We start from the raw sequence: 72,089 nt of genomic DNA, 5'->3' as shown, positions 1-72,089 counted from the left end.
TATTACTTTCTGTGCGGCCGTTTATCAAAAAATTGAGAGATGGCCAGTCGTCGGCTTCTGCCCCCATGCCACTAGTGCTGGGGTGTTCGGGATAAACCTGAGCGCTTTTTTCTCATAGTTGGGTCCTTCGAGGGAGGCGCTCAGCACAACGAACCAGGCAATCGGACTATAATGCTTGAACACTCTCACTTAGCCATAGAACTCTATAATTTTAAATTTCGGTGAAGCCCCTAGTCCGGAAGACCGAGTTCGGGGCACTATCCACGCCTTGGCCGGACAAAGCCAGCTCCTCGCTCGAAACGGCATAAGTCTTTAGGGACTCGAAAAACCTCTCGAACAGCGACCGGTCTCTCGCCTCATCATGACAGTTAGTTTTAGCTTTCTCCACTGAGGTGCTTAACCCAGCTGAACCGGGGCACAATCGCAGTGGTTCTCCTAGTGCTACCTTAGCCGATAGAGCGGAACGTAAGGCACCAAAACATAGGAGCCGGGCAAACCCAACTATTGACCCAAATCATGATTCGGAGCCGATGCATATAGTGCTATAAGTTCGGGGTGCCGCACTTGTGAAAGTGTACGGACTTCTCACGCCATTATGAGGGGTACTGAAGCCCCTGGCGTGTTTGCCGTACCATGGTGTACGGTTGCAATCATGTCATTTAATAAACATAAATGTGAAAAGAAGATAATGCAAAAAATAGACAAGAAGCTAAGCATTGTTTATAGAGAGGCTATTTATCAAAGCCGAACGATACAAATAGTGCGGCAAGCAAAAGATATTGGACTATTCAGTATGTCCTGACCAGGGGCAGGCCGCGGAATTGTACTTAAAACAGGTATACCGCTCGTAACAGAGACCACCTGGGAGTTCCATAATGCGGCATGGCTTGTCTGCCTCCCTGGATCTTGCATCGTTTGTGCGGCAGTCGAATTGCCGAACAGGTCGTCCAAAGTATGGAGTCCTGAAAGTAAGAAAAAATTAAAAAAAAAGATTCCGGCAGCCCCTAGTACGTTTTAAGCCGTATTTTGGGCGTGCCGTTATTGTGCCCCTTCCCCTGTGCCCATGGTATTTCAAGGGCGTAGTTATGTACGCGAGGTACTAGTTTCGCTATGTCACGAAAGCTGGGGTTGGGGCCGCATTGCTACGCTTGCTCAGAGTGTGTCAGGCGGTCCTGCTGTGGGGTACTCCGGGCGCGCTTGGCAGTGTCTGGCTTTTTAATGGCTGGACTGGAGAATTTCCTGAGAAGGCTACTTTGTACCTCCGCTGCGAGAGCCGCCGTATGCTCCTCCGTACGGAGGGAGCGTACGGTGTTTCCGTTGACCGTAATTACTCCTCGAGTGCCTGGCATCTTGAGCTTGAGATATGCGTAGTGCGGCACCGCATTGAACTTTGCGAATGCGGTTCGTCCGAGCAGGGCGTGATAGCCACTGCGAAACGGGACTATATCAAAGATTAACTCTTCGCTTCGGAAATTGTCCGGGGATCCGAAGACCACGTCAAGTGTTACTGAGCCTGTACAGTTGGCTTCTACACCTGGTATAACGCCTTTAAAGGTCGTTCTTGTGGGCTTAATCCTTGAGAGATCTATGCCCATTTTCCGCACTGTATCCTGATAAAGCAGGTTCAGGCTACTGCCGCCGTCCATGAGGACTCTTGTGAGATGAAATCCGTCGATGATTGGGTCGAGAACCAATGCGGCGAAGCTGCCATGACGGATGCTAGTGGGATGGTCCCTTCGATCAAAAGTGATCGGGCAGGAGGACCATGGGTTGAACTTTGGGGCGACTAGCTCCATCGCGTATACGTCCCGTAGCGCACGCTTCCGCTCCCGCTTGGGAATGTGGGTTGCGTATATCATGTTCACCGTCCGCACTTGTGGGGGAAAGCCCTTCTGTCCATTGTTGTTCGGCGGCTTGGGCTCCTCGTCGTCGCTGTGCAGCCCCTTGTCTCTGTTTTCGGCCCTTAACTTGCCTGCCTGCTTGAACACCCAACAATCCCTGTTAGTGTGATTGGCTGGCCTTTCGGGGGTGCCATGTATCTGGCACAAGCGATCGAGTATTCGGTCCAAACTGGACGGGCCCTGAGTATTGTTTTTGAATGGCTTTTTCCGCTGACCGGATTTATAGCCTTTGAATCCGGCATTGAATGTCGTGTCTTCATTGCTGTCGCTGTTAACGCGGCGTTTTTGCTTATTCCGACGTGTCCTGCCACTTTTGTCCTTGGTATCCGAATTACCAGGGTTCTTTGATAAGTTGTTACTGTTGGGTTTCGTAGTAATTTCAAAAAAATTCCTACGCACACGCAAGATCATGTGATGCATAGCAACGAGAGGGGAGAGTGTTGTCTACGTACCCACGCAGACCGACTGCGGAAGCGTTGACGCAACTTAGAGGAAGTAGTCGTACGTCTTCACGATCCAACTGATCAAGCACCGAAACTACGGCACCTCTGAGTTTGAGCACACGTACAGCTCGATGACGATCCCCGGACTCCGATCCAGCAAAGTGTCGGGGAAGAGTTCCGTCAGCACGACGGCGTGGTGACGATCTTGATGCACTACAGCAGCAGGGCTTCGCCTAAACTCCGCTACAGTATTATCGAGGAATATGGTGGCTGGGGGCACCGCACACGGCTAAGGAATAGATCACGTGGATCAACTTGTGTGTTCTAGGGTGCCTCTACCTCAGTATATAAAGGACTAGAGGGGGGCGGCTGGCCGGCCACAAGGGGTGCGCCAGGAGAGTCCTACTCCCTCTGGGAGTAGGATTCCCCCCCCCCCAATCCTAGTTGGAATAGGATTCGCGGAGGGGGAAAAGAGGAGGGGGCCGGCCACCTCTCCTAGTCCTAATAGGACTAGGGGAAGGGGAGGCGCGCAGCCCATCTAGGGCAGCCCCTTCTCTTTTCCACTAAGGCCCACTATGGCCCATATAGCTCCCGGGGGGTTCCGGTAACCCTCCCGGTACTCCGGTAAAATCCCGATTTCACCCGGAACACTTCCGATATCCAAACATAGGCTTCCAATATATCAATCTTTACGTCTCGACCATTTCGAGACTCCTCGTCATGTCCGTGATCACATCCGGGACTCCGAACAACCTTCGGTACATCAAAATGCATAAACTCATAATATAACTGTCATCGTAACCTTAAGCGTGCGGACCCTACGGGTTCGAGAACAATGTAGACATGACCGAGACACGTCTCCGGTCAATAACCAATAGCGGGACCTGGATGCCCATATTGGCTCCTACATATTCTACGAAGATCTTTATCGGTCAGACCGCATAACAACATACGTTGTTCCCTTTGTCATCGGTATGTTACTTGCCCGAGATTCGATCGTCGGTATTCCTATACCTAGTTCAATCTCGTTACCGGCAAGTCTCTTTACTCGTTCTGTAATACATCATCCCGCAACTAACTCATTTAGTTGCAATGCTTGCAAGGCTTAAGTGATGTGCATTACCGAGAGGGCCCAGAGATACCTCTCCGACAATCGGAGTGACAAATCCTAATCTCGAAATACGCCAACCCAACATCTACCTTTGGAGACACCTGTAATGCTCCTTTATAATCACCCGGTTACGTTGTGACGTTTGGTAGCACCCAAAGTGTTCCTCCGGCAAACGGGAGTTGCATAATCTCATAGTCATAGGAACATGTATATGTCATGAAGAAAGCAATAGCAACATACTAAACGATCGGGTGCTAAGCTAATGGAATGGGTCATGTCAATCAGATCATTCAACTAATGATGTGACCTCGTTAATCAAATAACAACACTTTGTTCATGGTTAGGAAACATAACCATCTTTGATTAACGAGCTAGTCAAGTAGAGGCATACTAGTGACACTAAGTTTGTCTATGTATTCACACATGTATTATGTTTCCGGTTAATACAATTCTAGCATGAATAATAAACATTTATCATGATATAAGGAAATAAATAATAACTTTATTATTGCCTCTAGGGCATATTTCCTTCAGTCTCCCACTTGCACTAGAGTCAATAATCTAGATTATACAGTAATGATTCTAACACCCATGGAGCCTTGGTGCTGATCATGTTTTGCTCGTGGAAGAGGCTTAGTCAACGGATCTGCAACATTCAGATCCGTATGTATCTTGCAAATCTCTATGTCTCCCACCTGGACTAGATCCCGGATGGAATTGAAGCGTCTCTTGATGTGCTTGGTTCTTTTGTGAAATCTGGATTCCTTTGCCAAGGCAATTGCACCAGTATTGTCACAAAAGATTTTCATTGGACCCGATGCACTAGGTATGACACCTAGATCGGATATGAACTCCTTCATCCAGACTCCTTCATTTGCCGCTTCCGAAGCAGCTATGTACTCCGCTTCACATGTAGATCCCGCTATGACGCTTTGTTTAGAACTGCACCAACTGACAGCTCCACCGTTTAATGTAAACACGTATCCGGTTTGCGATTTAGAATTGTCCGGATCAGTGTCAAAGCTTGCATCAACGTAACCATTTACAACGAGCTCTTTGTCACCTCCATATACGAGAAGCATATCCTTAGTCCTTTTCAGGTATTTTAGGATGTTCTTGACCGCTGTCCAGTGATCCACTCCTGGATTACTTTGGTACCTCCCTGCTAGACTTATAGCAAGGCACACATCAGGTCTGGTACACAGCATTGCATACATGATAGATCCTATTGCTGATGCATAGGGAACATCTTTCATATTCTCTCTATCTTCTGCAGTGGTCGGGCATTGAGTCTTACTCAATTTCACACCTTGTAACACAGGCAAGAATCCTTTCTTTGCTTGATCCATTTTGAACTTCTTCAAAATTTTGTCAAGGTATGTTGTTTGTGAAAGTCCAATTAAGCGTCTTGATCTATCTCTATAGATCTTAATGCCTAATATGTAAGCAGCTTCACCGAGGTCTTTCATTGAAAAACTCTTATTCAAGTATCCCTTTATGCTATCCAGAAATTCTATATCATTTCCAATTAATAATATGTCATCCACATATAATATCAGAAATGCTACAGAGCTCCCACTCACTTTCTTGTAAATACAGGCTTCTCCAAAAGTCTGTATAAAACCAAATGCTTTGATCACACTATCAAAACGTTTATTCCAACTCCGAGAGGCTTGCACCAGTCCATAAATGGATCGCTGGAGCTTGCACACTTTGTTAGCTCCCTTTGGATCGACAAAACCTTCTGGTTGCATCATATACAACTCTTCTTCCAGAAATCCATTCAGGAATGCAGTTTTGACATCCATCTGCCAAATTTCATAATCATAAAATGCGGCAATCGCTAACATGATTCGGACAGACTTAAGCATCGCTACGGGTGAGAAGGTCTCATCGTAGTCAATCCCTTGAACTTGTCGAAAACCTTTTGCGACAAGTCGAGCTTTGTAGACAGTAACATTACCATCAGCGTCAGTCTTCTTCTTGAAGATCCATTTATTCTCAATTGCTTGCTGATTATTGGGCAAGTCAACCAAAGTCCATACTTTGTTCTCATACATGGATCCCATCTCAGATTTCATGGCTTCAAGCCACTTTGCAGAATCTGGGCTCACCATCGCTTCTTCATAGTTCGTAGGTTCATCATGATCTAGTAGCATGACTTCCAGAACAGGATTACCGTACCATTCTGGCGCGGATCTTACTCTGGTTGATCTACGAGGTTCAGTAGTGTCTTGATCTGAAGTTTCATGATCATTATCATTAGCTTCCTCACTAACTTGTGTAGGTGTCACTGAAACAGTTTTCTGTGATGTACTACTTTCCAGTAAGGGAGCAGGTACAGTTACCTCATCAAGTTCTACTTTCCTCCCACTCACTTCTTTCGAGAGAAACTCCTTCTCTAGAAAGTTTCCGAATTTAGCAACAAAAGTCTTGCCTTCGGATCTGTGATAGAAGGTGTATCCAATAGTTTCCTTTGGATATCCTATGAAGACACATTTCTCCGATTTGGGTTCGAGCTTATCAGGTTGAAGCTTTTTCACATAAGCATCGCAGCCCCAAACTTTCAGAAACGACAACTTTGGTTTCTTGCCAAACCACAGTTCATAAGGCGTCGTCTCAACGGATTTTGATGGTGCCCTATTTAACGTGAATGCGGCCGTCTCTAGAGCGTATCCCCAAAATGATAACGGTAAATCAGTAAGAGACATCATAGATCGCACCATATCTAGTAAAGTACGATTATGACGTTCGGACACACCATTACGCTGTGGTGTTCCGGGTGGCGTGAGTTGCGAAACTATTCCACAATTTTTCAGATGTACACCAAACTCGTAACTCAAATATTCTCCTCCACGATCAGATCGTAGAAACTTTATTTTCTTGTTACGATGATTTTCAACTTCACTCTGAAATTCCTTGAACTTTTCAAATGTTTCAGACTTATGTTTCATTAAGTAGATATACCCATATCTGCTTAAATCATCTGTGAAGGTGAGAAAATAACGATATCCGCCACGAGCCTCAATATTCATCGGACCACATACATCTGTATGTATGATTTCCAACAAATCTGTTGCTCTCTCCATAGTACCGGAGAACGGTGTTTTGGTCATCTTGCCCATGAGGCACGGTTCGCAAGTACCAAGTGATTCATAATCAAGTGGTTCCAAAATTCCATCAGTGTGGAGTTTCTTCATGCGCTTTACACCGATATGACCTAAACGGCAGTGCCACAAATAAGTTGCACTATCATTATCAACTCTGCATCTTTTGGCTTCAACATTATGAATATGTGTATTACTACTATCGAGATTCAGTAAGAATAGACCACTCTTCAAGGGTGCTTGACCATAAAAGATATTACTCATATAAATAGAACAACCATTATTCTCTCATTTAAATGAATAACCGTCTCGCATTAAACAAGATCCAGATATAATGTTCATGCTCAACGCTGGCACCAAATAACAATTATTTAGGTCTAATATTAATCCCGAAGGTAGATGTAGAGGAAGCGTGCCAACCGCGATCACATCGACTTTGGAACCGTTTCCCATGCGCATTGTCACCTCGTCCTTAGCCAATCTTCGCTTAATCCGTAGCCCCTGTTTCGAGTTGCAAATATTAGCAACAGAACCAGTATCAAATACCCAGGTGCTACTGCGAGCATTAGTAAGGTACACATCAATAACATGTATATCACATATACCTTTGTTCACCTTGCCATCCTTCTTATCCGCCAAATACTTGGGGCAGTTCCGCTTCCAGTGACCAGTCTGCTTGCAGTAGAAGCACTCAGTTTCAGGCTTAGGTCCAGGTTTGGGTTTCTTCTCTTGAGTAGCAACTTGCTTGCTGTTCTTTTTGAAGTTCCCCTTTTTCTTTCCTTTGCCCTTTTTCTTGAAACTAGTGGTCTTGTTGACCATCAACACTTGATGCTCCTTCTTGATTTCTACCTCCGCAGCTTTCAGCATCGCGAAGAGCTCGGGAATAGTCTTGTTCATCCCTTGCATATTATAGTTCATCACGAAGCTCTTGTAGCTTGGTGGCAGTGATTGGAGAATTCTGTCAATGACGCAATCATCTGGAAGATTAACTCCCAATTGAATCAAGTGATTATTGTACCCAGACATTTTGAGTATATGCTCACTGACAGAACTGTTCTCCTCCATCTTGCAGCTATAGAACTTATTGGAGACTTCATATCTCTCAATCCGGGCATTTGCTTGAAATATCAACTTCAACTCCTGGAACATCTCATATGCTCCATGACATTCAAAACGTCATTGAAGTCCCGATTCTAAGCCGTAAAGCATGGCACACTAAACTATCGAGTAGTCATCAGCTTTGCTCTGCCAGACGTTCATAACATCCGGCGTTGCTCCTGCAGCAGGCCTGGCACCCAGCGGTGCTTCCAGGACGTAATTCTTCTGTGCAGCAATGAGGATAATCCTCAAGTTACGGACCCAGTCCGTATAATTGCTACCATCATCTTTCAACTTTGCTTTCTCAAGGAACGCATTAAAATTCAACGGAACAACAGCAGGAGCCATCTATCTACAATCAACATAAACAAGCAAGATACTATCAGGTACTAAGTTCATGATAAATTTAAGTTCAATTAATCATATTACTTAAGAACTCCCACTTAGATAGACATCTCTCTAATCCTCTAAGTGATCACGTGATCCAAATCAACTAAACCATGTCTGATCATCACGTGAGATGGAGTAGTTTCATCAGTGAACATCGTTATGTTGATCATATCTACTATATGATTCACGCTCGACCTTTCGGTCTCCGTGTTCCGAGGCCATATTTGTATATGCTTGGCTCGTCAAGTATAACCTGAGTATTCCGCGTGTGCAACTGTTTTGCACCCGTTGTATTTGAACGTAGAACCTATCACACCCGATCATCACGTGGTGTCTCAGCACGAAGAACTTTCGCAACGGTGCATACTCAGGGAGAACACTTCTTGATAATTTAGTGAGAGATCACCTTATAATGCTACCGTCAATCAAAGCAAGATAAGATGCATAAAAGGATAAACATCACATGCAATCAATATAAGTGATATGATATGGCCATCATCATCTTGTGCTTGTGATCTCCATCTCCGAAGCACCGTCGTGATCACCAACGTCACCGGCGTGACACCTTGATCTCCATCGTAGCATCGTTGTCGTCTCGCCAAGCTTATGCTTCTACGACTATCACTACCGCTTAGTAATAAAGTAAAGCATTACATCGCGATTGCATTGCATACAATAAAATGACAACCATAAGGCTCCTGCCAGTTGTTGATAACTCGATTACAAAACATGATCATCTCATACAATAAAATTCAGCATCATGTCTTGACCATATCATATCACAACATGCCCTGCAAAAACAAGTTAGACGCCCTCTACTTTGTTGTTGCAAGTTTTACGTGGCTGCTACGGGCTTAAGCAAGAACCAATCTCACCTACGCAAGGACCGGGCGTAGCCATACTTGGTTCAACTAAAGTTGGAGAGACAGTCGCCCGCAAGCCACCTATGTGCAAAGCACGTCGGGGGAACCGGTCTCGCGTAAGCGTACGCGTAATGTTGGTCCGGGTCGTCTCGTCCAACAATGCCGCCGAACCAAAGTATGACATGCTGGTAGGCAGTATGACTTATATCGCCCACAACTCACTTGTGTTCTACTCGTGCAAATAACATCAACATAAATAACCTAGGCTCGGATGCCACTGTTGGGTTTCGTAGTAATTTCAAAAAAATTCCTACGCACACACAAGATCATGTGATGCATAGCAACGAGAGGGGAGAGTGTTGTCTACGTACCCACGCAGACCGACTGCGGAAGCGTTGACGCAACGTAGAGGAAGTAGTCGTACGTCTTCACGATCCAACCGATCAAGCACCGAAACTACGGCACCTCCGAGTTCGAGCACACGTACAGCTCGATGACGATCCCTGGACTCCGATCCAGCAAAGTGTCGGGGAAGAGTTCCGTCAGCATGACGGCGTGGTGACGATCTTGATGCACTACAGCAGCAGGGCTTCGCCTAAACTCCGCTACAGTATTATCGAGGAATATGGTGGCTGGGGGCACCGCACACGGCTAAGGAATAGATCACATAGATCAACTTGTGTGTTCTAGGGTGCCTCTACCTCAGTATATAAAGGACTAGAGGGGGGGAGGCTGGCCGGCCACAAGGGGTGCGCCAGGAGAGTCCTACTCCCTCTGGGAGTAGGATTCCCCCCCAATCCTAGTTGGAATAGGATTCGCGAAGGGGGAAAAGAGGAGGAGGGGGCCGGCCACCTCTCCTAGTCCTAATAGGACTAGGGGAAGGGGGAGGCGCGCAGCCCATCTAGGGCAGCCCCTTCTCTTTTCCACTAAGGCCCACTATGGCCCATATAGCTCCCGGGGGGTTCCGGTAACCCTCCCGGTACTCCGGTAAAATCCCGATTTCACCCGGAACACTTCTGATATCCAAACATAGGCTTCCAATATATCAATCTTTACGTCTCGACCATTTCGAGACTCCTCGTCATGTCCGTAATCACATCCGGGACTCCGAACAACCTTCGGTACATCAAAATGCATAAACTCATAATATAACTGTCATCGTAACCTTAAGCGTGCGGACCCTACGGGTTCGAGAACAATGTAGACATGACCGAGACACGTCTCCGGTCAATAACCAATAGCGGGACCTGGATGCCCATATTGGCTCCTACATATTCTACGAAGATCTTTATCGGTCAGACCGCATAACAACATACGTTGTTCCCTTTGTCATCGGTATGTTACTTGCCCGAGATTCGATCGTCGGTATTCCTATACCTAGTTCAATCTCGTTACCGGCAAGTCTCTTTACTCGTTCTGTAATACATCATCCCGCAACTAACTCATTTAGTTGCAATGCTTGCAAGGCTTAAGTGATGTGCATTACCAAGAGGGCCCAGAGATACCTCTCCGACAATCGGAGTGACAAATCCTAATCTCGAAATACGCCAACCCAACATCTACCTTTGGAGACACCTGTAATGCTCCTTTATAATCACCCAGTTACGTTGTGACGTTTGGTAGCACCCAAAGTGTTCCTCCGGCAAACAGGAGTTGCATAATCTCATAGTCATAGGAACATGTATATGTCATGAAGAAAGCAATAGCAACATACTAAACGATCGGGTGCTAAGCTAATGGAATGGGTCATGTCAATCAGATCATTCAACTAATGATGTGACCTCGTTAATCAAATAACAACACTTTGTTCATAGTTAGGAAACATAACCATCTTTGATTAACGAGCTAGTCAAGTAGAGGCATACTAGTGACACTAAGTTTGTCTATGTATTCACACATGTATTATGTTTCCGGTTAATACAATTCTAGCATGAATAATAAACATTTATCATGATATAAGGAAATAAATAATAACTTTATTATTGCCTCTAGGGCATATTTCCTTCAGTTACTGCGAGCTAGCCAGCTGTCCTCTCCCGCGCAAAAGCGGGTCATGAGTGTCGTGAGGGCTGCCATGGATTTCGGCTTTTCCTGTCCCAGGTGCCGGGCAAGCCACTCGTCGCGGATGTTATGCTTGAAGGCTGCTAGGGCCTCTGCGTCTGGACAGTCGACTATCTGGTTTTTCTTTGTTAGGAACCGTGTCCAGAATTGTCTGGCCGATTCCTCTGGCTGCTGAATTATGTGGCTTAAGTCGTCGGCATCCGGCGGTCGCACGTAAGTGCCCTGGAAGTTGTCGAGGAATGCGGCTTCCAGGTCCTCCCAAGAACCGATTGAGTCTGCTGGCAAGCTGTTAAGCCAATGCCGGGCCGGTCCTTTAAGTTTGAGCGGGAGGTATTTGATGGCGTGTAGATCATCGCCGCGTGCCATGTGGATGTGAAGGAGATAATCCTCGATCCATACCGCCGGATCTGTTGTGCCATCATATGATTCGATGTTTACGGGTTTGAAACCCTCTGGGATTTTATGATCCATTACTTCATTCGTGAAGCATAGCGGGTGTGCGGCGCCTTTGTACTGGGCTATATCACGATGCAGCTCGGAAGAGCTATGTCTGTTGTGTTCGGCCCGGCCGGATTTGTTGTATCCGGAGTGAAGATCATTGTCAGATGCTGTAGGCGCCTGCGCGATCCGTAGATCGATCTTATTTGTCTTGCCTTATCCTCCAGTATGTCTCGCAGGTCGGGCGCATTTTCCCGTGCCTTAGTTGAGCGGCGTCGGGGCATGGCTTGAATGGAGGGCCGAGAGGCCTCTCTGTCGCGGCCGCAAGGTGGCCGGTCTGCCATGTCATGCGCTGGTGATGTAGGTGCTTCCTCCTCTGATCGGGGTAGCGGCCTGCGCTTCGGGTAACTCTTGAAGGGGCGTTCAAGTTCATACTCTTCGGCCGCAAGGACTTCAGTCCATCTGTCAGCTAGCAAATCTTGGGCAGCTCTAAGCTGTTACTGCTTTTTCTTGAGGCTGCTTGCCGTGGCTAAAAGCCTGTGTTTAAAACGCTCTTGTTCGGCGGGGTCTGATGGTATGACGAATTAGTCATCATCGAGGCTTGCCTCGTCTTCGGAGGGAGGCGTATAGTTATCATCCTCGACCTCTCGGTCTGCCGCCCTCTCATGAGGGCTGGCTTCTCCATCTTCCTGTGCCGAATCTTGCTGAGGTGGGTGTTCTTCAGCACTATCCGGGGTAGTATTATCTCCCGTGCCGGAATCACCGTTTTTGCTTTGGCGGGATTTAGAGCGGCGCCGCTGACGCCGGCGCTTTGGCTGTTTCTTTGCTTACGAGAGCTTGCTTTCTTGGCCCATAAATGGACATGACTGGGCCATGATGCGAATCCTTAAGTGGGTCGCATGCCGATTTAGGTGTGGCGCCGCTTGCCGCTTTATGGGGTCGTCTATCCGACCGTGCGGCTTTTTCATTTTTGGAATGCGAGGGCTCTAGGGCCTCTTCGTCGAATTCAGGCAGTAGCCTTCTTTTCGGATAGCTTTTAGTGCGGCGACTGTCGCCGTACTTATCTGTGGTATTGATTACTTTGCTCCATCTAATCTGGAGTGCATCTTCTGCTGTTTTTAGCTTCCGCTTCTGCTTTTTTAGGCTGCGTGCAGTTGCAACGAGCCTCTCGTGGAGATTCTTCTGCTCCATAGGTTTATTCAGCGTGAGGTCGTCCGGAATGCCATTTTCGCCGGAGGAGGGATGTTCGGTTTCTCTATCCGTGTTGCCCTATTCGGACGATTGCTCTGAGGCCTGCTCGTCGTCTACCGGCTCGTCCTGCTCTATGGCTGGGTTTTTGTCGAGGCGGGGCTTGGGTCGGCGTTTACGCCGACGCTTTGATTGCTTTTCGGGGGGTCGATCTCCCGTCCCATCCCCTTTTTCCTCGTTGTCGCTTCCTTTAGGGGTATCCACCATGTACACATCGTGAGATGAGGTGGCTGTCCAATGCCCTATGGGCGTTGGTTCGTCGGTATCTCCTGCATCGTCATCTATGCTGTCGATGTCTCTGGAGTCGAAGTTGAGCACGTCGTTTAAATTGTCGATAGTGGCTACCAAGTGGGTGGTGGGTGGGCTTTGAATTTCTTCATCGTCCGTATCCCATCCTCGCTGACCATAGTTCGGCCAGGGCTCTCCTGATAAGGAAAGAGACTTGAGAGGGTTCAGGATATCGCCACAAGGCGAGTGCTGAAAGATGTCTGCGGCGGTGAACTCTATTATCGGCGCCCAATCGGATTCGGTCGGCAGGGGCGCGGGGGGTTCGGAGTTCGGAAAGGAGTCCGGATCCTCAGAGTCACGGATCATGCAGAGTGCGGGGCTAGCGTTCGGCTCGATCGCATTTGAGATCGAAGCCCCCGAGGTGACGTCCAACCGCTCATCCTCGATTGGTGCAATAGGCTCCGAGTTAGGGGTCGGAACCGATGCGTGTGCGGCCTCCAGGACACTGTCCGGAGGCAGAGCTAGGTCATGCCCCTCGAGATAGTGCGGCGCGCTTGGCTGTGGCTCGAACCCGTCGAAGATCAAGTCTCCGCGGATGTCAGCCGTGTAGTTTAAGCTTCCAAACCTGACTTGATGGCCAGGGGCGTAGCTTTCGATCTGCTCCAGGTGGCCGAGCGAATTGGCCCGCAGAGCGAAGCCTCCAAAGACGAAGATCTGTCCGGGGAGAAAAGTCTCACCCTGGACCGTATCGTTGTTGATGATCAAAGGAGCCATCGGGCCTAAAGGCGACGACACAGAGGAACTCTCAATAAAAGCACCAATGTCGGTGTCAAAACCAGCGGATCTCGGGTAGTGGATCCCGAACTGTGCGTTTAGGCCGGATGGTAACAGGAAGCAGGGAACACGATGTTTTACCCAGGTTCGGGCCCTCTTGATGGAGGTAAAACCCTACGTCATGCTTGATTAATATTGATGATATGGGTAGTACAAGAGTAGATCTACCACGAGATCAAGGAGGCTAAACCCTAGAAGCTAGCCTACGGTATGATTGTTGTATATGGAGTTGATTGCCTACGGACTACAACCCTCCGGTTTATATAGACACCGGATAGGGTTAGGGTTACACAGAATCGGTTACAATGGTAGGAGATCTTGAATATCCGCATCGCCAAGCTTGCCTTCCACGCCAAGGAAAGTCCCATCCAGACACGGGACGAAGTCTTCAATCTTGTATCTTCATAGTCCAGGAGTCCGGCTGAAGGTATAGTCCGGCTACCCGAACACCCCCTAATCCAGGACTCCCTCACCGGCACTTGTCAAAAGGATGCTACACAAGGTCTTTTTTTTGGTTCATCAACTTGCTTGTTGACATTGAGGCAAATCAGCTTGATGAACGGAACACATTCCAAAATAAACGGCTAAAATTTACCTCTGACAAGTACGTGGATTTTTTTCTTACACCCTTTGGCAGATTTGGAAAGATAGAAATGCGTGTTTTTTAGCATAAATGCTTAGGCCTCCTTTGGTTCATAGGATAGAAATGTTGTAGGAATAGAAAAATCATAGGAAGTGAGATGACATGCATCTCAATTCCTATAGAGAAAGAGATGCCATTTGATGCATAGGATAAGAATTTTTTCATTGAGTCTTAGCTAATGTTTTTTTTTCTCCAAAATGTGAAGGATTGATTCCTATCCTATATAGGAATAGGAATCCATTCCTACAAACCGAAGGGCCTTAAAGGAAATTTTCCTATGCAAATCCTATCCTATAAAAATCCTATGACATTCCTACAAACCAAAAAGGAGACCTTAGGGGTTTATGACATGATCTGTAGGATCCAGGAGATAATGAGATTGAGAAAGCTGGCTTTTGTCAGAGGTGTTCAGGATGATGGTGGCTAATCTTGACTACTGTATTCTGTAAATGGGCTTCGGCCAGAACCTTGTGTCTTTCTCTTCTTCTAATAGATACAGCACCTGCCTTTTTTATTTATGTTAGAAAAGGATGTTATCCCCCGGCCTCTGCATCCAAAAGATGCATGCGGCCCTATTATTAAACAAGTTCAACAAAATACAAAGTCTGTAATCCAGAGTACAGCTCACAAAGGGAGCACAAATAAAAAAGGCTAAGCAAATAATCCTGCAAATATCATAAGTTTTGATTCATAAACAGTATGGCATATTAATGGCTACTTTCACTTGAAGGTCAGCCGAGACCTTCAAGTGGGAGGTCATCATCGTATACGGCCCTGCCGACCATAGTAGGTCATCCGCTTTCCTTGAAGAGCTTCACAGGAAGGTCTCGGCTGCCTCCCTCCCCGTGGTGGTTGGGGGCGACTTTAACCTCCTCCGTTTCGCGGAGGAGAAGAGCAATGAGCATGTCGACTTTGCACGGATGCAAATGTTCAATGACTGCATCGCGGACCTTGGCCTCCGCGAGATAGATCGGGTTGGTGCCAGATTCACCTAGACCAACCGGCAGGAGTCCCCGACCCAGTCCATTCTGGATCGGGTCCTAGTTTCCCCCGAGTGGGATCTCCGCTGCCCTCTGGCCTCCCTTCGGGTGATCACCCGGATTGGCTGCAATCACGTCCCCCTCCTCCTGTCCTCCGCTGACGAACGACCGCCGATTCCCCCTCGCTTCTGTTTTGAGACATTCTGGTTGTCCCAAACTGGTTTTGTTGCGGCAGTGGTCGCGCGTTGGGTGGAGGCGCGTGCCCACCCCCACCCCCGTCCCCCCTCGGCCATTGATGTATGGCGGCTCTGTGCTAAACGGGGACAATAGTTTATGAAGGGGTGGGGTGCCAACCTTAGGCGTGATCTCCGTGAATGCAAGAAGGCCCTGTTGACTGCCATCCAGGCCCTTGACCTGCGTGTGAATGTTGTTGGCCTCTCCCCCGGGGAGTGGCTCTCCCGCTGCGACTTAGAAGACCAACTCTCCGTCATCTACATCGACGAGGAGGCTTACTGGCGCTTGCGGGGCTCCCAGAAATGGGTCCTGCAAGGGGACGCGAACACTGCTTACTTTCAGGCCATTGCGAACGGCCGCCGTAGGCGCAACACCATCCCACTCCTTTGGGATGGCGGGACCCTCCTTCGGTCCTCTAGAGACATTAGAGCCCACGTCAACGGGTTCTACCGGGCCTTGTTCTCCCCCGCTCCTCGAAGTGGCCTCTCCCTTGCCCTTGATTGCTGGACTGGCAACCGGCGTGTCTCCGCCGCGGAGAACGTGGCCCTCACGGCCCCGTTCTCGGAGGGCGAGGTTTGGGCCGCCATTAGTACCATGAACCCTTCATCGACTCCTGGTCTGGATGGCCTCCCGGTTAAGTTCTTCCAGTCCTTCTGGAATGTGATTAAACCTGAGATCATGGCCATCTTCGATGGGTTCTACATTGGCTCCATCGACCTTGGACGCCTTAACTATGGGATCATCTCGCTCATCCCCAAAGTTTCTGGGGCCTCCGACATCCGCCAGTTCCGCCCAATCACGGTTATCAACGTGATTTTCTGGATCCTGGCCAAAGGGTACGCCAATAGGGCGACCCGGCTGGCCGATCACATTACCAACTCCAACCAGACCACCTTCATTCAAGGGCGGTATATTATGGATGGGGTGCTGGTCCTCCACGAAGTCCTTCATGAGGCCCGGTCTAAGCACCTCAGCGTGGTCTTCCTTAAGATTGATTTCCATAAGGCTTATGACACTGTTAGTTGGCCCTTCCTTCAGGAAGTTTTGCTGAAAGGATCGAGAAGAGGTGTCTAGAAGGGGGGTGATTAGACACTAAGTGCCAAAAGTTGCAGTTTTTAATTTCTTTAAGTTGAAGTGGAGTTTTGGCCCAAGTTTAACAAACACAGTACATATCAAGCAAGCATGCAAAGAGTATATGAGCAGCGAAAAGTAAAGCATGCAACTTGCAAGAATGTAAAGGGAAGGGTTTGGAGGATTCAAACGCAATAGGAGACACAGATGTTTTTGTCGTGATTCCGATAGGTGGTGCTATCGTACATCCATGTTGATGGAGACTTCAAGCCACGAAGGCTAACAGCTGCGCGAGTCCACGAAGGGCTCCACCCACGAAGGGTCCACGAAGAAGCAACCTTGTCTATCCCACCATGGCCGTCGCCCACGAAGGACTTGCCTCACTAGCGGTAGATCTTCACGAAGTAGGCGATCTCCTTGCCCTTACAAACTCCTTGGTTCAACTCCACAATCTTGTCGGAGGCTCCCAAGTGACACCTAGCCAATCTAGGAGACACCACTCTCCAAAAGTAATAAATGGTGTGTTGATGATGAACTCCTTACTCTTGTGCTTCAAATGATAGTCTCTTCAACACTCAACTCTCTCTCACGGGATATGAATTTGGTGGAAAGAAGATTTGAGTGGAAAGCAACTTGGGAAGGCTAGAGATCAAGATTCATATGGTAGGAATGGAATATCTTGACCTCAACATAAGTGTAGGTGGTTCTCTCTCAGAAAAAGTAAGTTGGAAGTGTAGGTTCGTTCTGATGGCTCTCTCCATGAATAAAGAGGAGGTGAAGGGGTATATATAGCCTCCACACAAAATCTAACCGTTACACAACTTGCCAATCTCGATGGGACCGAATTGATAAACTCGGTCGGACCGATTCAGCAAATCTAGTGACCGTTAGGATTTCCGGCGGGACCGACATGCAACTCGATAGGACCGATACGGTTAGGGTTAGGGCATAACGTAATCTCGGTGAGACCGATTACACAAACTCGGTGAGACCGATTTTGGTAATAAGCTAACCAGAGAGTTGGTCAGGTAAACTCGGTGGGACCAATTCGCTCATTTCGGTGAGACCGAAATGTTATGAAAAGGAAACAGAGAGTTTACATTGCAATCTCGGTAGGACCGATTATGCAAACTCGGTGAGACCGATTTTGGTAATAGATCCATACAGAGAGATTGCAATCCCATTTCGGTGAGACCGAGATCCCTATCGGTGAGACCGATTTGCCTAGGGTTTGTGGCAGTGGCTATGACATCTGAACTCGGTGGCGCCGGATAGAAAGAATCGGTGGGGCCGAGTTTGACTTTTGGTTTAGGTCATATGTGGATGTGAGAAAGTAGTTGAGGGCTTTGGAGCATATTACTAAGCACTTTGAGCAAGAGCCTTATTAAGCAACACCTCATCCCTCCTTAATAGTATTGGCTTTTCCTATAGACTCAATGTGATCTTGAATCACTAAAATAAAAAATATAGAGTCTTGAGCTTGGAGCTTGAGCCAATCCTTTGTCCTTAGCATCTTGAAAGGGTTCCACATCCTCTAGTCCATGCCACTTCATTGTTGAACTTATCTGAAACATACTAGGTAAAAGTGTTAGTCCAACAAGAGATATGTTGACATTAATTACCAAAACCACCTAGGGAGCACTTGCGCTTTCATTTGCTCCGGAAGGGCTTTGGCGAGCGCTGGATCACCCGCGTAATGCAGATGATTCTCTGCGGCCGCACTGCCGTGAACATCAATGGGGAGATCGGCCCTTACTTCCCCACCCTATGTGGGGTCCGTCAAGGCGATCCCCTCTCCCCATTCCGGTTCAACATGGTGGTGGACGCGCTTGCCGCCATCCTGGACAAGGCTAAGGCCGCGGGACATATTCGTGGGATCACTCCCCACCTAGCTGGCGGCTCCGGGATCTCCCTTCTCCAGTACGCCGACGACACCATCATCATGGTCGAAGGCTCGGAGACGGACATCTCGAATCTCAAGTTCCTCCTCCTCTGCTTCCAACAAATGTCTGACCTCAAGATTAATTTTGATAAGAGTGATGTGATGGTGATGGGCTACTCTCCTGAGGAATGTCTGAGCATCGCCAACCGCCTCAACTGCCGCTTGGGCTCCTTCCCCACGACCTACTTGAGAACGCCCATTAGCGATTCTAGGCTCACTGTCGCGGACTTGCGGCCGGCTGTGGCCAAGCTGCATACGCGCATTGAGCCCTGGCAGGGTAGGTGGCTCTCGAAGGCGGCCCGGACGATCCTGATCAACTCCTCCCTCTCCAGCCTCCTCTTGTTCCTCATGAGTTTCTACAGCCTCCACGAGACTCTGCACCATGAGATCGCCAAAGTCCAGTCTCGTTTCTACTAGGATGGCGACAACAATAAGCAGATATACCATATGGTTAGCTAGCCTGGCATTTGCAAGCCTCGGGACCAAGGAGGACTAGGTATCATGTGCTCGAAGCGCATGAATATTGCTCTCCTACCCCGATGGCTTTGGCGCATTTCGCAAGGGCAAGGCGGCCTCTCGTTAGATATAATCCGGGCCAAGTACCTACGTGGACAACCCCTCGCTTTCTGTCAGCGTTCAGGCGGTTCCTAGTTTTGGCAGTCGATTATCCAACTTCTCCTGGTCCTCCGCATTGGGACATCCATCTCGGTGGGTTCGGGTTCTGCGACCTTGTTCTGGTTCGACCGTTGGTCTGGTGATTCCCCCTTCACGGCGCGGTTCCCCGACCTCTTCTCCATCGTTGTGGACCCAACCATCTCCGTCGAGAGGGCCCTTATTGACTTAGGGCGCCTCGCCTTCCGGAGACCGTTCGGTCCTCCGGGATCCACCGCTTGGCGCGAGTTGCTTGATTGCATCGCCCTTCACAAACCGGCCTCGACTCGGACCCGGACCAGGTTAGGTGGCGTCTTGAGCCTTCCGGCCAATTCTCCACCAAGTCCCTCTACCAGGCCATTGCTCCCTCCATCGCCCCCCCCCCTCACGTCGGTTTGGTCCATCCATCTGCCTCTGAAGATCCGGATCTGCATGTGGCAATGGATTCCTGGACAGATCCCATCTGGGGTGGAGGTCCGCAAGCGCAACGGCCCGGGAACGGGCATCTGCCTGCTTTGCGATGTTCCCGAAGACTCGAATCACATCTTCTTCACGTGCATGTCTGCTCAGTTTCTTTGGAGCTGTTTTAGGGAGGTAGTCGGTGGCAATTGGTGTCACACCAACTTCCCCGACCTATTCGCCGAACTCCAGATATCCCCCTACCCTCTCGCCACATTAGGTGGCTTGAGATTGGGGCGCTGGCGTGGACCCTCTAGACGATCCACAATAAACTTGTGATCCAGCGCATTCCTCTTCAGCGGGCCACTGACGCTCTGTTCAAACTGTCTGGTTACTTGCAGCTCTGGCGGCCGCTTAGCCGCCCTTCGGACCGGGACGCCATCACCGCCTTCATCGCCGACCTCCGCTCGATGGCCGTTCGTCTGTCACCACCAGCTCCCCCGCCGCCACCGGAGCCTGATTAGGGCCGCTGTTAGTTGCCGCGCCGGCGCCCCTTGTGTTTTCTTTTCTTTTTAGGGCTTGTTGAGCTGTGCCCTCGGCAGAACCTATGTACTTTGTGTCGTGAGACTTGGGTGTGTGTGTGCGCTGAACTATGCTTGTACGTGTGCTCTTGGCGGTTTGCTTTATTTAAAAAGCGGGGCGAAAGCCTTTTTCGGTAAAATCGCCGTCATGGGAGATCACGAGCTAACTCGAGCACGTCACCCTCTTACCGAAAAAGGCTTTCGCCCCGCTTTATATATAAAGCACCGAACCACAAGGACCATGATACAAACTCACGCCACCACCGCACACGACACGCACACCCAAGGCGAGATACAAAGGTGTCGGGCACCGCCACACCACCCCAACGACTACCAAGCCACTACAAATGCGCGAGGACAAACTGCTTGGAGCCACCGGAGACCTCCTCCTCCGAGGGGAGGTGAGACGGAACGGCGGAACCAGGCCTCCAAGATGGTGTCCCCAAGAAGGGAACGACCACGATAGCGACCAAGGCACGCCCGCCGCCGCCACTAAGCCGCCGCCAGCAGGCTCCAGCTCGTCGCCGCGGCCGCCAGCACTGCATCCCAGGCAGCCGCCTCGACCCGTGCCGAAGGCCCCCGCTGAGGAGACAAGGCAGCCCCGTCGCCGTCAGCGCCTACCAGGCTTCGCCCGACGCGCCCTCTCTGGCGGCGGCGAGGGAGAGGAGGGAGGAGGAGGGGAAGTCCGCCGGCAGCGCTAGGGTTTCTCCCGTGACGCGCGCGCAGGGCGCGTCGCGGGAGCGAGTATGTACCTTTCCTCGCACGTCACCCTCTTCGCGTACCTCTTCGACAGTCCCATCTCTTGCATGCGCCTATTCAAATTACTGACAGTCAAAAAGAGCATCAAAAGAATCTTTGATGAAATAATAATATTTTGTACCAGTACAGGATTTATAAGCAGTGCTTAGAGATGGTGACGATAATGAAGGTGGAAGGAAGAAGGGTAGGGGAGAAAGATGACGCTTTAATTATCTTCTTGCAAGGAGATGGCCGATAGCGAGGTATGAAAATTGCCGAGGGGGAAATGAGCGGGGTCAAAGAATGATTTTGTTGCTGAAAGGAAAAACTACATTTGATTACAACACACTTTTCTTAATTAGAATATATGCTTAAGCATTGTTTTTTTATGCCATGGCAACGCACGGGCGTTCAACTAGTAAAACCAATAAAGAAAAAGATGGATTGTTTTGCGAAACAATATTTTGACCCATAGAAAGCGGGATTTTTGCTTGTGGCAATTCTCGAGCAAGTGGAGCTAAAAAAGAAGACAAAATATTTTGCCAAAAATGCAGGGTAGAATTTGTGGATTCTCGTACACAGAAGATATCAAATGGGACACATCAAACTTGCATATCTTGTGACTCATGTGTGGTATTTGAAATATCTTCCTAGTTATATTGTGAGGTGGTGAGAGCGGATCCGCCTAGCAGGGTGCTTGTCCCCGCAACATTGGCCTCGGAGTCCGGGGCCAACGACAACAACCATGATACAGATGCGACGGCTATGGCAGCTATGACGGCTACTTCGTGGTCTAGGCACAGCGTGCCTACCGTGAAAGGGTGAAGGCGCGTCGTGGCTCCTGCTCGTTTGTCGCATCCATTGCGGTGCTGGTGCCATCTGAATCCGATGACACGGTCCCTATCCTCCAAGGAGTCGGACATGCTAGATCACCAACAGATCAACACCAAGACATTGAGGAGCATGAGGAGCCGTGTCACGCCACGGAGAAGAAGGATGCCCAAGACCAGATCCTGGTGAAGCGGCAAGCTGAACCGTTCCTGCCCTCGCGGTGGAGCAAGCCCGGGCTGTCCGTGCCCTCGTCAACCTACCCCTGAAATCATTTGAGAACATGTCCGGTGCCTCCTCTGACTCATCCAGCTCCGGAGCGAGCAGATCTGTCTCGACTCCTACGTCGCCTTCGAGTGCTACTTCCGCGACAAAGAAAACAATGGCAAGGGCAAGGACGACCGCCCGTGATCCCCCATGTAAGTCGTAGTTTAGTTATGCTGTCGAACTATCTATTCTTAGTTAAATGTTGTCTTGCACTATCAAACTATCTAGTCTTAGTTAAATATTGCCTTCATTATCCTATGATGTTCGTTGTTTGATCTATATCCTATGTATGCTATTTACGTATTGCTTGTATGGATTTGAGGTTTTGGGTACGAGAAAACAGCTATGAGGGTGAATAAATAGAGGTTGATCCCGTCTGCGGATATATGAAAGATGAAATTTGTCCAGCCCGATTGAAGACGCTCTAATTCACCAAATGCTCGGATGGAGCTAGGTCGACCCCACATGCAGCTAGCGTCATCCTCGTCTCACTCTCACGTGTTCACATCACCTGGCTTCAGGAACAAAGTAAAGAGGTGTTTCTACTGTAGGCAACATCTTTTTCCCTGATGCTAGCTTGTGGTAGCACTTGCACGCAAGTGACAGACACAAAGACAGGCAAGACATGGATCCTAGCTCCTCCCAGGCATGTACGCATGCTCCTACGCAATCACCCGGCGGCCTTGCTGCAGTTAGGTGCCTCCATTATTCCACTGGGGCCATGGGAATTGATTCAGGTATCTCAAGGACCAGTCCCAGTCCCACACCATCGATCCATCAATATGATACATGCTGCCGTCGCAAGAGGCAAATGGACAGGGGGGGGGGGGGGGGGGGGGGGGGGGGGGGGGCGGACACTTCCATCGACTTGTCTTGCTCCGTCCATCGGCTTATTATCACTCGTGTTATCTTATCTATCTATCTATCTATATGATCCATCCCATAGGTTGGAATTATTCAGATACTAGTACCACCTAACGTGGCTAGCCTGGTCCCCTGGTCGGTGGGAAACCAAGGCAAGCCGGCAATATATAACTGTACTAATGAATTTCAACTATTTCCATTAACCGTGGCATAACAGACTAGTTACAACCACACAACGCAGTCACTACGTTACTGAATTTAAACTGCACAAGATCTGATTTCCAAAAGAGCAATAATAATCGATCTCATAGGAGTATTTGGTTAGTTAGCCTCGACGGTGACCAAGTAAAGTGCACTCGCCTTCGTTTCCCTCATTCGCATCCAAATGGCAATAAGAAGATGAGTGGCTCGTGTGTCAAACCTGGGATTCAGATGTTTCACAGCTGGGGAAGAAGGCCAGATCCAGGCGCTGGAACAGCAGCACACGCCACTTGTTTTTCCTTTCCCCCCTTTGCCACTGAGGCATAAGATGCTGGATCATATCAGCCCTCGCGAAAACGACCTTGCACTGATCAAGCATAGACACCCTGTCAATGAGGCGAAGAGGGCGGTTCAGATTAACCAAGGTAATGCAAAGACTTGAAAGAGCCTCAGATTGATTAGTTGTCATCTCTCTTCACAAGATTTGCTGTTGTTATGCAAGTAGAGAAAGGGGGCAATGATAGCTGCTGGCTGGAAAGGTGATGTTTTCTTTTCAAGAAAACGCAAAGGTTACAGCCCTCCTAAGAGGTTACAAACAAGGAGCAAGAATAATGCACGTCCCAGTGTGTCGGTAGGACAGTTCTAAGCCCGGTGGCACCTGCCCTAGACCAAAGCCTGGCCTCATCTTTGATTCTACCGACAAGGGTGTCAACAGAAGGCCGGCTAGAAAGGTGATGTAACTCCTCAAACACTGATTTGAACAATAAAGCTTGCTAGGGTTCATCTGCTTGCCTTAGGGTGAGGAGTGAAACTTCATTCTCCCAAAACAAGAGCGGAAGCATTTCTACTCATGTCCAAACTTTTTGTGTCTCCAACCTAATACTATTTGAGCATGCTCACACTATTCCCCCGCATATCTTTCATGCCGCTTGCTGTCCTCGCTATGTTACTGCAGCAGAATTGGTGCTGGCAATTCCAAACATATCTAGCCAGCCCCAGAGCACTGCCAGTGTTCCTGGAAAATGTTCGATGCACATATTAGTATTTTTTTTATCAATCTTCGATATATGGAATAAGTTTGAGATTCATTTGCGATCACAATAGTAAGGGAAAAAATACAGCCAATTCATTTGTGATTCTAGTTCCAGAAGGCCATTGTATTTTCGGCCACAAGAAGTCTGATCGGATAATAATTGTAAAGCAAGAAGTTAACAGTTGAGCAAAGTACCCCCAAAATGCGACTAGTCATTTAGCTTGGCGTCACCAGTTGACGCCGTGATTTCAACATCACAACTAGAAATGAAGCAAGGAACGTGCACATCAAGAGTAACAGACAACAGCACCCACTGCACGGCACATGCAATGGTATTACACTCTCTTAGTTAAGAGAAGTACTCTTACCTTTTAAAGCAGATACGGCATGATCTTGTATGACTTATGAATATGACATGAGGGTACAGGAGTAAGAAGCTTTGCCTCTTTTTTAGAGCGTCTAGATAATAAATAGAAAATCAGGTTGTATGATTTATTTTCTTTCTATAGTTTGAAACTAAAAACTGTATTTGCAAGTCGCTCAAGAATAGAAGACAAGAAATGCAAGGCAACGGTGTGAAGTGAAAGGTGCCACAGTTATAAAGATTTATGAATCAAACTGCCAATGTTAGATCCATCCATAGATTCTGAAGTTTATTATAGACTAGTATCCGCATATCTAAGTCTAATTACAACAATTAATCATACGTACTTGGTTATAGCAAACTGGTTTGCAGTAACTACACATTCACAAGATGAAATAATTAAGCATTCTTTGGTTATGTCTTGGTTCTGGCTGTTCAGTGGCGAACAGAAGTTACAGAACGCCAGCTTTCTGGACAATCTTTCTGTAGGTAAGCATCCTGAAATTGATATGCAGAACATGATATATTATGAATATGTGAGTAAAGGGCAATGGAACAATATGTGCTTCCAGAATAACAGCAAAACAATAGATTCAATAGCTAATTTCTGGAGTAAAAACAAACTGTAAACAGGTCAGTCAAGTAACTTGTGAGTAATACATTTTCAGGTCTGAGGCTGGAAGTTATCAGCACAGGAGTTTGGAAAAGACATCCAGGTCCAGCTTCCCCTGGTGAGCAGCAGGAGCCACCTCCCTCGCCAACCTTCCGACCACTCGCTCAATGTACACTACATACAGCCCATTTATGTTTTCTAGGACTTCCAGGTCTTTGCGTGCCTTCAGAATAGATCTGACCCATTCTTCAAATATTTCTGGATAACAGTTTGTAAATTTTGATCAAACTCTCTGCAATGAATTGCCGGGAAGATATAGCATAGTATGATGCACTGAAGCTCTATTAGCAGTGGTATTATTTGGATAGAGTACATTTCAGTATTTATCGATTCAAATTTGTAATTAAAGATGCACATCTATATAATAAAAAGCTCTCAACTGTGGCTGCCAACTAAAACACAGTATCTATATTTAGATATTTGATACGACACAATTTCTTTAAATCAAGTGATGCGACCCTGATATTTTTCACACTGTCATGTTGAATGTTGATAATGTCAAGAGAGGTTGAGCTAGACCAAACTTGACATGGGAGGAGTCCATAAAGAGAGACCTGAAGAACTGGAATATCACCAAGGACTAGCCATAGACAGGGGTGCGTGGAAGTTACCTATCCACATGCCAGAACCATGACTAGGTTTCGAGATCTTATGGGTTTCAACTCTAGCCTACCCCAACTTGTTCGGGACTGAAAGACTCTGTTGTTGTTTTAAGGGTTGAATGCAAACACAATTCAGAAAACTTAATAGATAGGGAAAAGGATGGCCAGGGGTAAGAAAACACTAACTTTTGTCAAATTGCTCGCAACATAGCCAAATTTTCATGTAATCAGATATGAGGAACTCGATTAATTGAATCCTGCAACACACGAATAGGATGACCACACGCAACATTTAGTTATGCAGTCAGAATCAAGGTAACAAAAAAAATCTCATACGAACTATAGAGACGACACTCCATACATGAGCACACATCGCATTCTTAATATGTAACTTTGACCGTTATTTTGTGTGTGAATATGTTACTACTTAAGAGCATGTTGTGAAAATATTTTCCATCACAAATCTAATGATAAAGTTCCGTTTCTTATATGTTACTTGTCTGACAAATTTGAAAATATATTTTCTACACCATCATCTATTTCTGAAACTGTTGCAGGAAGTAGCAACTGTTGTATATCCCCCTTCAAATATTCAGTTAATTCTACACATATCCAACCATACAGTCTGTAAAGATCAATAAGACAGGAATAAATTTGGACCAATGAAGAATAACATAGTTGATGCACATGCAGGATGCTAAAAAGTTACAGGCACCACTAAATGAGCAATCCCGCAAAACAAAAAACTAAATGGGCTGTAGGCTGTCAATTAACCAGATTTGTAAGCCAATGAAAGCTCAAACCTGTGTATCCTAATTGTGACACTTTGGGCCAGCGCCAAATTAATGGGCAACTGATCGGCTATTCAAAGCATTTTTCACTATACTGCTAAAGTGGTAATGGTAGCCTCTTCAAACTATTCTTCATCCAATATTTCAAGACTAAATGACTATGAACTACTGCACATGTAGGAATAGCTGCCCTGTGCAAACTGCTGGTATAGTTTTTCATCCAGATTTCAATGCTACAGGTCAAAACGTCTGTTATAAACTAGTGAATTAAAATAGGTACACTGAAGAACAGGTAATCATGAGTGCCTTTGGAGAAGTTAAAATTATCCGACTGTAATATAAACTAGAATGAAAAGAAGATCAGCTTAAGCTTACATAATGAACATATTGCCATGCATATCAGGGAAGGAATCATCAAATGGATCTAAGAGAAGCAAGCTTTCTGATACATTTGAGATCTTTTGAGAAACTGCAAGGATTATCCGCTGACCAATGAACTCTTCATTTCCTAACTTGCGGAACAAGTGCTGCACATTGAATTGGGCATCTGAGCAGTCAACTGGCCCTGCAAACTTGAACAAAATGGAAGGCGGCAATCAATGTACTATTGGTTGATGTTAGGAGCACAGACACATGAATGCCAAAATTCATAGTTTATCTCATTGCGTTTACTCTGCACTGAAATGACCAAAAGTAACTAAATGAAACTACAGATGTGACCACTCAGCAGATCTATTCAGAATAAAACATGATTCAAAGTGATCATGTAAAAGAATATGTTGATATGATTTGCCTATAAGAAAGAATGTAAAACAAACACCATGAAGCCTATAACTAATCTATCATACTTGGTGGGACTTCCACACGTACCCTACTAGGGAAAACCTTATACACAGAATCTTAACAGCAGCGCGGCATAAAAACAGGCGCTGCTGCTAAGTAGTAGCAGCGCGGCTACGGAAAGCTCGCTACTGGTGCAAACTTAGCAGTAGCGCGTGACGCTTAAACCGCGCTGCTACAAAAATCCACCGACAGTACACAACGACATAAGTTTACCAGTAGCGTGGCGCCAGGGAGCGCGCTGCTGCTAATGCCATAGTAGCAACGCGCTTTTTTGTCACCTCGCTGCTGCTAATTTTGAAATTGTGCATAGGGTTGGCCCGTTTAGCAATAGCGCGTGACAGGAAAGCGCGCTGTTGCTACGCTCTTAGCAGCAGCGCGCTTTCTCTCCCGCGCTACTGCTAAGACGCAGCACCCACCACCTTTTCCACCTCCCCTCCCCATCTCCTCTCCTCCCTTTCCCCTACCTCCCACATCCTCCCTCTCTCACTCTTCTTCCTTAATACTTCTCCCCCCATTACTCTCCCTCTTCTACCTACCTTTCTCTCTCTTCATTACTCCTAGCTATAACTACACCACCTCCATTAATTCATCTCCTTTCTCTTTTTCCTCCCCCCTCCACTAGTTGAAGTTGTCTCCTCCCAAATTAGCTAGCTAGGTAGATGTAGCATTTAGTTAAGTGACCTATTTACCCCCTAACTAGATCTTTCTTTGTCAAGAAGAGCTTTGTGCACTTTTGACCTCCCTACATCATCATCTCCACCGTGTGCTCGATCTCGAGATAGAGGTGTGATTAATATTTCATGCTTTTGCAAAATGGAAATATATGTTCCTATTTTGTGTACACACTTAATTAGCCATTATTATGCATGGGTCCAATGATGTAATATATATATATATGTTCCTATTTTGTATACACACTTAGCCATTATTATGCAAGGGTCCAATGATGTAATATATATGTTCCTATTATGCTGAGGAAAAGAAAAAAGGGAAACTGGTTATAGCAGTAGCGCTTTAGTGAAAAAGAGCTACAGCTAGTCAAGGTAGCAGTAGCGGTTTCTGCAGAAAATCGCTATAGCTACTCGTAATAGTAGTAGCGCGTTTCGTGTAAACGCGCTACTGCTACGTCCACTTAACCCAAAATTCTCCCTCTCCCTGCTTCATCCCGCCTCTTTTCCCCCAAATCCCCACTCTCTCTTCCCCGGCCCCGTCGCACCGCCGCGCCCGCCCCCGACCCCGGCGCACTCGCCCCCGACCCCGCCGCCCCCGACCCCGCCGCGCCCGACCCCGGCGCGCTCGCCCCCGACCCCGCCGCCCCCGACCCCGCCGCGCCCGACCCCGGCGCGCTCGCCCCCGACCCCGCCGCGCCCGACCCCGGCGCGCTCGCCCCCGACCCCGCCGCCCCCGACCCCGCCGCGCCCGACCCCGGCGCACTCGCCCCCGACCCCGCCGCCCCCGACCCCGCCGCGCCCGACCCCGCCGCGCTCGCCCCCGACCCCGCCGCCCCCGACCCAGGCGCGCTCACCCCCGGCGCCGGCGCTCGCCCCCGACCCGTCGGCCCTCGCCTCCCTCCTCTGCTTCCTCCCCTCCCAACCTCGGCCGTGGTCGGGCCTGCCTCCTCGCCCTGCACCCTCTGTAAACCACCCCCCCTCTCTCTCTCTCTTCTAGCTAGGGTTAATTTACTTAGGTTTTAGTTATGTTAATTAGGTTATCTATTTAGTTATGAATTTAGATAGGTTTCAAAATTTGCTGAATTTATATGCAAATTTGAACTGGACATGTGATATGTGGATATGTCATGTTTTGGACATGTCATGTTTTGGTAAATGATCCGAGTTGCCTATGTTACGCCAGAATGTTGATTCATTTCCGTTCCGGTGAATTTCAGGCGCTCGATATGTCCATTTTTTAGCAAAGGTCATGCCGAAATTTCCCGTGAATAAAGGCATGATTTGTGCTACATAGTTGGCATATCGAGTGCTGGCACATAGATTTCTTTTTTATCTCATTTCTCATTTATTCATACTTTTAGAAATAAATGAGGACACTTAATCATAGGAAACATGTCGAACAACGAAGAAACTGAGCCTTCTGACCAAGATGCAGACGAGATGGATTATGAGGGTGAACAAGACTACCTCGACTTTTTGACTGCTAAGCAAGGTTTGCAGGTCCGCCTCGATGATGGTACTGACGCCGACACCGACACCGACGGCGCCGACACCGATGGCGGCGCCGAGACCGGTGGGGAAGGTACCGCCGGGGAAGATACCGGCGCCAATGCCGGTACCGAAAAGAGGCATAAGAAGCAGAGGATACGAAAACCTAACAAACTAGGAATTGGACGACTTGTGATCACAAAGATGGCACCTAGCAAGTTTGAGCCGTTAGAGCCGGAAGAACCTCGCAAGTGCTATGGGAACCAAGTAGGATGCATCCTACGGGAATGCGCGAGCATCAATGACGATGACTTAAGGAGTAAAGAACATTTGACGCAGTTGCTCCTAACGAAGTTGCACAAGAGATTCAAGTTCCTCGATCGGGATGATAACATAGAACAACCGTGAGATGATCCGAAGATGAAAAAGATTAACAATCACGCCATGGGCATGTTCAGCAATGATTTGGCCTCCTGGAAATCGAGGGTGAAACGAGCTATTGAGGCTGAGGAACCCCTGTCCAAGATTCTGGAGGAAAATCCGACACTTACGGAAGAGGAGTTCGAAAAGTTCAAGGACACTTGCGCTACCGAGGACGCCAAGGCTAAGGCTGCGAAATTCAAGAGCCTTCAGCAAAGGAACACGGGGAAGCATCGCCTCGGAAGCCGTGGCTACCTCGGTAAAAGGCCCATATGGGATAAGGAGGACGCGGAACGTGAAGCCGCGGGTCTCCCAGACCCCTTCGCGAAGTTCACCAACCCCTTGGAGCATGACTTCATCAGGGCCTGCTACAAGTGGGACAAGGAGAAAAAGGTTTTTTACACGGACAAGATCACGAGGAAATTGATTAGACTACTGGAGAAGCAACACCAGCTTGCAGCCGAAAACCCTACTTCTCCGATGAGGCCCAAGTGGGACACCCCTCTCAACCGGGCCTTGAACGAACTTAAGGGACTCCCTTTGGGCCAGCGGACGCAATATGGTCGTGTGCACGGCGCTGGAGATGGCGCCACGTGGAAGGTGTTTTACAACGAGGGCCCGAAGGCCAAGAAGCAGAAAAAGAAGTTTAGTCAGGCGGACATCGACGCGAAGGTGAAGCTTGCGGTCGAGAAAAAAGTAGCTGAGGACGCGAAAAAAGCAGCCGAGGACAAATATGAGTTGCTACAGCAGGCAGTCAATGCAGCTGTAACTGCCTGCAGAAATGATTTTGCTACTAACTTGGTTCCAGTTATCATCAACTGGACGAAGGAAAATCCAGACAAGACGGTACATGATTTCCCGTTGCCCAGTTTCGTCGGGAGCAACTCCATGAACAACAACACCATCGCACCATCACTTGCTCACGCAATTGGGCCTCCTCTCGCAGCCGCTCCCGCTCATAGCAGCCCGTCCTCAGTCTCTGGCGCGCTTGGTGGGCCTTCGTCTTTGGTTGAGCTCGACGCCGTCACGGCAATTACATGTCGCACCAACATATATATATATAATATTCCATTTTTGTTGCCTTTCGGATGTTTTACGCCACAGACATATGTGTTTGCAGGCGAAAGAAACCTCGTGCACCATACTCTACTTGATCAAAGGCCAGAAGGTGGACGTGGGAAAGGGGATGATAATGGACCCCTTGCAACCCACGTTCCACAACCAGCCGATCCCTGCTGGGCACTTCAGGGTTAGCTTGTCCAGTGTGAAATCAGGGCACGAGGATTTGCCTCCTCCAGTACAGCATGTGGGAGCGGACGACGAGACCCCGCCGCGGATTGGAAGCTGCAAGGGTTGGGTGCTGCTATGGCCGAAGAATCTTATTCGTCTGGAGCCGGCCGAGAGCACACCAATAACCACACATCAACAAGCATGTGCGGAGACCACCACCCCGCTTACGCAATTACCAGCTCCTGTAGTGCCGGGTGAGAGCGGCGGACGACATGATGAAGGGGGTGCAATAGTGCTGGCTGATGTAATTTGTCCTGTAGAACAGAGAATGGATGATGAGACGGAGGTCGGCCCTATGGATTTCCTCAATACAAACGCGTATGACTGTGACATAGAATTGATGAGTCAACCATATGACGAATCGGGCTATCAGCTTGCTAATGAGGATATGGATGATATGCCCGGGCAGGAAGGTCGTAGCAGGGATTGCAAAAAGTCTCTCTTCATGAAATCCTCACAGGACACACCTGAAGATGCCGCCTCAACACAGGCTCAACTATCCCAGCGCGAGGGTCGTACAGTACTTAGCCCGGGAACACTGGGGCAGGGGTTAAGGAAGGGTCTAGAAGGTGTGCCCAAGAAAAAGGAGAGAAAGAGATCGGGGAAGATAGCTGCCTCCAAACAAGCCAGAGCACATAGCAGCCAAACGATGCATTCTGAAGAGCGTGTACCCGTGAAAGGTGCGGCCATGTTCCATCTCACGGGCGAGCCGATGCTACCGCCGAAACCGCTGCAGGCACTAACAGGGGATCTCAGGAGACTGCACGACCATGTGATGTCGACTGAGAAAAGCCTACTAGCCTCAAAGGATCCAGGATATCCGACATACGCGGCTCGTGTGCCTGAGGGGAAGTGCTACGTCGAGACACGGCCCGCGGAGGTGTTCTTCCTGCGGTTTGACCATATCTTTGAGATGTTTCTGACAAGGCGGCTCGATTTTACAATCGTCCGCCTTTTTGCGCTACATATGAGCTCTGTCATGAACAATGAAGAAGTCTCGCAAATCTGTGTGGCGGATCCGTACTACATGCACGAGTCTTTCTTGAGTCTCGGCGACTTTGAGCGTGAAACTGCTAGGGACTACCTCCAAAACTTCATGGTACAGAATAAGGACCGGGAAATTGTCCTCGTGCCTTATCATCCAAAGTAAGTCAGTTTCAAACAACCCTTTCATACATTTCAATCATTCCTTCTCTCTCTATGGGGAATAATTTGAGGTGTCTTTTCCCCGCAGCAACGGGCGCGCCGTCCTTATCGTTCTTTATCCGCAAGTCTCCCACGCCGTGTATTTTGACCCTTCCAGAGACTACGAGAAAAAAGACTACACCCACATAATGAATATTCTAGATGATGCTCTCCAAGGCTTCAGCTTTAGAGGTGGCCACATGCAGATCAGGAAACAAAGGAACAAGAAGATGGGTTTCGCGCATAAAACTAACTTCTCCTGCATCCAAGTCCCAAAACCAAGCAAGAAGGATGGATTGTACATCCTCCATCTCATGATTCAGTTCAACACGGATCACCAAAAGCTTCGCATGAGAAGCAGAAATGATGATCATATCCACAAGTGGCTAGAATCTCATGGAGAAGTGGATTATAAACTTAGAGATGACTTCTTTCGCATCCAAAGCGACATTGCGAGGATCATCATGAAAGAAGTCGTCGATGAGAAGGGGATGTTCCACCACGGCCCTATATCGCGAGCTGACGTCCGAACTCGCATAGGCATGCAACGTCTAGACCTCACGCCGTTCAAGAAGCTAGGGTCCATCCTCGATGATATGGAAGGATGGAACTTCTAGTGATTTATGATGCCGATGATGATGATATGTGTCGGTTGAACTTGTATACTATTTGTAGCGATGCAACTTTGTGATGTCCACGATCCCTGCCGAACTTGCGTAACGCTACTTTGTTAGTTTGCGTACGATGACCTGCGTACCTCTAGTTAATTAATTTGCGTACTGTATGTTGCATCTAGTTGCTAACCCTTTCTTTTTCGGTGTTCTCTAGTATATTTTGTTGCATATATATGATTGTACATCCTCTTCATGAACATGCATCTCTAACAGGTACCTAGTTTCTTGATGGCGAGATGGAACTGCTATGTCGTGTACAAAGGGAAGGTTCCGGGGGTGTACGACGAGTGGCATGAGTGTCAGGCGCAAGTGAATGGGTTCTCGGACGCCAGCCATAAAGGCTTCAAAAGCAGACAAGAAGGAGAAGCTAGTTACTTGAGGTTCACGCTAGCGCGAGAGAGGACTCGTAACCGCCATCTCATGTACTGCATAGTTCCGCTCTCACTCATAGTGATAGCTCTTCTCGCGTATACCTTTGTTTAGATGGATGACGTTGTAGTTGCAAGTATTCGAGACTTGCATGTATCACTATTTTCGAGATGATCACAAGATACCACTTTGTGTTGGATGATGATTATGACGAGACTATTTGTATGTATATGCTATGATTACATTTGTGGTCTCGCAGGCATTTGTATGTGTATCATGATGACATTTGTATGTGCTAAAGATTCTTCTATAAAGCCTGTTCAAATACAAAACAAATATGCCAAAAAAAACAAAAAACTACTAAAATTAGCAGTAGCGAGTGGAGAAAAGTTAGCAGCAGCGCGGTTGTAGCAGTAGCGCGCACAGGGGAAGCGCGCTATAGCTATTAGCAGCAACGAGGTTCCTTTAAGAGCGCTGCTGCAACACTTGTGTAGCAGTAGCGCGGGTGGACCAGCGCTACTGCTATACGTTAGCTGTAGCGCCTTATTAGTAGCGTCGGCCCCCGCGCTACTAAAAGGCCGAAAACCCGCGCTGCTGCTAGGCTTTTCCCTAGTAGTGGTACTACAAGTTCAATTTTGATACACAGGAAGTATTTCACGTTATTTTGTGGACAACATATAAATATATAAAGTAAACATACATTGTTATCTCTAGGTAGGATTGGAAATTTGTTTGACGATAAGTTGGGATGGAGGCTGCAAGCTAGAATGCTACCTAGTGTACTGTAAACCGAAATAATAAGGAAAGCATAATTTATTTCACATTGAATATCCCCCAGAGCATATCATCGATGATTTTACAGCATAACTTAGGGCTGACCTCAAGAAAGCCATGACCCTGAGTAAAATACTACCAGATAGTTGGAGCATAAAACAACTTGCGCTATATTGATGTACTGCAGAAGAGCCTGGGATTGTGGTCGCAGTAAATATTTACAAATTTGAAAACACTCTGTATGAACTAACTAGAGCAACTTGCATGCCAGAAATCTGTATCAGGCATAAGGTTGCATTGCATGTTTCTGTCAGATCATCACCTTGTGTGTACTGTTCTGAAAGAATATAGACAAAACATCCAAAGTACTTAAAGAGTATATCAAATAAGTATCACCTGAATCCGAAGTACCAGCATTTTCAGGAATGGTGCACATCCTTTTCATCAAACGTGTCACTAAACCATCAATTATCTCCTCAACCAGTTCATTTTCCCTTTTCGACGATAGAATGTTCTTCAGTAAAGCTGAAAGAAAAAAAATTACAAATTGATAAAAGACTGTTGTCTCAACCAAATATGGATTCAACAGATAAGATAAACAGAAAATTTCATCATTAACATAATGGTAATTTTGTCTGCACTGTATTTTGAACATGCATGTTTTGGTCTGACATTGCAGATTTAAGAACTCAAAAAAGATTCTGGATCACGCTACAGTGGTGTACGTCTATAGTAAACAGTAAATAGCAACCCTACAACAGAAAATAAGGCTGGAAGCTGGAAGTGAATTTGTAAGTCATATTCTGCAGAATATGGCAATATTGATTTGTTGCCTAGATTCCATGCCATTGGTCTGGAAACGGCCTCTTGCAGAAATGCCGGGAAAGGCTGCATACGGAAGACCCAAAGTGGTCGGACCCTTCCCCGGACCCGCTACGTGCACCGGGCTACCCTTTTTTTATTCCATGCCATTGGTTTGCCATGTCAACACACTGAAAATTATGAGCACCATGATTTATTATGTACATGTAAGGTGTGTCTGCGTGTCTATTCTATCCTGCTTGAATTGATAAGTGTTAACTAATAGGGTACTAGACTTCTATATTATACAATCTGGAAAGAGAAATCTAAAATTGGCCTTTGTGTCCCATAAATTTCATTATTTCAAACAACCACATCATATCCTGCATTCTTTGAGCATGTAAATGTACATATGGACCAAATGGTGATAGTTCAGCACAAATGAAATGTAGAAGGCTGAATTTGTAGTGTAGATAAGTTTGTGTTTTCTTCCTTCAAATATTATACCCATGAAAATACTAAAACTTGAATGTACAGTAATTATTTCGGATCAATACACACCAAGGCGGAATGTCGTGTTCATCATAGTCGAGTACTTCCTTAATATCTCACTGGATTACACATCACACTATGCATAGCTTAGATTATCGGTCAGATTCAATGATGAAATTATAGCAGAATTCTGACTTACACAAAATGAAGTCTACTGCTTGGTGAGAGAATGTAGCAAATGTGGAGCAAGATTCTTTCTGCACAAGATAATCCAACGTTAGAAACATAGAAGAAACAAAATATGGGAATCTCAGTTACAATGAGAGGATACAATTATACTTTCGCAAAAATCCCATCTGATAGCTCTACCAGGAAATCAGTTGACAAGCTAAGCTGTTGTATCTCATCCTCGCTATTGAACTCTGCACAATCAAATGATTCAAACGAAGGTTTAAGCAGATAAAATTTTGCTGCAGTAACCTGAAATAGAGAGTTGTAAGAGGGGAACGATCCAAACTTCCAAATGGCGCACAGTTCATACACACTCGTGGAACAAAAAAATAAAAAGTTAAAGCATAAGGATATGTTCTGAGTAGCACCCACCCATCAAACTAGTGACGGGAAGAGATCGATCCAGTCTCCGTCGCTTCTCCTTCCACCGCGCTGTTGCGATTAAATTACAAAACACGATTGTTAAAATTTGGGGGGTTGCATAGTAGCCAATTAGTTTCATCTCGATCACAGACTCTAAAACTGTACCCAATCTGAGGAACCTCCTCCGCAGCACCTCGTCGACCCAATGCTCTCCTCCACCCGTTGGAGGCGGCGGCTGCAGGTCGCTGCACCCGTCGAAGAAGTGGCAGCGGCATGACGCAAGTGGCGGCTCCATCGCCTCCCCGCGCACCCCATCTGATCGACAACACATCTAAGTCACACCAACTGGGCGCCGGAAACCGAACGAACGCGGGCGTGCGCACTTACCTTGGAGGAGCTTGAGCTCTTCGCGGAGGCGGAGAATCTCGCGCTTCCGCTCCTTAGCCTGGGTGGGAGAAGAGGATAAAGTGAGATAAAGGTGGAATTAGAGGTTTGTGGTGAGAGGGGACGGGGGGTGAATGAGACCTTGCGCTTCCAGTGGATAAGAGGCGGGGAGGAGGTGCCTGCGGCGGCGGCGGCGGCGGCGGTTGTGGAGGGGAGGCGTTTGTAGTGGATGAGAGCCATTGCGAGGGCTGCCTTCAGCGATGGCGAGTCTATCCGGGATGAGGATGCGGCCAGCGGCGTCGCCGTCGGCGGGCGGGAGGCGGGAGCCATGGCGATTTCGGCGACGAGCAGGAGGGAGAGAGCGAAAGCCCAAATGAGAAACGGAAGCACAAGAGAGGGCAATTTGAAATTCGTAATCAAAAAAGCTCCGCTATACCACCTATATAACCAAGGATCTTTCTGTCTAGGACACATCTAGATATAACATAATTATGTCATATCTAACCTTGTATCCACTATATTTATGGTCTATTTTTTTTGTCCCAGATTTTTTTGTTCCTTATTGCTGTGTTATTTATGGAAACTTAGATGTGACATCCTTAAAGAACATCTAGATGTGAATTAGACAAACTATATAACCAAACCAGGGCCATTACACTTCAGAATCTCAACGCCTGATAGGAGACGGCCTCGAATCCATTGTCACAAGAAGATCCTAATTTTGAGAGGGAGGTGAATCTTTCAAATGAAGGAGAGCGCCTCATGGCCAGGAGAGGGGGCGATGGCCAGGTACAGCGATTTGGTGGAGAATTGACCGGAAGGCTCTAGCCGCCATCTGGCCCGGTCGACGTCTGCGGTTAGATCAGGCTCGTGGAGTGCAATACAGTCGAGCAACTCCTGCCAGTCTGCGTTCTCAGCCGGGCGAAAGGGTCTCTAGAACGCAAGTTGCCCTAAGTCAGCGAGGGCGGACGCCACGGAGATCCGGAGGGCAACCGCGATGGAGAACAAGTCTGGAAAGCGGGCTGCAAGAGGCGTGCCTCAGTCCACCTATCGAACCAGAACAACGTGGCGGTGCCGGACCCAATCGTGATTGACGTCCCGATTCGGAGGACGGGAAGGAGCTAAATGATGGATTGCCAGAACTGGGAGCCCCCCAACCGCTGGCAGAAGGCGAGGGGCTGGCCGCGGAGGTATTTCTGCTGAATGATGCGAAGCCATAGGCCGCCATCCCCGTTGGCAATCCGCCAGAGCAACCGGGTCAGGAGGGCAATGTTCATGCGTTTGGAGGACATAATCCCGAGTCCGCCCTGGTCGCGAGGTTTGCAGATCTCAGACCACCTGACCATGTGGTACTTCTGCTTATCACCCTCGCCGGCCCAGAAGAAACGCCCCACTCTGCGGGCCTGAAGAAGACTCAAACCATATCTTCTTTACCTGCGTGTCCGCGCAGTTTCTATGAAGCTGTTCCCGCGGGATTGTGGGCGGAAGCTGGGACCACAACAACTTCCCCGCTATCTTTGCCAAACTCCAGGCGATCCCACCCGTGTTGCGCCACATTAGGTGGCTGACCATTGGGGTCCTTGCCTGGACGTTGTGGACTGTTAGGAATAAACTTGTGATTCAGTGTATCCCTCTTCGTCGTGCTACTGATACTTTGTTCAAATGGTCTGGTTACTTGCAACTTTGGCGGCCGCTTAGCCGTCCCAGGGAGAGAGACACCATCACCTCCATCATCACTCAGCTTCGCGCGATGGCTCTCCGGTTGGCTCCTACGCTTCCCCACTGATACATCTCCGTCGTATCTACTTTTCCAAACACTTTTACCCTTGTTTTGGACTCTAACTTGTATGATTTGAATGGAACTAACCCGGACTGACGCTGTTTTCAGCAGAATTGCCATGATGTTGTTTTATGTGCAGAAAACAAATATTCTCGAAATGACTTAAAACTCCACGGAACATTTTAGAAAAAATAATAAAAATTCCTCGCCAAAGATGAAGACCAGGGGCCCACACCCTGTCCACAAGGGTGGGGGCGCCCCCCCCCCCCTCTAGGGCGCCCCCCTACCTCGTGGGCCCCCTGGATGCCCTCCAACGCCAACTCCAACTCTATATATCTCCTTTCGAAGAGAAAAAATCAGAGAGAAGAAATCATCACGTTTTACGATACGGAGCCGCTGCTAAGCCCTAAAACCTCTCGGGAGGGCTGATCTGGAGTCCGTTCGGGGCTCCGGAGAGGGGGATTCGTCGCCGTCGTCATCATCAACCATCCTCCATCACCAATTTCATGATGCTCACCGCCGTGCGTGAGTAATTCCATCGTAGGCTTGCTGAACGGTGATGGGTTGGATGAGATTTATCATGTAATCGAGTTAGTTTTGTTAGGGTTTGATCCCTAGTATCCACTATGTTCTGAGATTGATGTTGCTATGACTTTGCTATGCTTAATGCTTGTCATTAGGGCCCGAGTGCCATGATTTCAGATCTGAACCTATTATGTTTTCATGAATATATGTGAGTTCTTGATCCTATCTTGCAAGTCTATAGTCACCTACTATGTGCTATGATCCGGCAACCCTAAAGTGACAATAATCGGGACCACTCCCGGTGATGACCATAGTTTGAGGAGTTCATGTATTCACTATGTGCTAATGCTTTGTTTCGGTTCTCTATTAAAAGGAGGCCTTAATATCCCTTAGTTTCCGATAGGACCCCGCTGCCACGGGAGGGTAGGACAAAAGATGTCATGCAAGTTCTTTTCCATAAGCACGTATGACTATATACGGAATACATGCCTACATTACATTGATGAATTGGAGCTAGTTCTGTGTCACCCTATGTTATGACTGTTACATGATGAACCGCATCTGACATAATTATCCATCACTGATCCGGTGCCTATGAGTTTTCCATATACTAGTTTACGCTAATTTACTTTCCCGCTGCTACTATTACAATCACTACAAAATACCAAAAACATTACTTTTGCTGTCTTTACTTTTGTTACTGCTACCACCACTATCATATTACTGTGCTACTAAACACTTTGGCGGAGATATTAAGTTTTTAGGTGTGGTTGAATTGACAACTCAGCTGCTAATACTTGAGAATATTCTTTGGCTCCCCTTGTGTCGAATCAATAAATTTGGGTTGATTATGGATAGTCAAATAATGGGAAAAATTGGATTCAATTGTCAACTGGTCCTATCGAAAGTAGGATTGACGAATACTCTACCCTCGAAAGCTGTTGCGATCCCCTATACTTGTGGGTTATCAAGACTAATTTCTGGCGCTGTTGTCGGGGAGCATAGCTCTATTCTTTGAGTCACTTGGGATTTATATCTGCTGGACACTATGAAGAACTTGAAAGACGTTAAGACAACAATTTATCCCTCAACTACGAGGGGGGGTAAGGAACTGCCATCTAGCTCTACACTTGATTCACCTTCTGTTATGAGTAAGCTAGTGACACCTAAACCCGCTTCTGCTATTCGTTCTGATATGTCGCATGTTATTGATGATGCCACTTCTGCTATGCATGATACTTATGATGAAACTGTTTCTATGCCTGATACTACTATGCCCTTTGGTGAATTTCTTGATGAACAAATTTCTAGGGCTAGAGAAAAAGAAATTATTGAATCTGAATATGATGATGATAGTGATGATGAAAATATGCCTATTATCCCTGAGGGTTATCTTTTTGATATGGAATCTTCTGCCGCTATTTTAGCTTGCAGGGATAGATATGAGCTTAAGAGGTTATTAGTTAAATGGAATAAAGAATCACTTAGAGATAAAATGAAACCCGACCCTGCTTTTGCTACTTCACCTATATGTGTTCTTGGTAAGGATTATGAATTCTCTGTTGATCCTGATATAATTACTTTGGTTGAATCTGATCCGTTTTATGGCTATGAATCTGAAACTGTTGTGGCACATATTACTAAGTTAAATGATATAGCTGCCCTGTTCACTAATGATGAGAGATCGCGTTACTTCTATATACTCAAAATATTTCCGTTCTCATTAAAGGGTGATGCTAAGATATGGTTTAATTCTCTTGATTCTGGTTGTGTGCGTAGTCCCCAGGATATGATTTATTACTTCTCTGCTAAATATTTCCCTGCTCATAAGAAACAAGCTGCTTTGAGGGAAATATACAACTTTGTGCAAATTAAAGAAGAGAGTCTCCCACAAGCTTGGGGGAGGCTTCTCAAGTTACTTAATGCTTTGCGTGATCATCCTCTTAAGAAACCTGAAATACTTGATATCTTTTATAATGGACTAACCGATGCTTTCAGAGATTACCTGGATAGTTGTGTTGGTTCTCTTTTCAGGGAAAGAACACCAGATGAAGCTGAAATTCTATTGAATAATATATTGACAAATGAAAATAATTGGGCACCTCCTGAGCCAGCTCCTGCTCCAATTACTGAGCCTATTCTTAAACCAACTCCGAATAAGAGAGGTGTTCTATTCCTCAGTCCCGAAGATATGCAAGAGGCAAAGAAATCTATGAAAGAGAAAGGTATTAAAGCTGAAGATGTTAAGAATTTACCTCCTATTGAAGAAATACATGGTCTTAATATACCGCCTATTGAAGAAACATATGATCTCAATTCTTTATTTATTGAAGAACCTCCTGATCCCGATATCTCGACAAAGGTAGTAAAGAGAAATTCTCTCTATAGATATGATAAAGCTGGAGTTCCTCCTACTAAAATTGCTAGTCAGTGCTTGGATGAGTTTGATAACTTTATGTTTAAGCAAGACGACTTCAATGCTTATTTTGGTAGACAATTAAAAGAAAATGCTTATATGATTAGATGCTTGGGTGATTATATGGCTAATATTAAAGGTGAACTTAAACTTGTTAGCAAACATGCTTCCATGGTTACCACGCAAGTAGAACAAGTGCTTAAAGCTCAAAAAGAAGTGCTTGATGAAATGAATAGTAAGAAAAATGATTATGCTGTTAGAGTGGCTACTAGAACTGGTAGAATGACTCAGGAACCTTTGTATCTTGAAGGCCACCCTAAGAGAATCGAGCAAGATTCTCAGAGAAATAATATTGATGTTCCTAGTTCTTCTAAAAAAAAGAAAAAGAAACATGATAGAACTGTGCAAACTTCTAGTGAACCTATTGCTGAACCACCTGATAATCCAAATGATATATCTATGTCTGAAGCTGAAACACAATCTGGTAATGAACATGAACCTAGTGAAAATATTAATGATGATGTTCATGATGATACTCAACCTAGTAATGACAATGATGTAGAAATTGAACCTGCTGTTGATCTTGATAACCCACAATCAAAGAATCAATGTTATGATAAAAGAGACTTTGTTGCTAGGAAACATGGTAAAGAAAGGGAACCTTGGGTTCAGAAACCCATGCCTTTTCCTCCAAAACCATCCAAGAAAAAGGATGATGAGGATTTTGAGCGCTTTGCTGAAATGATTAGGCCTATCTTCTTGCGTATGCGATTAACTGATGTGCTTAAAACAAATCCTTATGCTAAATATATGAAGGATATCATTACTAATAAAAGAAAGATACCAGAAGTTGAGATTTCCATCATGCTTGCTAATTATACTTTTAAGGGTGGAATACCAAAGAAACTTGGAGATCCCGGAGTACCTACTATACCTTGCTCCATTAAAAGAAATTATATTAAAACTGCTTTATGTGATCTTGGAGCCGGTGTTAGTGTTATGCCTCTCTCTTTATATCGTAGACTTGACTTGAATAAGCTGACACCTACCGAAATATCTTTGCAAATGGTTGATAAATCAACTGCTATACCTGTCGGTATTTGTGAGGATGTGCCTGTTGTGGTTGCAAACGTTACTATTTTAACGGACTTGGTTATACTTGATATTCCCGAGGATGATAGTATGTCTATTATTCTTGGAAGACCTTTTCTTAATACTGCAGGGGCTGTTATTGATTGCAACAAAGGCAATGTCACTTTTCATGTTAATGGTAATGAGCATACGGTACACTTTCCGAGGAAACAACCTCAAGTTCATAGTATCAACTCCATTGGAAAAATTCCTTTGATTATAATTGGAGGTTTTGAATTTCCTCTTCCTGCTGTCAAAAAGAAATATGATATACTTATTATAGGGGATGTGCATATCCCCGTTGAGGTAACTTAGTGTTATTCGAAATTTCTCCAGTTTCATGATTATCGGAATGAGTTTGTTAACAAGACTTGATCAACCTTGTTAGTCGATTCTTTTTGATGAGCATGAGATGGATGAAACTAGAAGCACAACCTTCTGTACCCTCTCTATATTTTCTGTTAATTAGTAGAAATAAAGTAAAAATAGTATTTTTCTGTCTATTTCCTGACTTATCCGTGCAATATAAAAATATCCCGAAAATAAAAGTCCTCAGAATGACATGCCAATTTAATATGATTTTCGGGGAATATTTGAGGATTTACTGTGCAAAAATTACCGCGGGAGGAGCTGCCACCTGGCCACGAGAGTGGTGGGCGCCCCTGCCTCGTGGGCCCACGGTGGCCCTCCTCCACTTATCCCAGCACCCATCTTCTTCCTCTGTCTCGCACAAACCCAAAAAACCAACTCAAGCACGAGTTCCAGCCACTTTTGCTGTGATTTTCGATCTCCTTGCTCAAGCACCTCTCGCAAAACTGCTTGGGGAGATTGTTCCTTGGTATGTGACTCCTCCAATGGTCCAATTAGTTTTTGTTCTAGTGCTTTATTCTTTGCAAATTTGTGGTGCATAGGTGACCATGTTCTTGAGCTTGCATGTCAAATTTATATGGTTCCAAGTAGTTCTAATGCTTGATATAGGCTCTAGGCACTTGTAGGAGTAGTTGCTATCATTTTTATTGAAGTTGGTTCACTTTTGTTTGAAGTTACTAAAAATTTCAGATTATTTCAGAAAAATAATGAGGAGACTTTTGAGGGGTTCATCGAGCCGAATCTCAAAGGATAAACAAAATGAAGAAGCTCAGAGGCCCAAATATAATTTGCCTCGTACCGCGGAGATCCGGCCGTGTGAATGGCCTTCTGATAATTTCTTGAGAGAGGCCGGGATTTATGAGGATTTCTATTCATTGATTAAGAATGCTGGCCTCACCGACTTTGTCCGCGACCAACGTCCACAGTATCTCTTACTCACAAATACTTTTGTGCAAAACTTCTACTTTTTCCCTAAAGAGTCACCTCCTTCAGTAGAGTTTCATTTATATGACGTTGTGAAGAAAATGCCATTGTCTGAATTTTGCGCAGTCTGCAACATACCTCCTGATGGTATCTTAGAGGAACCACCTCGTAAAGAGTTGTAACCATTTATTAACCTTATCTCTATGGGAGAAACCAGGAAGGTTTCTGATGCAAGAATCACTAGCATACATTTTCCTGTGTTACGCTATTTTGCTTTATTTGCTAGTCGATGCTTGATTGGTCGTGGGAACTGTGGGAACCTTAGTGTTCCTGATATTATTATTTTGTTCCATGGTTTATACCGCGACAACACTGTCAGTATGGGCGGAATTATTGCTAGGCGGTTGAGTCTGAACCGTACTAAAGGCCCCATCTTTGGAGGCATTTATGCTTCTCGCCTTGCTGCACACTTTAACATAGCTATTAGGCATTATGGGAAAGAAGAAAAATTGCTGCCTAATGCTTATCTAGACTATAAGAGCATGATAGCTCATGATTTTCTTGTTAAGGACAGGAATGGAGAGCTCAAATATAAGTTATACTTTGATAAACATTATCCTGAAACTATTACGTTGCCTGTTCCTTCTTTGTTTAATTTTGTAGGACCCTACCTCGTTACGTGGGCTGCCGTCCAAGCTTACAAGAATCCTGCACCAGCCCCGAAACAGGAACCACAAGATGAGCCTCCACGACAATCTGTTTATTCTTGGGATCCAGAGATGACTGTCAGCCAGTGGCAGTCAGAGTCTTCTTCTTCATCACAGTATGATCCCAACTATCCTTCGTCGCAGTACGACCCCAGCTACACCTATGGGTATCCGCCAGGCTATCCCTGGCAATAGACCAACTTAGGCCAAAAGCCTAAGCTTGGGGGAGTACGTATTTCTCACCGACATTACATTTATGTTCACACACACTCATTGCTAGATGTCGGTGCTCATACTCTTTCACTGTAATATCCATGCTAGTTTATTTTCTTTTTCCTGCTTTCTTCTTGTGTGTTTGTTAAACCTTAAGAAAAACCAAAAAAATTAGTAGTAGTTTATTTTTCTGCTGTAGTAGTAATAATTAAAAAGAAAACCCAAAAATATTTCCCGTTCTTATTTTGCTTGTTGGGATCTTTCCCGTGTAAATAGTTTTATTCTTTTCTTTTCTTTGGGGGTCAGTAGGAGAAGACCATAATTAAATTGTTGAAGTGGCTCTTATATGCATTATTGTTGATTTAACCAAGAGCCCATATTGCCTTGTCTTCTCCTGTTTATTGAATGCTCGCAGATTCCAGCTTAGTCCAATGCACGTGCACCCTTATTATTATTCACACCGTTCGGTCGTGCAAGTGAAAGGCAATTATGATGATATATGATGGGCTGACTGACATGAGAAAAGCTGGTATGAACTCGACCTCTTTTGTTTTTGTAAATATGATGAGTCCCTTGTTCTTGATTCAGCTTATTATGAATAAACATGTTTGCAATGACAATTAGAGATCATAGTTTCTTGTGCCATGCTTGATTAGCTATGAGTTATAATGATTTACCTTGTGTGCCAACATGCTATTGCGATGATTATGATATGGTATGATGGGGTGGTATCCTCCTTTGAATGATTTAAGTGACTTGACTTGGCACATGTTCACGCATGTAGTTGAAACAAAATCAACATAGCCTTCACGATATTTATGTTCATGGTGGATTATATCCTACTCATGCTTGCATCCAATGTTTATTAATTTCAATGCATGTACATGGCTGTTGTCGCTCTCTAGTTGGTCGCTTCCCAGTCTTTTGCTAGCCTTCACTTGTACTAAGCGGGAATACTGCTTGTGCATCCAATCCCTTAAACCCCAAAGTTATTCCAGATGAGTCCACTATACCTTCCTATATGCGGTATCTACCTGCCGTTCCAAGTAAATTTGTATGTGCCAAACTCTAAACCTTCAAATAAACATTCTGTTTTGTATGCTCGAATAGCTCATGTATCAACCAAGGCTGTCCTTATCTTCCGTGTTAGGCGGGTTATTCTCAAGAGGAGTGGACTCCGCTCCTCACTCACGAGAAAATGGCTGGTCACCAAGATGCCCAGTACCATACTTTATGCAAACCAAATCAAAATTAATTGCAAACAAAACTCCCCCTGGGACCTGATGTATGTTGGAGACACTCGTTGTTTCGAGCAAGTCATGGATTGATGCTTGTTGGTGGAGGGGGAGTATAAACTTTACCATTCTGTTTGGGAACCGCCTATAATGTGTTTAGCATGGAAGATATCGCCATCTCTTAGTTGTTACGTTGACAATGAAAGTATACCACTCAAAATGCAATTTATCTCTATTTCAAAACCGAGCTCTGGTACCTCTACAAATCCCTGCTTCCCTCTGCGAAGGGCCTATCCATTTACTTTTATGTTGAGTCATCACCCTCTTATTAAAAAGCACTAGCTGGAGAGCACAACTATCATTTGCATTCATCACTATTAATTTATATTGGGTGTGACTATGATTGGATCTCTTTTACCATGAATTACAATGTCTAGTCAGTCCTTGATCTTTAAAGGTGCTCTACATTTATGTTTTGCGGTCTCAGAAAGGGCTAGCGAGATACCATCTTGTTATATCATATTATGATTGTTTTGAGAAAGTGTTGTCATCCGAGATTTATTATTATGACTTGCTAGTTGATTATGCTATTGATATGAGTAATTATGAGACCTGAGAATTATTGCAAATGTGGTTAGTTATGATCTATGCTGAAAACTTGAATGCTGGCTTGACAACAAGAGCAAACAGAGTTTGTAAAAGTTTTTCTTTCTTTCAGTTTGTCAACTGAATTGCTTGAGGACAAGCAAGGGTTTAAGCTTGGGGGAGTTGATACGTCTCCGTCGTATCTACTTTTCCAAACACTTTTGCCCTTGTTTTGGACTCTAACTTGTATGATTTGAATGGAACTAACCCGGACTGACGCTGTTTTCAGCAGAATTGCCATGGTGTTGTTTTATGTGCAGAAAACAAATATTCTCGGAATGACCTGAAACTCCACGGAACATCTTAGAAAAAATAATAAAAAATCCCCGCCAAAGATGAAGACCAGGGGGCCCACACCCTGTCCACGAGGGTGCGAGCGCCCCCCCTCTAGGGCGCGCCCCCTACCTCATGGGCCCCCTGGATGCCCTCCGACGCCAACTCCAACTCTATATATCTCCTTTCGGAGAGAAAAAAATCAAAGAGAAGAAATCATCGCGTTTTACGATACGGAGCCGCCGCCAAGCCCTAAAATCTCTCGGGAGGGCTGATCTGGAGTCCGTTCGGGGCTCCGGAGAGGGGGATTCATCGCCGTCGTCATCATCAACCATCCTCCATCACCAATTTCATGATGCTCACCGCCGTGCGTGAGTAATTCCATCGTAGGCTTGCTGGACGGTGATGGGTTGGATGAGATTTATCATGTAATCAAGTTAGTTTTGTTAGGGTTTGATCCCTAGTATCCACTATGTTCTGAGATTGATGTTGCTATGACTTTGCTATGCTTAATGCTTGTCACTAGGGCCCGAGTGCCATGATTTCAGATCTGAACCTATTATGTTTTCATGAATATATGTGAGTTCTTGATCCTATCTTGCAAGTCTATAGTCACCTACTATGTGATATGATCCGGCAACCCCGAAGTGACAATAATCGGGACCACTCCCGGTGATGACCATAGTTTGAGGAGTTCATGTATTCACTATGTGCTAATGCTTTGTTCCGGTTCTCTATTAAAAGGAGGCCTTAATATCCCTTAGTTTCTGATAGGACCCCGCTGCCACGGGAGGGTAGGACAAAAGATGTCATGCAAGTTCTTTTCCATAAGCACGTATGACTATATACGGAATACATGCCTACATTACATTGATGAATTGGAGCTAGTTCTGTGTCACCCTATGTTATGACTGTTACATGATGAACCGCATCCGGCATAATTATCCATCACTGATCCGGTGCCTACGAGTTTTCCGTATACTGGTTTACGCTTATTTACTTTCCCACTGCTACTGTTACAATCACTACAAAATACCAAAAACATTACGTTTGCTGTCTTTACTTTTGTTGCTGCTACCACCACTATCATATTACTGTGCTACTAAACACTTTGCCGCAGATATTAAGTTTCCAGGTGTGGTTGAATTGACAACTCAGCTGCTAATACTTGAGAATATTCTTTGGCTCCCCTTGTGTCGAATCAATAAATTTGGGTTGAATACTCTACCCTCGAAAGCTGTTGCGATCCCCTATACTTGTGGGTTATCACCCACCACCTCCAGAACCAGATTAGATCGTCGTCTTCTTACACCACCGCCGCCGCTGTCTTGGGGTGTCTCGTTGTGCATCTGTACTGGGCTTGTTGTGTTGTGCCCACAGCTAAACTTGGGTCTGAGTGTGTGTCTGTGTGTGTGCGTGCGTTGGACCCTGCCTGCGGTGGCATTGTGTGGGTGTGTTCCGTGTTCCGTTGTTACCTTGTTACTCTGTGCTTGGTGGTTGCTTTATTTATAAAGCAGGGCTGTCAGTGTCAAAACCGGCGGATCTCGGGTAGGGGGTCCCGAACTGTGCGTCTAAGGAGGATGGAAACAGGAGGCAGGGGACACAATGTTTACCCAGGTTCGGGCCCTCTCGATGGAGGTAATACCGTACTTCCTGCTTGATTGATCTTGATGATATGACTATTACAAGAGTTGATCTACCACGAGATCGTAGAGGCTAAACCCTAGAAGCTAGCCTATGATTATGATTGTTCTTGTCCTACGGACTAAACCCTCTGGTTGATATAGACACCGAAGGGGGCTAGGGTTACACAGAGTCGGTTACAAGGGAGGAGATCTACATATCCGAATTGCCAAGCTTGCCTTCCACGCAAAGGAGAGTCCCACCCGGACACGGGACGAAGTCTTCAATCTTGTATCTTCATAGTCCAACAGTCTGGCCAAAGGATATAGTCCAGCTGTCCGAGGACCCCCTAATCCAGGACTCCCTCAGTAGCCCCTAAACCAGACTTCAATGACGATGAGTCCGGCGCGCAGATTGTCTTCGACATTGCAAGGCAGGTTCCTTCTCCAAATGCTCCATAGAAGATTTTGAACACAAGGATCGTGTCCGGCTCTACAAAACAAATTCCGCATACCACCATAGAGAGTATATTATTCCACAAATCTAATCTGTAAACAACTTTTTATAATGTGACATCACGCTATGGCCCGGTCTTTATTCGAACCGTTTTTCTCAACCAGCTACTGCACATATTGCGAGGCGGTTTTCTTGGCACGTCTTGTCGAAGCAGAGATGGTGTCCCTTATCACAGGATTCTCATCAATACGGGTGTGGGTAACCCAACCGCGCCTGCTGGTATGACTCCTCAATTTTAGGCAAGTTCCGAACGGCCACGCGGAGGACGCTTGATATTCATCCTCTTTATAAAGGGGCCAAGGCCTGTCCTTTTCTTCTCGCGCTCGATCCTTCCCTCCCCCCACCTTGAGTTCCAACACCCAAGGCTCAGGCTAAGCGCTTCGGACCTTCAACCATTTCCGGATCCAACCTTCAAGGTCGGTGGATGGCCTCTTTTGTTACAGAGGAGGACATCAAGAAGCTAAGAGAAGCCAGGTATCTGACTGCCGAAATCTCGCACAGACTGCCTGCTCAAGGGCAGGTCATCCCCACTCCCGAACCCAACGAGAGTGTCTTATTTGTTTCCCACTTCCTCTGAGGGCTAGGCTTTAGTCTTGATCCCTTTGTTAGAGGGCTGATGTTCTATTACGGGTTCGATTTCCACGATCTAGCCCCAGATTCCATCCTTCACATCTCGTCGTTTATCGTCGTGTGTGAGGCTTTCCTTCGCATCACCCCACACTTCGGCCTGTGGCTCAAGACCTTCAATGTGAAGCCGAAGATGATCGATGGGAGACACACAGAATGCGGAGGTGCCATAATAAGCAAAGGCGTCGATGCTCCATGGCCAAAGGGTTCCTTCCCGGAGGTGTCCAACTTATGGCAGCAGGAGTGGTTTTACATCACAGCTCCCCGAAGTACTAAGTGGGTAGCTTCCCCTGCCTTCCATTCGCCCCCCCCCCCCGCCACAACTGGCGTCATGGGTCAACAAGGGGCTGGACTGGGGGCCAGTTAATGATGTGCCGACATTGCAAAGTCGCATCCGAGATCTCCTCAAGATGGACGTCAGTCTCATCAAGGTAATGCAAGTTATGCTAGTTCGTCGGGTCCTGCCATGCCAACGTCGATCTCTCCGTATGTGGGAGTTCAACCCGGAAGGACCGCGAACTATTCAGCAATTCTTTGGCATGACACTCGAAGGGATGCATGGATTTTTCTTCGGATCATGAATAAAGTGTCTGGACACCACCGAGGATGCGGGTCTAAACTGCAATCATCCAGATACCCATGTAAGTAATTCTGCGGCCGAACATGTCGTCTCTTCACTTGTCATAACATTATTCTGAAAAAATTGCTCTTGTCCAGGACTAGACAAGAAAGGTGAAGATGATCAGGTGTTCGGCCCCCCTTCCCGAAGGCTCACCGGATCCTGTACTAGCCAAGATGCTTGAGCTCGCACCCTATCAAGTGCCATTAGGGGAAGATAAAGGGGGGAATAAAGAAGCCAAAAGCGGGCCTCACGCGTTGCTCATCCAAATCGGGGGAATTAGTGTCTCCGCGAAGGAGGATAATCGGGGAGAAGAATCTAGAATCCCCTCTCCCCAAGGAAGGAAAAGGACTGCCTCTGATGACTCGGAAACGAAAGTTTCCAAACGAGGGAAGAAACCTTCGCTAGGGGGCCCTTCCCCGGAGGGCGTCCTTACCGCATAGTGCCCGTAAGGGGGTCAGCCCTCCACCGAGCTGTAAGTGAATCAAGAGTACTTTTGGTAAACATGTACTGCTTTATCTCCAAGGACAATAACCGAGACATATATCTTGCAGTCCGGCTCGTAGCCCTTATCAACAGAGTTCGTCTTCGGGGGATCTTCTTCCGGAGATGATGGAGAGCGAAACGCCTCCCCCTGTCTCCCCGCCTCCTGGGGTGGACGACCCTGAGGTGTCATTGTCGGTGTCAAAACCAGCGGATCTCGGGTAGGGGGTCCCGAACTGTGCGTCTAGGCTGGATGGTAACAGGAGGCAAGGGACACGAATTTTTACCCAGGTTCGGGCCCTCTCGATGGAGGTAAAACCCTACGTCCTGCTTGATTAATATTGATGATATAGGTAGTACAAGAGTAGATCTACCACGAGATCGGAGAGGCTAAACCCTAGAAGCTAGCCTATGGTATGATTGTTGTTGTCTATGTTCTCCTACGGACTAAAACCCTCCGGTTTATATAGACACCAGATAGGGTTAGGGTTACATAGAGTCAGTTACAATGGTAGGAGATCTGCATATCCGTATCACCAAGCTTGCCTTCCACGCCAAGGAAAGTCCCTCCCGGACACGGGACGAAGTCTTCAATCTTGTATCTTCATAGTCCAGGAGTCCGGCTGAAGGTATAGTCCGACCATCCGGACACCCCCTAATCCAGGACTCCCTCAGTAACCCCTGAACCAGGCTTCAATGACGACGAGTCCGGCGCGCATATTGTCTTCGGCATTGCAAGGCGGATTCCTCCTCCAAGTACTTCATAGAAGATTTTGAACACAAAGATAGTGTCCGGCTCTGCAAAATAAGTTTCCACATATTGCCATAGAGAGAATAATATTTACACCAATCTAATCTGCTGACGTATTCCGTAGCGTGTCACACCACGGCCAAGCCTTTATCCGAGTTGTTTCATTATCCCACCTCAGCGCGTCATGCGAGGCGGTTTCCTTGGCACGTCTTGTTAAAGCAGAGATCGTGTCCCCTTACTCCGGGATTCTCATCAATACGGGCGTGGGTAACCCAACCGCGCCATTGATTACGGCGCTTGGAGATAAGCGAGTTTTACCAGGCTGGTGGGGACATGTAGTTGCGTCCACCCATATAAGGGGATAAGGATCCACCTTTTCACCTACGCCTTCTTCCTCTTCGCCTATCCATTCTTGCGCACTCGAGCTCCAACGCCCAAGTCCGCACTCCCCACCTCAACCTTCTCCAGCTATGTCCAGAGCGGGAGGCAAGTGGATGGTCTCCTCCGTCACGGAGGGACACATCAAAAAGCTGAGGAAGGCTGGATACCTGTCTAACGACATTGCGTACCGGCTTCCCAAAAAGGGGCAGTGTAGGATCTAGAAGTAGATGTGTCTAGAGGGGGGTGATTAGACACTTAATGCTAAAGTTGCAATTTTTAAGCTTTTTAGGTTTAAGTGGAGTTTAGGCACAATTTCAACATACACAATACATATCAAGCAAGCATGCAAAGAGTATATGAGCAGCGGAATGTAAAGCATGCAACTTGCAAGAATGTAAAGGGAAGGGTTTGGAGAATTCAAACGCAATTGGAGACACGGATGTTTTTCCCGTGGTTCGGATAGGTGGTGCTATCCTACATCCACGTTGATGGAGACTTCAACCCACGAAGGGTAACGGTTGCGCGAGTCCACGGAGGGCTCCACCCACAAAGGGTAACGGTTGCGCGAGTCCACGGAGGGCTCCACCCACGAAGGGTCCACGAAGAAGCAACCACCCACAAAGGGTCCACGAAGTAGCAACCTTGTCTATCCCACCATGGCCATCGCCCACGAAGGACTTGCCTCACTAGTGGTAGATCTTCACGAAGTAGGCGAGGCTCCCAAGTGACACCTAGCCAATCTAGGAGACACCACTCTCCAAGAAGTAACAAATGGTGTGTAGGTAATGAACTCCTTGCTCTTGTGCTTCAAATGATAGTCTCCCCAACACTCAACTCTCTCTCATAGGATTTGGATTTGGTGGAAAGAAGATTTGAGTGGAAAGCAACTTGGGGAAGGCTAGAGATCAAGATTCATATGGTGGGAATGGAATATCTTGGCCTCAACACATGAGTAGGTAGTTCTCTCTCAGAGATAGGATGCTGGAAGTGCAGGCTTAGTCTGATGGCTCTCTCCACGAATGAAGAGGAGGTGGAGGGGTATATATAGCCTCCACACAAAATCCAACCGTTACACACAGTTTTCCAATCTCGGTGGGACCGAATCAACAAACTCGGTCGGATCGAAAAGGTAAACCTAGTGACCGTTAGAGATTTCGGTGGGACCGACTGGATCAACTCGGTGGGACCGATGTGCTAGGGTTAGGGTAAATCCAAAACTCGGTTTGACCGATTACTCAAACTCGGTGGGACCGATTTGGGTAATAAGTGAAACTGAGATTTGGTCAAGCAAACTCGGTGGGACCGATTGCATATCTCGGTGGGACCGAGAATATTGCAATGGGTAACAGAGAGTTTGCAAGCCCATCTCGGTGAGACCGAGATTCCATCGGTGAGACCGAACTGATTAGGGTTTGGCAGTGGCTTATGACAAGTGAAACTCGATGGCGCCGGATAGGAAGAATCGGTAGGACCGAGTTTGGCTTAGGGTTTAGGTCATATGTGGAAGTGGGAAAGTAGCTGAGGATTTTGGAGCATATCATTAAGCACATGAAGCAAGAGGCTCATTAAGCAACACCTCATCCCTCCTTGATAGTATTGGCTTTTCCTATGGACTCAATGTGATCTTGGATCACTAAAATGTAAAATGAGGAGTCTTGAGCTTTAAGCTTTAGCCAATCCTTTGTCCTTAGCATCTTGAAGGAGTTCCCACAACCTTTAGTCCATGCCACTCCATTGTTGAACTTATCTGAAACATGCTAGATAGAAATGTTAATCCAACAAGAGATATGTTGTCATCAATTATCAAAACCACCTAGGGAGCACTTGTGCTTTCAGGCAGCTCATCCCCACCCCTAGGCCCCATGAGCGGGTGGTGTTCCTCCCCCATTTCCTCCGCGGACTGGGCTTCCCTCTCCACCCATTTGTCCGGGGGCTCATGTTCTACTATGGACTGGATTTCCACGATCTGGCCCCGAAATTTGTCCTCAACATCTCGGCGTTTATCGTCGTGTGCGAGGCTTTCCTCCGCATCCGCCCCCATTTCGGCCTATGGCTCAAGACTTTCAACGTCAAGCCGAAGGTGGTGCGCGGCAACCAGGCGGAGTGCGGAGGCGCCATGGTGGGCAAGATGGCCAACGTCTTATGGCTCGAGGGCTCCTTTGTGGAGACCCTGAAGGGGTGCCAATCGGGATGGTTTTACATCACCGAGCCGCGCGACCCCGAATGGGTCGCAGCCCCCGTGTTTCGATCCGGACCCCCTATGCGGCTCACCTCCTGGAAGGAGACGGGCCTGTCGTGGGGTAAGAAAGGAGAGCTGACCGGACTCCAAACATGCGTCCAAACCCTGGTGGACAAGAAGCTCAAACTTGTGAACGTAGTCCAGGTTATGCTTATCCGCTTGATCCTCCCGTGTCAACAACGGGCTTTCAACCTGTGGGAGTTCGACCCGGCGCGGCATCAAACTCTGAGCAGGCTCTTCGACACGACGTACGAAGATGCCTGGAAGGTGCTTTTCAAGGGCGCCGAGGCTCCCGCATCCGCTATCGAGGATCACGGATTCAGTGTGCAGCGTCACGCTCTCGCGGTAAGCTGTTTTTTCCTTTTACAGGGTATCAATTTTTCATAGTTTGACTCTATGCGGGATCTAAGCTCCCTTACCTTTGACAGGATTGGCAGGTGACGTCCGGACAGATCAACTGTCCAGCTCCTTTGCCCGAAGGCCCAGCGGACGCTCGCTTGGCGAAGCTGCTGGTTCCGGCACCCTATGTGGTGCCGGAGAAGAAGGCCACGAAAAAGGCCATAGGGACTCGAAAGAGTGCCCGGCGCCAGGAGGTGTAGGATCCATCATCCGACGGTTCCGAGGCGCATTCCTCCCGTGAAGACGAGGAGGAAGAAGAAGAGACCTCTCCCCCTCCAGCGGGAGGAGAGAAGAAAAGGAAGGTCGCCCTCTCGAGGAGTAGCCCCTGATGCTCTGTTTGGCGTTCGGGAAGAAAAGCCGTATAGAGGCACTCCTGCAAGAAGGGGAAAACCATTCCTCCGGACTACTCCATCGACGCCGACGACGGCGGAGAGGAGTGGCAGCCCAAGGCCAAGCCCCTGGCAAAATCGTAAGTATCCGGATACCAGAGTAATTCATAGTATTCGTTTATTGCACAGCTTTCCCTTACGTTGAATATGTTTATGCAGCCCACCCAAAGACTGGCTCGATGCGTCGTCGAGCGGTTCACTGGACTCGTCGGATGTGAACTCGCTTCCGACGGCTTCCTCCCCCCGCCCTACGGACGACACCGAAGTGTTGTCCCAACAGGTTCCAAGCCGGGAGGAGGTGGTCCTGGAGGTGCCGCAAGGCGACCTCCCGGACTCCAGGAGTAAAGGGGATGAAACCCCCTAGGGCTCCAAGTCCGGCTCTAGGCCGGACACCGCTCCGGAACCTTCAAAGGTTTCAGAGTCCGGCGGGGGATCTCCTTCCAAGAGGAGCAAGCCCACCGTGCCGGTGACCCCCTTCCAACCGGAGGCACCGGACAATCTGTTGGAGGCGCTCCAAGGCGCCTCCATCGACGAGGAGCACCGCACCATTATGAGTGCGGTGGTCCAGAGGGTTCAGTCCGCCAAGAGCGGACTGACTGAAGCTTGTACTAGCCTTTTAATAGGCTTTGAGGTAAGTAAAGAATGTGTAAATAATATTACCGCATAGACAGTAGCCCCTGATGCTCTGTTTGGCGTTCGGGAAGAAAAGCCGTATAGAGGATCAAATAAAATTTGCAGGAGTCTAACAAAAAGGAGTCAATATGTGTATGCAGGCTTCTCTGCTTGCGTCTACCGCACTGACTACGAAGTGGACACGCTAAAGCAGAACCTCGAGCGGTCCGAGCAAGAGCTCGGGCTTGCCAAGAAGCAGCTCGAGGACAATGAAGGTAAGAAATACCTTGTTTTTAAATATATATAAAAAGGTGCAATTGCAAAAAATAACAGGATTACCGTGGCTATTGTAGGGGCCACGTCTGAGGTGGCGACCCTTAAGCAAGCGCTGGTCGAGGCCGAGAAGAGGGCGGCCTCGGAGCTCACCGAGCGGGAGAAGTATGAGGCCGAGGTTGGCAAGGTACGGCAAGAGCTACAGGCTCTCATGGAAAAACATGAGAGTTTGGAGCTTGACTCAAAGACGCGGGCGTCCGAGCTCGCGGTGGCTATTGAAAATGCCAAGTCTGCCAAGGCCGAATCCCAGAAGACCCTCCAGGAGTTGGATGAGGTGAAGAAGATAGCGGCGGGTAAGGCATTCTTTATGCAAAGCAAACACATAAACGTGAGTTACTTGTTACTTACCCGAATCCGGAGCTCTCCAGGAGCGTTCACAGATCTTCCCCGGAGTGTGTCCGATGCCGCCGCATTCTACCGAGCTGAGGAGGGCAGCTCGACAGAGAAGGTGTCCTGGTCTCAGTATGCTGAGGCCGGACACCCCGTGCCCCTGAGCGACCAGCTGAAGCAACTGGTCGAGCTCCACAAGGTGGCCAAACAGGCCATGAAGGGCCTCATAGTTCGGCTGTGGCCTGGAGGGGCTCTTCCTGGGAGCTATTTTGGGCTGGTGCGGCGGCTGGTGGAGGCCTGTCCAAGGCTGGAAGTCATCAAGCGCTCCGTCTGCATTGAAGGTGCCCGTAGGGCCCTTGCCCGTGCTAGGGTGCACTGGGGCAAGCTGGATGCTGAGAAGCTTATGAAGGACGGGCCACCACCGGGGAAAGAGCATCGCAAGCCCGAGAATTACTGTAAGGATATTCTGAAGGGTGCCTGCCTTGTGGCGGATGAATGTTCTAGGGATGTAATTTTTGAGTGAAACTTGCTCGCTTTGTCCTGTGCGCTGAAAACTTGTTCATATGCGCTAAGCAATGCTGTTGAATTTAAAATATTACCTTCTGTGCGGCTGTTTATCAATTTTGAGAGATGGCAAGTCGTCGACTTCTGCCCCCGTGCCGCTAGTGCTGGGGTGTTCGGAGATAAACCTGCGCTCTTTTTCCCATGTTTGGGTCCTTCGAGGGAGGCGCTCAGCCCAACGAACAAGGTAATCGGACTATAATGCGTGAACACTCTCACTTAGCCATAGAATTCTATAATTTTAAATTTCGGCGAAGCCCCTGGTATTCGGAAGATTTCTCCTGATCCGCCGAGGCCAGAAGGTAACCCTTCGGTCACCCCAAGTCCGGAGTATTCGGCTCCTAGGGGGAGCAACAGAAAGAGTCCGGGACTGTCCGGTGCACGCCCGGACGCACTGATGGGTCTTCTGGAGCAAGCGGCTATCTCAGAGGCGCATCGTACTTTAATGGGTACGGTGGTTGAGAGGATCTCATCCGCCACAAGCGGGTTGCATGAAACTTTTATGAGCCTGCTAAGAGGCTTTGAGGTACGCAAAGTAATATATAAACTTTTTGACGTTACCGCACACGCTAGGTGTGCTCTGTACAGACAGCAGCCCCTGAGACTCTGGTTGCTGTCCAGAGGCGGCAAACAGAGGATCATAGTCCTAGGTAATAATCACGATGCTTTCATGTGCAGGCGGTTGACGGTCCGGTGGCTGGCCGAACTGCTGAGTTTGCCAGATTGAGCCGGTAACTTGACGCGGCAGATGCCGACATTGCGCTTGTGAACAAGCGGCTTGACGAGGCACAGGGTATGTATTTGTGGGTGGTCAACAGATATTAAGAGGAGCATGATGCTAGTATCTATAATATGTTGTGACTGCAGATGGAGCTGCCGTCGTGGAGACCCTTCGGGCGGAACTTGCCCGAGCCAGAGAACAAGCCAGGAGGAGTGATGCGGCCGCCCTAAAGGCGGCTGAAGAGTTAAGAGCCGAACGGGCTGCCCATCGCTAGAGCGAGGATAAAATAGCCAAGATGGCCGTTGAGCTGAAGGATGCCGCCGACCGGTATGGGCTTCTTGAAAAGGAAAGCCAAGCGAAAGCGGCGGACCTGGAGAAAACCATGGTAGCCGCCAAGGAGACCCGCTCTAAAATCAGAGTGGCGAAGGAGGAGCTTCGTCAAGCCGGAGATCACGGCTGGGAAGCCCTTTTTGTTGCGGACGAAGTTCGGAGATCTGAAGTATGCCCCTCTGGATCAATTATGGAGTGATGCAGACACGTATTCAGACCTGGCAATGAGTGCTGCTGATGCGACTGAGTTTTTCAAAGATCAAAAAGATCACGAGGTGGAAAAGTTGTTCTAGTCGCAGTTTAGTGCTCCAACGCGTCCGCTGCTGTTAAATGAGCAAATAGCCGAGTGGGCTGAGCTCCATAGGTTGTCCGGGCTTGCCATGAGGTCTGTCGTGGACCATCTTTGGCCGGAAGGACCAAGGCCGAATAGTTATTTTGGTTTAGTGCAATGATTCCTTGGTGCTGTGCCGCATATCGATGCTGCAAAGAGGTTGGCATGCATAGAGGGTGCGCGGATGGCTCTTGCCCGTGTTAAGACATACTGGGCAGAGATGGATGCCACCGCTATTGCCACCCGGGGTCCGGCCGTAGGCCAGGTCTCGGTCGAGCACTATTTTGAAGAAGTCCCAGAAGGCGCTCGTTTAATAAAGGCTCAGTGCTCGAAGAGTGTTGTGACGCCCTCGATTCAATCGTACACTAATCATACACGCAAATGTGTACGATCAAGATTAAGGACTCACGGGAAGATATCACAACACAACTCTAGACACAAATTAAAATAATACAAGCTTTATATTACAAGCCAGGGGCCTCGAGGGCTCGAATACATAAGCTTGAAAACACAGGAGTCGGCGAAAGCAACAATATCTGAGTACAGACATGAGTTAAACAAGTTTGCCTTAAGAAGGCTAGCACAAAAGCAACATCGATCGAAAAGGCAAGGCCTCCTGCCTGGGAGCCTCCTAACTACTCCAGGTCGTCAGTGGTCGTCACGTAGTAGTAGGCACCCTCGGGGTAGTAGTAATCATCAGTGGTGTCGTCTGGCTCCTGGGATCTGTCATCTGGTCGCAACAATCAGGTATGGTGGAAAGAGGTAGCAAAGCAACCGTGAGTACTCATCCAAAGTACTCGCAAGACATACATCAGATCTAAACTAAGTATGCATCTGTATCAAAGGAAATGGGCTGTATCTGTGGACTAAACTGCAGAATGCCAGAAGAGAAGGGGGAAAAGCCTAGCCTATCGAAGACTAACATCTTCAAGCATCTTGCAGCATATAGAAGAGTGCAGATCAATGTAATGTAAAGTAGTAGTAGTGTTATCAACCTCGGCCAGAGATCCTTTCTCGACTCCCTGCAAGAAAGCAATCCCAGAGCCATACTATCCATTTCTCATCTCAAGTATCCAATTCTAGTTGTATCAATCGGTATACAACTCCAAGTGTCCGTTACCATAGGACAGGCTTTCAATAGATGTTTTCTTCCCTGCAGGGGTGCACCAACTTACCCACCACGCTCGATTAACTCTGGCCAGACACATTTTCCTGGGTCATGCCCGGCCTCGGCCAAACAATACGCCGCAACCCGACCTAGCCTTAATAGAGAGGTTAACACGCCGGACTAGACCTATGCCCCCAGGGGTCATGGGCCATCTCCCCGGGAACTCCTGCATGTTGCGTACGCGGCCGGTGAGCAGACCTAGCTACCTCCTTCAAAAAGGCAGGTGCTTACCAGTCCAACCCAGCGCGCGCCGCTCAGTCGCTGACGTCTATTAAGCTTCGGCTGATGTATACGATGCAAAACGCCCATACAATGCCCACGTGATGGTTAGTGCTATCAGGCCAGAGGCCCCTCAGATCAAATATCCAAATCATAGTGGATTAGGAGCATGCAGTAACGAGCATAGACTCACGATCGATGTGACCCCGTCGCCCCGTCTTGAGTACTTGCGGCAAGGACTAAGAATGCCCGGCCACGCCTCGTAAGTATCTCGTGGACACCTTCCAGGTCAACCCGACTCCACATCACTCGCTATTAAGCTCGCGCGGGTACCCCTCGGGGCCGACCCGTCTTTAGTAACATGGTTCAGTGTAAAGTCATAGTAACCATAGTAACTGTGTGTCTAACACCAAGGGGAAAACTTGAGAAATCACCCCCGGTGAATTCCACCCGATGTTATCCTCAAGGTGAACGTAAGAGGATCCACCCTCGAGGTTCACACTTGAGGGGTTGCACGACAGAGCCGTAAAGGAAGTGGTTAAGGAGGAAATCACCCTCGATGACCTCGACCGTATAGCTACACTACAGAGATCTCATCAGGAGTGATGTAAGAGGTTCCACCCTCGGCACTCAATGGTAACTCTGCAGAGTCGAGCAACAAAAGGGGAAAGTGATGTGCGGTGTCGGGGCCTGGACGTCGATCACGTTGATCGAGTCATCGAACATAAAGCAGGGCAACTGGGACAAGGTGGGGGTCACTGATGGATCTCTAACCAACCTATACTAAACAGTTTAGGATAAGCAGGTAAGGTACCAATAAGCAGTTAACAAAAATAGGCTATGCATTAGAGTAGGATCATATAGAAAGCAGTAGCAGTTCTAATGCAAGCATGAGAGGGAAAGAAATGGGCGATATCGGAATGCTCAAGGAGGGCTTGCTTGCCTGGTTGGTCAGACAAGAAGGAAGGGTCGTTGGTGGCGTAATCGATCACAGCGGCATCATCAGCGGTCTCGGGGTCTATCGAAGGAGAAGAGGGGGAAGAAACAGTAAATACAAGGCACACAAAAGCTTGACATGGCGATAAGCGGTGCTAGGGGTGTTCTAATGTAGTGCAACACAATACCGATGAAGGGGGAAGTCAACCAGGAATGTTTTCCCGGTTCCGGACCTGTGTCAGACAGATGACCGGAGAGGGAATGTTCCATGTTCAGCATGCTAGGGGCATGTGGCAGATTAACAGACCGCATATTCGGATTCGTCTCGTCGTTCTGAGCAACTTTCATGTATAAAACTTTTTCATCCGAGTTATGCTTTATTAATTATGAATTTTCAAAGATTTAAACAATAAACTAGAATTAGTAATAATTCAATTATTCCTAAAAAGGCTAAGTGTACCCACCTGTGTACCTAGTCAATGGCTGACTGGTGGGTCCAGGTCAATGCAAAGTCAGCAGTTGAATGTGGGCCGATCCATGGTGAATAGTGTTGCGGACCCCATGTGTAAGTGACTCAGGGATAAATTATTTAACTAAAACGTTTTTTTGCTAAAACTAAATTATGGGGAGATTAGCTCCACTAATCTAGGGGAGGCCCTGTAACACCCATGATGCGGCTATATCTCCCACGTGTCGGAGCACGACTTAGAGGCATAACCGCATTGTAGGCAATGTCGCAAGAGGGGTAATCTTTACACATCCCATGTACTGAATAAGAAAGGAGGTACATAGTTGGCTTACAATCGCCACATCACACAATAGCATAAATATAGCGTTACAATCATCCAGATACAATCAAGGTCCGACTACGGAACCAAAATAAAAACAACCCCAAATGCATAATGTCCCCGATCGCCCCAACTGGGCTCCACTACTGATCATCTAGAAAGGAAACATAGTATCGTCCTGAGTCCTCATCGAACTCTCACTTGAGCTCAGTCACATCTCCTGGAATGGTACCATCGGTCCTTGCATCTGGTTTTGGAAGTAATCTGTGAGTCACCGGGACTCAGCAATCTCACACCCTCGCGATCAAGACTATTTAAGCTTATAGGTAGGGAAAAGGTATGAGGTGGAGCTGCAGCAAGCACTAGCATATATTGTGGCTAACATACGCAAAAGAGAGCGAGAAGAGAAGGCAAGGCACGGTCGAGAATCTATGATCAAGAAGTGATCCTAGAACAACCTACATTCAAGCATAACCCGAGACCGTGTTCTCTTCCCGGACTCCGTCGAAAAGAGACCATCATGGCTACACACGCTGTTGATTCATTTTAAATAAGTTTAGTTTCAGGTTTTCTACAACCGGACATTAACAAATTCCCATCTGCCCATAACCGCGGGCACGGCTTTCAAAAGTTCAAAACCCTGCAGGGGTGTCCCAACTTAGCCCATCACAAGCTCTCACAGTCAACGAAGTATATTCCTTCTCCCAGGACGATTCGATCAGACTCGGAATCCCGGTTACAAGACATCTCGACAATGGTAAAACTAAACCAGCAAAGCCACCCGAATGTACCGACAAATCCCGATAGGAGCTGCACATATCTCGTTCTCAGGGCACACCGGATAAGCAATCCGTACAACTAAAACCAACCCTCGAGTCTCCCCGAGGTGGCGCTGCAAGGGGCTCTAGTTTGGACCAACACTCAGAGGAGCACTGGCCCGGGGGTTTAAAATAAAGATGACCCTTGAGTCCGCGGAACCCAAGGGAAAAAGAGGCTAGGTGGCGAATGGTAAAACCAATGTTGGGCCTTGATGGAGGAGTTTTATTCAAGGCAAACTATCAAGGGATTCCCATTATAACCCAACCGTGTAAGGAACGCAAAATCAAGGAACATAACACCGGTATGACAGAAACTAGGGCGGCACGAGTGGAACAAAACACCAGGCATAAGGCTGAGCCTTCCACCCTTTACCAAGTATATAGATGCATTAAAGTAGACAAGATATAATAATGATATCCCAACAATAAACATGTTCCAACAAGGAACAAACTCCAATCTTCACCTGCAACTAGCAACGCTATAAGAGGGCTGAGCAAAGCGGTAACATAGCCAAACAACGGTTTGCTAGGACAAGGTGGGTTAGAGGTTTGATATGGAAATATGGGAGGCATGATAAAGCAAGTGGTAGGTATCATAGCATAGGCATAGCAATAGAGCGAGCATCTAGCAAGCAAAGATAGAAGTGATTTCGAGGGTATGGTCATCTTGCCTGCAAAGTTCTCCGAGTTGACGTAAGCTTGATCCTCGTAAACGTACTCAACGGGTTCCTCGATCACGTACTCGTCTCCCGGCTCTACCCAAGCAAGAACACAAGCAAAGGGAACCACGATCAACCACGGTGCAATGCGCAAGCAACATGATGCAAAACATGGCATGATATGCGGGATGTGATATGCAATGCATATGCATGCTCCGGAAGGAAAATATTGAACCTGGCGTCGACTTGGAAAACCAAGAGTGCCACTGGAAGGATGAGTGGATTTCGGTCGAAATCGATATAAAGATCACCGGAATCGGATGCACGGTTTGTAAATGGCAAGCAAAACAATAATGGCACAAAGCTGCGATTAACAGCACGAGGCCATCTAAATGCATAAAGAAAAATAAGCTATTGCACTCTAACATAGCAACAAATCACATGGCAGTGATCCACTCAAGATGCTTGACAAAAGATGAACACTGAGCTACGGCTAAATCACACAATAGCAGGTTCAAACAAACATGGCAAAAGTGCAAAAGATATCAGGTTCACAGAATTAGTGAAATCAACATGTCAGGATTTAACATCAGGAAGCAATGTTTAGAGCAAGATATCAACATGTCACGGGAACATAACATGGCAAAGCAAGGCATGGAATGAAACTACACAAGGCATATAACAAAAGTACCTTACTGACCATAAGCCAAAAGGGATCAGAAAATACAATGGCAACCATGTGAACATATCAAGTTTCGTTAACAGATTCAGACTTGGCAGAAAACTAGAACATGGCAAAAACAGAATTACGTAGGCATGTTTGCGACCTCAATGCACTCACCACAAGGCTTTGCATGACAAACTAAGCATACATCCAGCAAGAAGACATGATCAATAAGCTAAACATGGCAAGAACAACCTCATAGCATGCATGGATCAACTACAACAAACTCGGCAAAATTGCTTAACACGTAAACAATCTGCCAGGAACATTTTATAGCAAAAGTAGAGCAAGATTGAGTCATGCTAGGGTGCTCCATAATTGCAAACAAAGACATGGATGGATAGATCATAACAATATCTCGAGAACATCCTTACTAAACATGCTCAAAAGAGGCATGGATCACTCTATAGCAACATGAATACATGGCATAAAAATATCATCAGGGAAAATGACTTAGAAGAATTCTAAGTCCCTGAAATCAGCAACATCATGAGAGCTACTTTGCATGCTTGTGCTAGTCACCACAGAGATCACAAAAATACATGGCATACACCCCTGTAAAGATGGCATGGCATACAACAAAACACATGTAGGGCTGAAGTCCATAGGAGGCACACATTAATCATGGCAAAAATGACAAATGTCCATAATCTGCTAAGAATCTGAAACTAACATTATATAGCACTCTTGCAACAGCATTTAGGGCATCAAGATGAACTCAAATGAACATGGTGCAATGGAATGAAATGAAGAGCACATCCAGACGAACAATTTGATATGCTACACGACCAAAACGGAGCCACGGGTGCAAAGATATGATGCGATGAAGTATGCTAAAAATAATGCAAACTGGGGACTTAGGGAGAGGCAAAAGTCAACCCCTCTGGATCTGAATCTGGCGCACACCTCCCGAGGTTCGCCGGAACAGGAGCTAGGTCGCTGGAGCTTGGGGGGAGGAGGCCGGAGCTGCGGCTGAGGCCGGACTTGGGCATCGGGGCCGCCGGATCTGCTGAGGGGCGGCGGAGGACTCCGGGCGGCGGTCCGACGAGGAGGGCAGAGCAGGGCGCCGGCGAGGTCAGCGGGGAGGCGCTAGGGCGTGGTGGCTGGCGACGGCGAGGCGGTGCAGCAGCGCAGGCGGGCGCGAGCGGCGCAGGCGAGCCGGGAGGTCGGGAGCGGTGCACGGGCCAGGAGGGCCCGCCCTGGGCCGCAGCGGGTCGGTGCGGTGGGAAGTGCGGCGATGTGGGGCGCGGGCGGCAGACGAATGGCACGCTGCCACATGGCGGCGGCGGGCGGAGCGGACGCGTCTGGCCATCTCGGACGTGTCCGGCGGCGGCGGGGGAAGAGGAGACTAGGGTTAGGGTGGATTTGATCCGGGATTTTCGGGGGAGATGCCTTTTTATACATAGAAGGAGCTAGGAGGCTCCAAATTGAGCACGGTTTTCGGCCATGCGATCATGATCGAACGACCGAGATGAAGGAGGGGGTTTAGGTGGGTTTTGGGCCACTTTGGAGAGGTGTTGGGCTGCAACACACACGAGGCCTTTTCGGTTCTTCGGTTAACCGTTGGAGTATCAAACGAAGTCCAAATGGCACGAAACTTGATAGGCGGTCTACCTGTAGTAAACCAAGGCCGCTTGGCAAGTCCCGGTCCAGTCCGAGAATGTTTAACACCTGCACACGAAAAGAGGCAAAAGGGGACACCAGAGGACATAGGAGCGCCGAAATGCAAAATGGACAACGGGGAAAATGCTCGGATGCATGAGACAAGCATGTATGCAAATGCGATGCACATGATGACATGATATGAGATGCATGACAAGGACAAAAACAAAACAAAGACAAAACCCAACAACGAGGAATATCATAACTTAGTGCCGGAAATGGCAAGAGTTGGAATACAAATATGGCAGGTTACATACGGGGCGTTACAGGCCCATAGGGCAGTGACCCTGGGCTAGCCACAGTGTGGCTGTGTACGCGCACGTGCGACAGCACGGCGCCGCGGCCAGACCAGAGGACAACGGCGGGCGCTGCCGGCGAAGGTGGCTGGGCAGGTGCGGCGAGAGGGGGCGGCTACGCACGCGGCTGAAGGCAGGCTGGGGCGGCGGCGGCGGCTGGCCGGGGCACGTGTGGGCGGGGGCTGCTGGCGAGCAGACTGCGCGGGCACGAGGCCGCTGCGGGGCGGCGCCGGTGAGGAGTGGCAGCCAGAGGCGGGCATAGAGCAGTTGTAGCGGGCAGCGCAGGGAGCAACAGTAGTAGCAGTAGGGATAAGCGACAGCAATGGGGCATATTGGCGGTGGCGGCAGTACCCGGCAGCGGCGGCACGCAAGTAGCAGCGCAACGAAGCCGAGCATCAACTACACGCATGTACGCGTACTCCCGAGTTTGGGCATGACGGTGACGGCGCCCTACGCTGTTCAAATCGAAGGGGGAAAGGAGGATCTGAGGGAGGAGCTCACCGCGAGCTCGGAGGTGCGGTCGGGGAGGCTCGGGACGAGGCGGAGCAGGGCAAATAAACGGAGTTCAGTGGCGGTCGTAGTTGGGGAAGAAGATGCAGACGACGACGTGGTGGCGGTCTCCCAGTTCCGATCCAGAGTTGTAGTCGATGAAGTCGACCCCCATAGAGCTTCTCGGCATGGAGAGGTGGCGAGGGGCGTGCGGTGGCTGCGCGTACGACGGCGGCGCGGCCATGAGGGCCTTAGGCATGAAGAAAATGAAGGGGCAAGTGAGGGAGGGGAATGGGTGACCTAGGGTTGGTCGAGGGAGGCTCTGGGGATGCTCTTATCCTCTCAGAAAGCCGTGGGATCGCCGACACATCACCCAGGGGCGCGGCCATGGCGTGGATGCCCGCCACAACCTCCCCTGCTCCTGTAGCTAGATTGAAGGAGAGGTGGAAGTGGGCTGGGCTCCACGTTGCACTAAGGTCTGGCTGCACTGCGGCCTTTTCCTTTTATACTTTCTAACTTCTGTTTTACTTTTTCATCAATGTTTTGCATTTAAATTTCATACCAAATAAATTTAGTTGACTATGAAACTTGTCACATAAATATTCGTTATTATTTTGGAGAGGCACACAAAGTTTCAAGTCAATTGGAACTACATAAACATTTGTTTATTTCGAAATGGTTATTTTGTTGCTGTCGGACCACTTTATATTTTATAAGGGATTAATTGGTGAGTCAAATGATGTTGGTTCAACATGACAAATCATCAGGGGAATTTATAGGACAATGTGAACATTTTTTTTACTGCTTGAAGAAATAAATATTTGACTTGCATTTTAAATTTGAATTTGAGTTTGGTTTGAAACAAAGTGAGGATTAGCAACTTCATTATGATGACATGACATCATCAGGCATGAGATTACTGTAGCATGATACTGGGGGTGTTACAAATCTCCTCCACTACAAGAAATCTCATCCCGAGATTTAAGGGGTGGAGTAAGGGGGAAAGACTCAGGAAGGACGGGGCTCAACACAAGATAGTTATCTGGGGACTATCTCAATGAACGTGGCAAAAGAGGCATCGCTCAAGTTGAAATTTAAGAAAGTCATCGAGAGCAAGGTAAGAAGGTGCAATAAGAAGCTTCAATCGGGTAGGCAATCGTTCGTTGCCTGAAACAGAGTGTGAAAGGGTTTCAGAGCGACGAGAATAAGTATTTTGTCTGATACCAGAACTGGTGATCTCTCGGAAGGTGGCTCATGAATTACATATGAAACCAAGCGTGGGGAAAAACTTTTAGAAACAGGGGTATACATGAGAGTCAGGTTTCGATCCTATGGAACTGTGGGTTATGGGCCCACCATGTGGGTTAAAAGTAAGAAGGGTGCTGATAGCAAGGCATGTCAGAGCATAGTCTGTCAGTTATGTCGGCAACAACGTTGGTACCAAGGGCGAGGGACGAAGAGAACCATTTTCCTGCTCGTTAAACAAGGCGGACCAATAGGCAAAGTTCTCGTCCATCGGTGGTTATCGGAATATCACCCACAATAGTAACAGGGTCTTACTGACTGAGTTGAACACCGAGGCGTTTACATAAGTAGGGAATTATCACTGCTCAGGTATGTCAGATTACCAGAAAGGTTAACCAAAACAAAGGAAAGGAAAAGTGATTGTCGTATTTAAACGGAACAATGGAAAGGAAAATGGGTATACACGAGTATTAGGTGTATCTCCTTCCCAAAGCAAGCAAAGTGGGAATAATCATGACGGGGCTACAAGTAGATAATCATCTAGTGAGGGGGGGGGGCGAGGAAACTCATGATGTTACCCATACCATGGTGTTTGGATAATTGATCAAGAAACATTTAGCATTGCGCTTTCAATGTACTTGTTGACGATCGGAGTACCACAAACATGCTTCAGGATATCATTGACATGGTCATCAGGTAAAAGTCAGACGTTTCAATTCATAAAGGATCCATCAAGAATTTATAGGACATATCATGCAATTTTATCAGGAAAAAGATGAGGATGTGGCCGATGGGTTCAGCAGCAATCCATCGACATGTCAAAAAAAGATGTATTCCAAAATTGTATGAACAAGTTTGTGTTTGGGGGGGGCAAGAATGTTTTCGATGATAACACAAATCATCGAGGGCAATGATGGTATTTCTCATCATGAATTCGATTGATATACTGGAGGAGCTCAGAATGTTGACGAGCACGACACAATTGTCGAGAGATTTCAGGAAGATGTAATCGATCGGCGATGACATCAAGTCAAAGGAGTGATGAAGTGAAAAGTTATTGGAACCACGGGTACGACACAAATTCGAAAGCAAGCTTGCTGTTCAAGGCGAAATGGTATGACGAGGAAGATCGACATAAGCTTAGCTCATCGTCAAAAATTCTGTTCCGGGAAGAAGGACCAGGTAGCACAGTTAAAATTTAGCACGATAATGACATAGCCAGCCAGGCTAGGAATGACTTGAAGGACTATTAAACTCGTAAGTAATGAAAATTACTTATAATTATTGAATCGGAGTGCGGAATTCGATTCACTTATCGGTGTTCTCGGTTGACAGACAACCCAGAACCAATGAAGTGACAAAGACAGGGTAAGGTAGTACTCCATCAAAAGTTCATAAGATGTAGTGCAATGGCATGATATCCTCGAGATACCAGGGGTAATACTCGAAGGTAGATCATAATAGAGGTTGGGGAGATGCATTGATCTGCAGAAGACAAGTGCTTTAACTTGTCCAAGAAATGGAATTAAAGGGGAACACTCATGATCAGAACCATGGTTGCAAAGGATCAAATCCCAGATATAAGATGATCTTATACCATGGGGATGATTAATTTTAAGAGAAGCTTCCATGATAAGATCTACATCATGTCCATGGGCATGAACACAAAGTTCAAGGTCAACTCTCACTTCTTCAATGCATAAACTTTCACCCACTCCTCATTTTGGAAGAAATTGTAGTGCAGAAGATTTATCTGGCGAAGTACCAGAAGAGTAAGACTCGCATCTCTTTTGAGTTCACATGGATTAGGGAAGGCATAGGTTCAACCCGTAGGGGTATCTTAGGAACACCTAACACTAACTTCCAGAGCATATAACATCATCCCAATAGCAGAGCATGGTTGACAATAAGCAGAGGATACAATTTACGAAGGCAATATGTATCAAGGGAAGAGCGCACGAGATTTTGAATATGAAGGACATTGCCGGATAATAATCCAACAAAGGATTCAGCGGTCCTTAATGGATCTGATGTGAGTATCAGTACTCAATCAGAAGAAGGAAAGAGTGCAAAGGCATTGGATTATAGAAACATCTGAATAATTCGATGCTTGAGTACAAAGGAGTTATGATTTCAAGTCGAAGGATCAGAAGAAGAGGCTCTGATCAAAAGATGAGTAAGTTGAATAGACTTAGAGGTGCACCTAATCAAATCTTGATTGGGCAAGAACCAGCTCATAACCGGAGCGATGTCGGAGCCAGAAAGAAAGTTTCCAAGGATTAATTGATGATTGCGAGTATTCGCTCACACGTTGAATCCATAGGAATAGAATGACAACCACAAAGAATTCTAAAGAATATTGCTAAACATATGGAATTAATCCTAATGCAAGAAGGCAAAGAGAATCAAGAGGATTTTTGGAAGATCACATAGTATTTCCAAGTATCTTGGAAAGCATATGAACAACTGGGGATGAACGGGTTCAGTGAATTATCCGTAGTGCAAAAAAATAAGCCGCAAAGCAGAAGGCACAAAGGATTCTCGAAACAACAAAGAATACATCTTGTAATAATAGGAGCAACTGGATATGAAGGTACAAGCAGTAAGGATATTATTCACGGGGATTAACTATGGTCAGGAACTGCAAGGCAGTGGGCATAGGGTCTCGACAAACATCGAGGAGTATCTGCAGAATCTTCTGGCGAAGCAAGCGATCATCGGTAATGTCGGGGCTCCCCGGGAGGAAGTGGTTACAAGATCCTAGAGTCAGAGTTAGTAAAAAGTTTAACCTGAATAGACAAGAGATCAGAGTCCTAGAGTATAGACGAGGAATAAAAGATCCTAATACCACCCAATGGCGACGTGGGCCCGTAAGCCACACAGCCAAGTTAGTAAAACGGTTTTTGGTTTCTAGACTCAACTTCGGGCAAGGAGTTGGAAAAGGGGGATCCTACACGCAGTCGGGTCTGATATGAACTTGTGATGCCCTCAATTCAATCGTACACTAATCATACACGCAAATGTGTACGATCAAGATCAAGGACTCACGGGAAGATATCACAACACAACTCTAGACACAAATTAAAATAATACAAGCTTTATATTACAAGCCAGGGGCCTCGAGGGCTCGAATACATAAGCTTGAAAACACAGGAGTCAGCGGAAGCAACAATATCTGAGTACAAACATGAGTTAAACAAGTTTGCCTTAAGAAGGCTAGCACAAAAGCAACATCGATCGAAAAGGCAAGGCCTCCTGCCTGGGAGCCTCCTAACTACTCCAGGTCGTCAGTGGTCGTCACGTAGTAGTAGGCACCCTCGGGGTAGTAGTAATCATCAGTGGTGTCGTCTGGCTCCTGGGATCTGTCATCTGGTCGCAACAATCGGGTATGGGGGAAAAGAGGTAGCAAAGAAACCGTGAGTACTCATCCAAAGTACTCGCAAGACTTACATCAGATCTAAACTAAGTATGCATCTGTATCAAAGGAAATGGGATGTATCTGTGGACTAAACTGCAGAATGCCAGAAGAGAAGGGGGGAAAGCCTAGCCTATCGAAGACTAGCATCTTCAAGCATCTTGCAGCATATAGAAGAGTACAGATCAACATAATGTAAAGTAGTAGTAGTGTTATCAACCTCGTCCAGAGATCTTTTCTCGACTCCCTACGAGAAAGCAATCCCAGAGCCATACTATCCATTTCTCATAACCATTTCTCATCTCAAGTATCCAATTCTAGTTGTATCGATCGAGATACAACTCCAAGTGTCCGTTACCGTAGGACAGGCTATCGATAGATGTTTTCTTCCCTGTAGGGGTGCACCAACTTACCCACCATGCTCGATTAACTCCGACCGGACACACTTTCCTGGGTCATGCCCGGCCTCGGCCAAAGAATACGCTGTAACCCGACCTAGGCTTAATAGAGAGGTCAACACGCCGGACCAGACCTATGTCCCCAGGGGTCATGGGCCATCTCCCCGGGAACTCCTGCACATTGCGTACGCGGCCGGTGAGCAGACCTATCTACCTCCTTCAAAGAGGCAGGTGCTTACCAGTCCAACCCGGCGCGCGCCGCTCAGTCGCTGTCGTGGTTCTAAGTCTGACAGTAGAATGGGGGGTAGAGATGTAGAGGCAAGATCCTAGCTATGGAGGAGTTGTACACGCGAGTTTTACAATTTCAGGCCCTTCTCATAGGAAGTAACAGCCCTACGTCTCGGAGCCCGGAGGCGGTTGACAGGATTATATGCGTGTGTGTTACAGGGGGTGCGAACCCTTGTGCCTATGGATGGGGGTGGCTTATATAGAGTGCGCCAAGACCCCAGGTAGCCCACGACACAGAGGGTTTAAGGTACATTGAAGAGAGAACGTTACTGGTAACGCCCACATTAAAGTGCTGTAAATGTCAATTAAGTCTATAAGTAAATGCTCGATCGTTGCATATGCAGAGTGGCTTTAGCTCTTCTGCCTGTCGAGTGACTTCTGCGACGGTCGAGTGGCATCGATTCTTCCGAGTGAAACGTTTCTGGTTGAGTGGATGATGGTACCCTTTGGATGATCCTGGCTTTAGGGTGCTATCCTAGGGGAGGATGTAGCTTCATCATTAGCCCCCGAATGGTTCAGCGTTCGAGTGGAGAAGGAGTTGATAATCCCTCCGATTCAGCTTTGTGCTTTGAGAATGTCTCGCCCAGAGGTCGAATGAACTTTCATGATGGCTTCAACTGCTTGTTCAGTCGCCTTGATTCATTCTTGGTTTTGTCGAGTGAACTTTCGTTGTTAAGTTTTGAGTGTTGATATGGGAAAAATCTTCCGTCTGACGGGTCGTTCTGCCGTCTGCGGATTTCACAGGATTCAAATTTTGGGAAGCGCGCCGGGCGGAGGAGGCCGCAGTAATCGGGACAGATCAGGCAGGCCGCCTCGATCTCCGCGCCACCTTTTTTGCCACGTATCACGCGCGCGACTATTGCGGGATTTGATAAGATCATCCAGGCCTACAAGTTAGTCACTCGGAAGCGACCTTATATAAGGCGCCGGACCGGGGCCTTTGAACAGTGTG

General features: G+C 47.3%; 1 protein-coding gene and 1 long non-coding RNA gene across 9 annotated transcripts; one reads left to right on the top strand and one right to left on the bottom strand.

Annotated features, from left to right (window-relative positions):
• Window positions 1-19,274: 19,274 nt before the first annotated feature.
• Window positions 19,275-36,998, bottom strand: MPS1 (multipolar spindle 1). Of its 6 annotated transcripts, XR_015611292.1 has the most exons (13): window positions 36,711-36,997; window positions 36,573-36,630; window positions 36,351-36,500; window positions 36,195-36,254; window positions 35,931-36,013; window positions 35,791-35,848; window positions 34,695-34,823; window positions 26,960-27,149; window positions 25,980-26,050; window positions 24,866-25,016; window positions 23,914-24,136; window positions 23,342-23,507; window positions 19,275-21,035 (listed from the first exon to the last, which is right to left on the bottom strand). XR_015611292.1 is itself a non-coding variant. In XM_087536160.1 (11 exons), exons 1-11 carry the CDS (start codon window positions 36,897-36,899, stop codon window positions 24,004-24,006), a joined length of 1,242 nt encoding a protein of 413 aa, XP_087392286.1. In that variant the 5' UTR covers window positions 36,900-36,998; the 3' UTR covers window positions 23,804-24,003. The 6 variants fall into 6 exon arrangements, 5 of the variants coding, with proteins under 5 accessions (XP_087392286.1, XP_087392285.1, XP_087392288.1 ...); XM_087536160.1 differs by lacking the exons at window positions 19,275-21,035; window positions 23,342-23,507 and having other exon boundaries at window positions 23,804-24,136; window positions 35,961-36,013; window positions 36,711-36,998; XM_087536159.1 differs by lacking the exons at window positions 19,275-21,035; window positions 23,342-23,507 and having other exon boundaries at window positions 23,804-24,136.
• Window positions 21,043-33,782, top strand: LOC147959403 (uncharacterized). Of its 3 annotated transcripts, XR_015611294.1 has the most exons (3): window positions 21,043-22,208; window positions 25,187-25,300; window positions 33,369-33,782. It is a non-coding gene; the product is annotated as an uncharacterized LOC147959403 (long non-coding RNA). The 3 variants fall into 3 exon arrangements; XR_015611293.1 differs by lacking the exon at window positions 33,369-33,782 and having other exon boundaries at window positions 25,187-25,457; XR_015611295.1 differs by lacking the exons at window positions 21,043-22,208; window positions 33,369-33,782 and adding an exon at window positions 23,728-23,852 and having other exon boundaries at window positions 25,187-25,457.
• Window positions 36,999-72,089: the final 35,091 nt, after the last annotated feature.

This window comes from Triticum urartu, chromosome 7A, assembly GCF_056163025.1.
Source record: "Triticum urartu cultivar PI428250 chromosome 7A, HENAU_Tu73, whole genome shotgun sequence".
In the NCBI taxonomy this organism is placed as follows: domain Eukaryota; kingdom Viridiplantae; phylum Streptophyta; class Magnoliopsida; order Poales; family Poaceae; genus Triticum; species Triticum urartu.
This window is presented reverse-complemented; position numbering and strand designations above follow the sequence as displayed.

Coding starts and splice junctions, on each gene's coding strand:
- MPS1 (XM_087536159.1), bottom strand. CDS start 36,899: ATGGCTCCCGCCTCCCGCCCGCCGACGGCGACGCCGCTGGCCGCATCC. Junction 26,051..26,959: donor CATGGCAATATGTTCATTAT/GTAAGCTTAAGC, acceptor CGTGTGTTGCAG/GATTCAATTAATCGAGTTCC. Junction 25,017..25,979: donor TTGCGAGCAATTTGACAAAA/GTTAGTGTTTTC, acceptor TATCAATTTCAG/GATGCTTACCTACAGAAAGA.